Below are 72,089 nucleotides of genomic sequence, written 5' to 3'. Positions count from 1 at the left end.
ACCCTCTAGGGATAGGAAAGACTAATCTGGCCTGAGCACTGTAGTCTGAGATTGAGATGACCCCAGGAGAGCAATTCTATAAGCTTAATGCATATCTTGCTATGTCCATACAAAATGATTAATATTATGAATACTTATATGTTAGTTGAACAAGGAGAGGAGAAACACACCCATGGGATTCTGCTCTTGGGTGGGTGTCCTGCTGAAAGAGAATCTGTCCTAGAAGAAGCATCCCCTGAGGGAAAGAACTTTACCCCTATTGCTTGTGACCACACCTATGTGTAAGCCCCAACCCCCTCATGCTGGGGGATTTAACTAGGCTGTGAGAGTGGGCTGGGGGGTCAGTCCCGGGGTCAGTCCCAGGGTCAGTCCCAGGGTCAGTCCCAGGGCCAGTCCCAGGGCCAGTCTCGAGTGCCAGATCTGGAGAAGTGAGGTCGAGATCCAGATCCAGAGGAGAAAGAGAATGAAGTAGGATGGGGGAGGAAGAAGCAGGAGGAGAATCAGAGGAGAATGGAGATGGGAATGGAATAAACTGCAGCTGAGACCAACCAGCCTGGCTCTGTTCCTTCCTTCGCCTGCCTCATCATCGCCATCAATCTCCCCCGGGTGGGAGAAGTGGCTGGAGACTACCGAACGTGGACGGCGGGAGAGACAGTGCCGTTGCCCCTGTGCCCTGTGCCTGGTGCAGTGAGGTGCTCCCCTCCTTGCCCCTTTTCTTTTCTTTTCTTTTCTTTTCTTTTCTTTTCTTTTCTTTTCTTTTCTTTTCTTTTCTTTTCTTTTCTTTTCTTTTCTTTTCTTTTCTTTTCTTTTCTTTTCTTTTCTTCTCTTTTCTTTTCTTTTCTTCTCTTTTCTTTTCTCTTTTCTTTTCTTTTCTCTTTGTGCTTTTACACAGTTTCTAAACAACTCTGTGTCCAATGTGGGAGGATGCCAAAAATATAATAATTCATACTTTATACTTTATTAATATACTGTACACTTTATTTTTTAATAATATTGTTTCATTATTATTGTGGACTGGAGCAATAGCACAGCGAGTATGGCTGTGTCATACCTGTGGCAGACCTGGGTTCAATTCTTCCGTCCCTCTCGGAGAGACCAGCAAGCTACCAAGAGTTTCCCGCCCACACGCACAGCCTGGCAAGCTACCTGTGGTGTATCCCATATGCCAAAAACAGTAACAAGTCTCATAATGGAGACATTACTGGTGCCCGCTTGAGCAAATTGTGAACGACAGTGCTACAGTGCTATTATTGTGATGTTATTTAGTCTCTGGTTCTGTTCATAATTCAATTTCTGAACTAATTAAATCCACTGTGCTCCCATTTTGCTGTCACACATAAAAATCATCATGTACTTCATGCCAACTTTGATGGAATGGCAGGGTGTATCTGATGAGAGAAATAAGTCAAAAGTAGGAGGATGAATATAGAATATAATTTATTTGTGGTTTAGAGAGAAACAAATCAAGGATATGGACAACAATCAGCAACAAACTTTTGACACTGGGATTCAGACCTGAGAGTTCCAGATTGTGGAGGAGGAGGTAAGAGAAATGATTAGGTTGACAGGAAGTACATTGGTAATTTTTTTGAAAAGTAATTACTTCTAATTTTATGTGCTTTTGTTATGAAAGTAAGAATCTACGAAGAAGGGATGGTTTTATCTTAGTACCACAAGCTTCCTGAGTAACACTAGGACTGGTCTCAGCATTGTGTGGCCAAAAATAAAACAAAAAAAAAAACCAACTAGACATAAGAATGCAGTACATTAAAGTTATTAGAAAATACTATGTCTTAAGTTGTAATAAAATATTCTTTACCTTCAGGAAAATAAGACTGATATAGGAATAAACTAACAATGAACAAATAGCCCCAATTAAATATATTGTACATTGACCACAAAACTTTTGTTAATATAGGCTTTAGTCTTCTTTCATGTAGGGAGGGAAACATTTGTCAGTGCCCAGGGCTTAATTTTTGAATCTATGCTCAGGGATGGCTAATGGTGTATCTTGGAGAAACTTATGTTATGCTGGAGATTGAACTCTGACCTCAAGCTTCAGTCTTATGAAATCTTTCATTTTTGTGCGTGTCTGTTGTTTTTCTCTCTTTGTTTTACTGCCATAAGAAAATAAGAATGATCAGAGCTCCTTCTCATTATTTCTCTTAGTTAAAAATTGAATCTTGCAGATAACTCACACACTTTATTTTAAGGACATATGAAAAATATTAAATTAAGAATATTATTGACTTTTAGATGACTGACATTTATTTCCACTTTCTTAACTGTCATTTAAAGACCTACTCAATTTATTGAGATTATGTTGAATATATATAGTTATTTTCACTTATATTTCATGAAAAATTAGATCTTCAGATATCTAGATCAAAGTAAAAATTATTATTTTAAAATAATAGATCATTGGTTTTACAAACAATGCTTTAAAATTCCAGATAATATTTTTAAAAATAAATAGGTATATCTTTAACATGCGATATAAGTGTCAAAGTAATAAGAAAATTAACAACTGAGAAATGTAAACATACTATATGAAGAGATAACCCACAAGTGTTTTCTCTTTTAAAACTTTGGTTTCATAATCTATCAGGACAAATTATACAGGTGCTTTTAAATAAAGACAGAGTCAGAGAAACCAACAAAAATATAACAGTCCTAGAAAATTTTGTTTTTAATTTTAGCTTTCCATAAGGAAAAGAAAGCTACATTAAATTCTGTGATATAGTCCAATCCCCAAATATATGTTCATTTGTGAAGTAATAAATATCATGAGAACAGGGAGTGCACTAATGTACTCTTAAAATCAGACAAATAGTGGGGTCAGTGCAATAAGAATAGTAAATAGGACATTCTTTGTCTTGTAAGCAGCCAACCCTCACACCTCATAAGATCCCTTGAGCACTACCAGGGATAATTACTGAGTGCAGAGCCAGTAGTAACTCCTGAGCATCACCAGGTATAACTCCAAAATAAATAAATAAATGGATAGCTGATATACTACATCAAATATCTAAAGAATTTATGTTTTCAGGATTTATTTTGGGCACCCATGGAAGTGCTCAGGGCTTACTACTAACATCCCAAGAATTTAAATATAAGTTAGCAGGTAAAAACCACAGCTATTGTAATAAAATCAAACAACATTCCATTTTCTTTTTTATTAAAAAAATAATTTCAAAATATTTGTTGAAAAAAGCACCCATTTATCTTGCCATTTTTTTAGAACAATATCGGAATTACTAGGAACAGGTACAGTAAAAGGTAAAACATATCTGTAAAGAAGAAAAAAAATGAGAAAGGGAAGTGGAAGATAGATATAGAAGTCCTTAGAGGAAATATATATAGAAAAGCTAAGCAAGAAATTCAACTAAATTTTATAATCTATAATATTAAAATTAAAATGCTATGAAAACAAACATGTGGTAAAGATATAAGTAGATACATTTTTAAGAAAATTAGACTAATGTTAGTTTAAGTAATTAAAAAGATATGGGGCTGGAGCAATAGCACAGCGGGTAGGGCATTAGCCTTGCACGAGGCCAACCTGAGTTCGATTCCCAGTATCCTATATGGTTCCTGAGCACCGCCAGGGATGATTCCTGAGTTCAGAACCGGAAGTAGCCCCTGTGCATCGCTAGGCGTGACCCCCCCCAAAATTAAAAGATAATATAAAATTTCCAAAAGGAAGATTAGAAGATAAAAATGGTAAGAGATACCAAATAATCATGTAAACATAGACGTAAGTGCAATGACTGGACCTGACACAATCAGATAATCTCCCTCTCACAAGGTCAATTGACTTGAGGCTTAAAAAAAATTACTGTCCAAAATGTAGATAGTATTAAACAGTGACAATTCCTTGGCCTTATATTACAAAATTATCAACAAAACATTTGTGTGTGTGTGTGTGTAATGTGATGGAATAAATATCTACCAAGGGTGGCACAAGGAAAGTATTGGGGTAAAGGTGTTGGTTATGGGTACATTGATGGCGGTGGTCATAATAACTTTGTATACCAATATCACACACTTAAAATGATAATAGCCATATTACCTAAAACAAACATTTTAAAAGTCAAATAACTACCTCATACCATTGTAGACAGGTCATTAAGTGGAAGGTCCTATGATCAAAGATAGGTTTAGAGAGGGAGAAATAATTCTACGTAAATACCGCAACATAAATTTTCTGCCTGACTTCAGTTTGTTGAAATTTCTTGTACGGTTTTGTTTTTAGAACAAACCAAAAGCCTTCTGATTTTTAGGAATTAACACATTTTTTTAAAAAAAATATTTTAAAAAATTAGCATGACATAATTTTTAAAAACAGATACAAATTATATTCTGAAATCATTAAATAATATTGGAAATTACTGTATCACTGTCATTGTCATCCCGTTGCTCACTGATTTGTTCGAGCGGGCACCAGTAATTCCTTCATTGTGAAACTTGATATTACTGTTTTGGCATATCAAATACACCACGGGTAGCTTGCCAGACTCTTCCATACAGGCGAGATACTCTTGGTAGTTTGCGGGGCTCTCCGAGAGGGGCGGAGGAATCAAACCCGGATTGGCTTCGGGTAAGTCAAATGCCTTACGCGCTGTGCTATCACTCCAGCCCAATATTGGGAATAATAAAGGGCAAATCAAATAAAAAGAGACTGCATTACTTGTAAAAAGGAACACTTATTTTTTCACAATCTGTCAATTCTATCCAAACTGACTAATAAAAGCAATGAATACACATCATTATCATTTTCATCATCATCATTATCATCACTATCATCATCATCATCCTCATTATCAACATGATCCTAGCAAGAAAAATAGAAACAGACTAAAATTGTATCCCAACGTAACATTTATGTAAAATTAAGCACACTTGGTTGAGAAAGAAAAAAGTAGAAAGACTTACATTAATATATACCAAGGCATTCATATAGCTACATTAGCATGTTCAATGCAAATATGAAAGTAAATAGTAGATCATATGCAGAATGGTTTTCAGAAATAGATCAAAATAAAGATTGTCACTTGATTTAAGCTATAAAATGATATGACAGTGCTGTAGAGGAAGAATATCTTTCCAATAAATACTAGAGTTAAACAAGTACATGGGAACAAATATTATACATTTTCACAACTCACCCAGTTCAATTTTAAATTGTATTTAAGAGCTGAAGTCAGAAAATAAAACAATAAAATGTTTAAGAATAAAAAACATAAAATGGTAAATTGCATTATATTAACATCAAGAATTATAGCACTATCAGTCCAAAGTTAAGCCACAAGCTCCATATTCCCAGGAAACATTGAAAGTTTGTTTCCAGACCATTACAATGAAGGTTTTAATCACAGTAAAGTGAAATGCAGAATGCTTTTTATTTCTGAGTGCATTAAAAGGTCATGCTGACACTTTACTATTAAGTGTACAATGGAATTATGCCTGAAAAGCACTATATAAACCATAATTTCAAAATACTTTATTGTTAATAGATGTTGAATATCATCTAAGCTGTTAGGAAAATGGCACCTATAGATTTGTTTGATGCATATTGCCACAAAACTTCAATTTATAAAAATGTGCAATCAAGTGAGGCCTAATAAAAGTAAGAATGCTTGGGGCTGGCACAATAGTACAGCAGGTAGGGTATTTGCCTTGCACACGACCAACCAGGGTTCAATCACCAGTATCCATGGTACACCGGGCACTGCTAGGAATAATTACAGAATGCAGTACAAGGAATAATCGCAGGGCATCGCCAGGTATGCCACATTCACCGAAAAAGAGTGCTTGTATCAGAAAATATTTTTAATGTACAAATTTGACAAAGAATTGTATCTGGGGTAGAAAGAGAATTTCTTGAAATCAATAAACTATAAATCACAGACTATAAAATTGATATAGGAGCAAATTATTTGAAAGTTTGCATTAAGAAATGATGTAAATAGTCCATAAACACTTAAATTAAAAAATATGTCATCCTAAAGTTCAACTAAAAATTACAAACACTGCTTTTATGTTAAACTTTTATGTTATAAAAGAATGACTTCAATTGAAATTTTATACATACCATTATAAGGTTAAATAGAAGACACTCAACCAATTACCTTTCATAGGACTCTAATACTAACATATACACATCCATGATTCAACAATTACAGGCCTAAGCATTTAACTAAAAATATATATCTTTCCATAAAACATACATAAATACACCTTACCATTTCATTAAAAGATAGCCTCAATTGAAATCCAAATAAACATGAAAATTAGAATATATTAATATATTTCATTTGTCCATACAATTTAACACTTTATCCCTATAAATATGAATTGATTTCTATATTAGTGAAAGCATGAATAAATATTATAATGTGCTTAGTAAAAATTCAACCATGTATTCATACTGAATGATTCTTATGCTATATAATTGTATATATAGACTCATTAAAGAAGTGAAAATATGAATTATTTTATCAGAATAATATGGAATAATGTAAGAGAATTCTTTTAAAGTTTTTGTTATATACTTGTCTGTGTATTGCTTAAAAGAGAATAGTTTGTGAATATTGTATATTGGCATGTGGTGTTACATTTATTTATATATCTTTTTATATACGTATACTCAAATTAATTTTATTTTAAACTTATTTTTTGCTTCTATATTTTAAACATTTTGAAGAAATACTATGATAAATATTTTTGGCATATCGAATTTGCTACAGGTAGCTTGTCAGGCTCTGCCATGCTGGCAGGATACTATTATTAGTAACTTGGGATGACAGTGCTACAATGCTACTATGATGATGATTTAACAATATATGCAAAGATAAAAATTTAGAGTTATAAACAATATAACAGAATATAAATGATCTAATATAACCCACAGAAAAATTAACCTAAGATACTTTGTAAAATTATAAACTGAATACAGAAAAATTTCTCTGGTGATGAAAATATTTTGCATCTTGAATAATATAGATTGTATTACTAGACAATAAAAATTCATCCATTAATATATCTTAAGGTACATGATTTTTAATATGTAAATTTTATCTCTAAATTAGCTCTAAGTAAATAGTCAACTTCTATTTACTAAGCTTATTTCTCAATGCTATGAGTTACCAATTCTTAATATTATGTAATTTTAGTCAATGCTTTGTGTCAGTGAATGAATGCACTAAACATCATGAAGCTAAGTATCTCCTTTGTGAAAAAATTGAAAAATTCATTGAATACCAAAATGTACTCTTGGTGTTTCTTTGCATTGGAGAGAAAGGGAAAAAGCAAATCTTATATTTTCTATTTGTGATAATTCTTGATAACCATATGAATTTTTAATTGAATCTTAGTAGCTTTAAAAAGCAATGCTTTACTATTATTCCAATGGGTTTGATCCAGTGTATGCTGGCCTCTAATGATGTTATGTAAAAGTTAATAAACATTTTCTTCCTTGGTTAGCTCAGTAGTTTATGGTTTCCTGAAATCAGAAAAGAAAAAATCTACTTTGAAATATGCTGTTTGTGGCAGTTTATATTGAGTCTAAATTTGTTTTTTATAACATACTTCATGTATCATTTATGTTGGTCTATACCACCTGAGTACTATTGAGTACATACCAAGATTTAACAATATGCAGGCATTTCAAAAACAACTCATCTGGGTAGAAAAAGCAATTGCTACTATTTTGTGCCAGTTAAGTAAGTTAAATTCCACATGTAAGCATACTTTCAAAAGTTCAATAAATGTTGGCATATATACAGAATGGTATATATACTGTTGCAAGAAGTGATGAATTCATGTAGTTTTCAACAATGTAGGTAGAACTGGAGGGCATCATTTTATGTGAAGTAAGTGAGATAGAGAAGAATAAACACCAGATGATCCCACCTATTTGTGGAAAGCAAAACATGGAATAGATAGTATTGAACATTTATAAACTCTTGGTCTTGGCTTACAGAATTTATGTGAGAACACTGGGAAAATGAGTGAAAAATATTACTCTGGAGGAGACATAGGGACACTAATGTAGGTCTGGGGGCACGTTGTTGATGGTGGGGTACAGTAATTTTATACATTCTAAAATATAATAAAAACTTTACCTGTCATTGTCAAGAAATAAATGCATTATCCTTGAAACAAAACAGAGATCACAGAAATAAGACCACATAAATTTGCTTAATTAATTTATGATAAAGTACTCAAGAATATGCAATAGGGAAAGAAAATTTTATTCAATAAATTATTAGAGAAAATATTCACATTTGGAAATAAAAGAAAGGAGGGTTGGAGGGATAAGACACTGGGCAGAGTATTTGCTTTGCATGCAGCCAACCTGGGTTCTAGCCCCAGAATCCTATATAGTCCCTCTAGCACTTCCAGGAGTAATTATTGAGTGCATAAACAGGAATAATCCATGATTATTGCCAGATGTTGCCCCAAATCCAACCCCACTCCCCCCATAAATAGAAACTGGCCCAGTCTCATATTCCCTAGAAAAAATTCATTCAAATGACACAAAACATAAAAACAGGAAAAGCAAAAATGTGGGCTACATTAATGGGGGCTACAAAACTGGGGCTACATGAAATTAAAAGCTTTTGCACAGAAAACTACATTGTAAAAAGATATGAAAAAGAATTTTCACAACTTTCTAATGAGAGTAAATTCAATTTTAATGGAATATAAACTAAATCTTACATTTAGTAACTGATTGAAATTAAACAGCAAGAGATCTGGAAATCTCAGAACACCTGGCAGTAGAACAGTCTCTTGAGTTTTTATTATCTTTTTCTACCTCTAGGTTATATATCTCAAAGTTAGAGATGGAAGAATTACAGTGAATTTTGGTCAGGAATTCCCCCAAGTTTTTCTTTATCCCTATGCATAAATCTTCATTTTTAACTAATAGTACTGAAACATTGTTTCCTATAAATTTTTTAAAACTTGAGATATAATTGACACATATTCATATTTTTTGACTATGGTTATTAAAGTACTTGCAATTATCCTAAAAATTAGTGACATTTTGCCTGTATTCAATGTACTGTTGCCCATTTGTGTCTCCTTAGAGTAATATCTTGTTAGATATGTGCAATTTTTATAATTTTTTAATTTTTTTGGTCTGAGCATTTTTTTAAATTTAGTTGAATCACTGTGAGATGCAATAACAAACTTTCATGTTTGAGTTACAATCATACAATGTTCAAACACCCGTTCTTTCTCCAGTGCACATTCTCCACCAATAATCTCCCCAGAATTCCCCCCTATTCCCACCCTCCCCCTGCCTCCATGGCAAATAATTTCCCCCATACTCTGTCTCTACACTTGGGCGTTATGGTTTGTAATAGAGATACTGAGAGGTTATCATGTTTGGTCCTTTATCTACTTTTAGCACACATCTTCCATCCCGAGTGACCCTCTAACCATCATTGTCTTAGTGATCCTTTCTGCAATTTTTAAACATAGTTTTTTTCTTATATAATTTCTCTCTATACCTCATATATATATGCCTGTTTACCTGTGTTTATACCAGCCTCTATTAAATATGTAATTTAAAGGTATTTTCTCCTATTTTGTAAAGTAGAATAAGAAGAAAATTTAAAAAATCATCAGATTGTTCAAAAGAGAGAGGTGTTTCATTGAGAAACATTATAGTCTTTTTAAGAAACTTTAAAGTATGAAAAATAGAAACATTAAATTGGTTATGATTTGACATAATACCAGTGTTTTTTCTTTTCCTCCCCCCTCCAGACTTTTAATTGACATCTCATAAGGCAGTTTTATTTATTTTAGTTCTTTGGAAAATATGGTACATAATAGAAATTATTACAGAAGAGCTATAAATGAGAGAAGTGAGGTGTGATGGCTCATATTTATAAAGCAATAGAATATTTGTTTAGCTTTTGTCAATGAAATTAAAGAAATTTTACCAGTAGTATATCAACCACATTATAGAGCTTCTCTGAATTTCTTGGGGTTTTGGTTATCAATAAGTCATTCATATTGTCTCTTACCAGCTCTCACTATTTCTATTATATGTAAAGTTTCATATGGTTCCAAACTAGATATTAAACAACTTCATCAATTCTCTACTACTAGCCTTATTTAACACAAATATAACACAACGTATCAGAATGTTAAATTACCTCATCGTAGGCCACACATGTAATGAAAGCAGTTAGATGCTCTGTCTAAATTCACATTTACATACATTTGAGCATTTACCTTATGGATCAGTGGTTGAACTGGATCGATTGAATTAAAATATGGGGAAAATCTATTAAGTTATTGACTCCTCAAAGCAAATACATTAACATCTGGGACCGATGCAGTGCCTTGGGCACTGTACCCAAGGACCTAGGAGCCTCTATGGTTCAATTCTCAGTCAATTGGGCCAAGCAGATTAATGAGAAGTGAGGAGGGCATTTCTCTTGCACGCCACTAACCTAGATTTGATTCCCAGCACTCAAAATGGTTCCCTGAGCACCGCCATGAGTGATCCCTGAGACCAGAGCTGGGAGTAAGTCCTGAGAACAGCTGTGTGTGACAACACCCTCTCCCCTAAAAAGAGAGAGAGAGAGAGAAAGAGAGAGAGAGAGAATGAAAAGAAGGATGAATGAGAGGGCTCTTCACTGACAGGAATTATTCTGGCCACTCCTTCCATATTGGATGTCTCCAGGGTTGCAGTTCAGGTCACTTAGGGAACCATATGCTATGTCTTATCCAAACAAGGTCAGTCTTATGCATCTTAGCTCCTGAACTTTTCAGCTCCTAAATTTATATAGTTGAAAATGGTTAAAGCACCTGAAGAGAAAGGTTTCTCTTCAAACACTGACTTGTCAATGTACTTGCTTCTCTCTCTTGAACATTGCTTTGAGCAGTGTAGAAATAAGAAAACTAAAGCAAATATTTTTGTTTTTCCTCATGTTAGAAATTGAAGGGGTAAAACTAAATTGGCTGTGAGTACTACTTCTTTTGGAAAGTACTTGTGGAACTCAATTTGTATTCTAGGAATTTCCTTTTCTAAAGGATGCATTTTCAAATTCAATATCCTATTTCCTGTTGTCATCTGATCATCCTAAATAGTTTTTGAAAACGGCCAAATAATTGTTTCCATCAAAGCTATCAACTCCAGTGCTTAACAAATAGGCTTTCTGCAATGAGTCAAAGATAAATTTCAAATGATGTACTAAGCAGAAAATTAGGAGAAATAATAGCAAATATACTTCTTAAAACTTTGAAATAAGACACATGCTTTCTTTGCCATTAAGCCATGTTGGAATTTAAGTGTTATCATTTTGTTGTTGCAGTTGATTTCTCTACAATGTTAACATTCATACTTCAGAATTGATTTATATGCAAATCAACTGGCAAAGAATGATCAAATATGTGTGAGAAACACCCAGAGATAAAGTAGCTAACACGTCTAATACTCTTTGTGTCTCTTAATCTTAAGAATTTTTTCTTAGTTTGTCCAGAATGTTTTAATTCAATGTTCCATATCTTAGCATTATCATTAATAGTTTTGTTATCACTTATTCATTAAATGCTTATCTTTAAATTTTTTTCAGTGATTCCTGTGCATCATACTACATAAAATGTGTAACAATACAATGTCTGGAAGATAGTTCGGTAAGCAAGGTATAATTCCTTGCAAGTACAGGGAACCATTTTCAATTCTCAGAATCACACAGCCCAGATCACCAACAGGTGTAGCCCTGAACGCCCCTGAGCTCTGCTTAGGTTGCCCTTATGGTTCTCAGCACATCCACCTCCAGGAACTCTATTTCACAGTCTAGGTTGGTTATGAATATGGCTGGTTGTGGTTCCCCAGCACCTCACCAGCTCTTGTGAGAACCCTCTAAATATTTTATAGCAAATTAATTTGAGTTTCTCTTACCCTCTGGCCATTATTTAATCTACTTGGCATGATGTACTTAAATAAAATATTCATTATATACAGTATGTTGGAATATTAAATCACTTGTATCACTTGTCTTCCTGTTGATCTTCGATTTGCTCAAGCGGGTGCCAGTAACATCTTCGTTTGTCCCTGTCACGTGCTAGTGTAGACAATGATATCTGCTCGCTCCAGGAACAGGAAGAGCCTCAAAACGTTCATGCAGGGTTTTGACGAAGAAGTCTGACCATCTTGTTGGTGGGCGGCCACGCAGTCTTTTGATGTCTCATGGGATCCACTCCGTAACAGCTCTAGCCCAGCGGTCGTCTCTGAATCAACAACAATAGAATATTGAATAGGGAAGAAATATATCTAAGTAATTCTGATCATCTTTTCCTTAGTTAAATTTTTGCTATGTCTTTTAAAAATTTGGTAATTTAGATTAGACATGAATGCCTTGTCAAAGGCATTTTACATTTGGTAAAAGGAGCTTGAGGGATAGTACAGTGGTTTGGGTGTTTGCCCTGCATGTGGCTGACTTCAGTTTGATCCCTGGCACACATACATGTTTCCTGGAGCCAGGCCATCAATGATATGTGAGTGCAGAGCCAGGTTTGCCAGGTTTGCCTCTCATCCCAAAATAAATTAAATTAAAATAAACTGAAGGGTACTGTATTATTCCTAGAATGTCGGATAACTGCTCTTTAAAATCTGTAGGTGAAATAAGAATCTCTCATATAAAAAAAAAGTGCATATAAGCAAAAAGGTTCAGGTAGGGGTACCTAAGTTCAAAGAAACAGTATAAACTGTGAAATTCATACATTATGCAATATAAAAAAAGAAACAATAGAATATGTTTTTTCTTTGTGTCAGTTGTCAATGATATATATATATATATATAAAATATTCTATAGTGATTCTTAGATTTACCCTAATCTTTTTATTGACTATGCAAACAAATTTTGAGGTTATTTTCTCCAAACATTTTTACTTGAAATTGGAAAAATTAATACCTTCTAAAAGAATTGTGCTAATTTATTATAGTTATAATGTTAGCTAATAGCTATGAATTCTTAACTGTATTATAGAAACAAGATTGTATTCTGTATCCTTGCATTTTGTTGGCGACTTAAAGATCAGATGGAGTAGTTTTTAAAAGACAATTTATTTCTGAATACAACCAATTATATAATTGTACGATGTTTCATCTGCCCTAAAGAACAGTAAAATAAATTTCTAAAAATCAGGACTTTAAAAATATGACTTGTGGCAAGAGACATAGTATAGTGGATAAAGCATTTGCCTTACACACAGCTATTGAGTTCAATACCCAGCACCCCATACGTTCTGCTAAGCCCACCAGAAGTGACCCCGGACAAAAAACCAGAAGTAAGTCCTGAGTATCACTGGATATGGCAAAAAACCAATCACCTACACAAACAAACAAAATGTATTATGTTTGACCTAATATTCTTTTTGTAAATTTTGATACTTAATTCTGCAACATGAAAAGTTTATACTATAAAACCTGAGATAATAAAGATCCCATATTATGTCCAGAAAATATATAATTAGCAGTAATATTTTAAGACTAAAATTGTTATACCCTCTATAGTTTTAGAGTTAAATAATAATGATTATTAAAAAATAACTGTTAATTCCAAAGTCAGTTGAATTTCAATATAAATAATGAGAAGGAAAAACGTCAACCATGGAGAAGAAATGAATAAATGTGATCTGTATTGAGGTAAATACAATAATATTTTAACATGTTTGTGAAGGAAAGAAAAATTTTGTCTTTCAACAAGATTATAATAGCTCCCCAAATGAGTATATGTGAATATATCTGCTATCACTCTTGCTCCTTACAACCTAACCAAATCAAACAGAAGCCTAAAAACTTGAGTGCTTTTACACTGGTGACACTTTATGTTATATGATAATGGATGGAATAGTTATGAATGACTGACTAGAATCTTAGTGTAAAAATGTCTCTTGATATTTTATGATAGCGTTGCAAATTAGGACTAATTTTGTTTGGTCAGAAATAGGGCTTGATATGGTGATTAAAAAATATTTGGTCATGGTGCTAGAGCAATAGCACAGCGGGTAGGGCGTTTGCCTTGCATGCGGCCTATCCAGGTTCAATTCCCAGCATCCTATATGGTCCCCTGAGCACCATCAGGGGTAATTCCTGAGTTCAGAGTCAGGAATAATCCCTGTACATTGCAGGGTGTGACCCGAAAAGCAAAGAAAAAACAACCCAAAAATTTGGTTGTACCCAAGAATAAAATTTATGGCAATATATTTTATATATGTTATATATACATATATATGCATTTACCTGGGCTGGAGTGATGGCACAGCAGATAGGACATTTGCCTTGCATGTGCCAACCCAGGTTCGATTCCTCCATCCCTCTCAGAGAGCCTGGCAAACTACCGAGACTATTCCACCAAAATAACAGAGCCTGGCAAGCTACCTGTGGCATATTTGATATGCCAAAACCAGTAAAAAGTCTCACAATGAAGATGTTACTGGTGCCTGCTCAAGCAAATCTATGAGCAATGGGATGACAGTGATACAGTGATACAGTGATATCTTTTACCCATGATTTCTTATACTTCAATCCACACCTTGGGATTTCCTGAGAAATTAAAGCAGTGAGAAAATTTGCTATAGCAGTTGATTTTTTTTGCCTCTAATTTCTAAAAATATCATTGGATCCACAAGGTTAAATAGGGTTTTTTTTATTGATAACAACCTCCTTTCCAACATGACAGAGTTTAGATTAATGAGGTGGCTTTTGTAATGACACAAATGTAAGAACTGAAATAGAAGAACAGAGCTTAGAAGAAAAAGAGACTAAAATTGAAACTATTGCCCGTGGCCACTGATTTAATCAATTTTTGCCTATAACAAAGCCTTTATATAATTCCATAAGAACAAGGCTCAGAGAGCCTCTGAATTAGTGAATATGAAGATGTAAAGAGGGCGCAAAACTTGGAAAGAGAAAGGAAGCTCCTGCCTTATCCCTTGTCGTGCCTTATGCATTTCTTCCATCTGACTATTTTTGTGTTATATTCTGTTGTTAAAAATTAATAATTCAGTAAACAAAATGTTGCTCTGTTTTCCATCACTTACTCCAACAAATTAATAACCCCAGGAATAAGCTTCTTAGAGACTTTACTTACTACTTAGTGTTTTGATCAGAAATATCAGTAATTAGAAGCAACCTGAGTTTGTGAGGGGGGTCTGAGGGGGTTGAGGGACACTCTTGTACAATTTAGTTCGTAGCCTCAACCATAGTTCCCAAAATAAAAAAAAAAATACTGTGATTTTTTGAAATTATATTGATATATTGGTGTAATCCCATCAACGGCCAACATCCAGAGTCTTAAAAGTGAGCTCCCAGAAGGGATATCTTGTAGCCTACTTCTCCCTCTGGGAGAAACTGGCAAGCTTCTGAGAGTTTCCTGCCCACATGGGACAGCCTTGCAAGCTTCCCATGGTGTACTAATATGCTAAAGCCAGAAACAAGCTGGATCCCATTCCCCGACTGTGAAAGAGCCTCCAGTGCGACATTATTGGGAGGGCCAAGTTGAGAGAGGCTTTTAAGATCTCAGGGAAAGGACAAATGGAGAGGTTACTGAGCCCGCTTGAGAAATCAATGATTAATGGAATTTCGTGATCGTGATCGTGATATTGGTATTTATACTGTTTTCCTTTAGGAATATATACACTATCCTTATATTCACTCTTACCCATTTATGTCATTTACTCATGAAATTGAGAAACATATTATGCCATTTCTGCAAAAGCCTGAAGTATACAAATGACAAGAATTAGATTTGAGAGGTTGAAGAATAGTAGAATAGGTAAGTGTATTTGTCTTGCACACTGCTAACTAGGGTTATATAACAAGCTTTCTATATAGTCCCCAGAGTCCCCCAAGAATTATACCTGAAGCTTATGTCTATACAGATGTAAACCCTAAGCATTGCCTGTTATGGTCCAGGCAATCAAAAAAAATCTATGTACATATATATAATATACATATATATATATATATATCAGATAATCGGTGAGCTCAAATTTGTAATTCCACTCCCTATATTATACGGCAGAGTAGTTACATACCAATTAGGAAAAGAGTTACTCACCAAATCTTTTGTACAGTTATTAATACCAAATATTGAACATAGAGTTGTTTCTATAATCTAACATTTTGTTATTCAAAATGCAACCCAACATTAACAGAGTACATGCCACTTTTAAATAAAGATAAAATGCTATGGCTGTCTTATGACGCTAACAAAAAATAAAATTCTATGACCATTTTATTAGCACCATAGTATAGATTTTTCTAATCTATATTCCTAGTGTATAAAAGCAGTTCAAACATTCCCATATTGGAGTCACAGTTTAACTGTAAGAAATGCTCAGACTTTTATACTCACAGAGTTCTAATTTTTCTGGAAAATAGCTAGAAATATATTTATATGAGTAGTACATAATTACTAGGCATTTAGCTTATACACCTTTGCCAGTTATGTAGGACTGAAGGGCTAACATTTGATGAAGTTAGAAGATTTTAATCTTATTATTTATTTAGAAATTAATAAAATGTGAAACCTTAAAAATAAGTCATCCATAATGATATATATAAATTGGATATACTGATATGTCTGGAATTTAAGTCCTCACAATTTATTTGATCAAATGTGTTTGTTTAGTATGCGTGATTAATTTGTTGTGTATTTAGATATCAGGGAACAAAAGTGTATTTTGTTCCATGAATCCAAAGCAAGTTGGGGTAACAGATGCTCACAGATAGGCATTTCAAAGTAATACTCACAGCAGAGAATTGCTTTATCCAGTTTTATGATGAGTTGCACTGTCAGTTTTTCCTGATGGAAATTGACATGAACTGAAGAAGATGACAACTTTCCTAAGTTTGAGATCTCTGAAGTGTGCCTGTTATGCAGACCGCCTCTGTAGTAGATTGAAAAAGACATCTCACAGTCAGAGAGCAGAAATGACTGTTGAGAAATATAAGGGTCTTGGCTCCTAATCTTCCTTCAGAGAGGAGCCATTTAACCTAATCACTGATGCAGAATGCTTGATGCTTAGAAGGTTTCATGGGAAAGAGTTTCAAATTGTTCAGAATCCCTCACATGGTTGATCCCATGTGAAACAGAACACAAACTTTCTAAAGAGCTGCTTGTGGTTGAGCATAGCTTCAGACACACAAAGAATTGCAGTGTAAGTGAAAGCTCTATTTTGCCTTTTGTTTCTTTTAATTTAGGAGAGTAATTTGCAAAATTCTATTTAGACCTGTAACTTTTCTGTGCTTTCATTTCCCTAATGTGAATCGAACTTCATCTTGAGTAGACCCTGCTGGTTGACCAAATTTATGTTTTTACCACTTCGGCACGCTGACTAAAATACTCACGAACTGAAGAATGTATCTTATCTCAATAGCTTAACGCAGGCCTCAGTCTTTGTCCATGGAGTCTATGCCTGATAACATATTAAAACTTTGAACAGACCAGACAAATCAATGCAATATGAACTTTCTTGCTGTGAAAGTGATAAAACTAGTCCAAAGAGATCAATTCAATTGTCAAAAGGTGGTTGATGTTTTGAATTTGTTTATATACACCCTGTTGTGACCTAGAAAAGAGTCAGAGGAACTTCAAATAATATTTGAAACACAGTAAAGTTCAAGAAGACTAGCTGAAATAATAAATAGGTAAACAAGAAAAGAAAGATCAATGTGTTGTTCAAGATCTTTCAGATTTGGGGGTTGGAGCAATAGCACAATGGGTAGGATGTTTCCCTTGCACTCAGCAGACCTGGGTTCTATTCCTAGCATCCCATATGGTCCCCTGAGCACTGCCAGGAGTAATTCCTGACTGCAGAGCCAGGAGTAACCCCTGTGAATAGCCAAGTGTGACCCAAAAAGATAAAGAAAAGATCTTTAAGATTTTACAGACTAGGAGGTTGTTTTATATTAGTTATTATAGGTAAACATCATAAATTAATAATTCATAATTATTTGTGTCCATATATTGAACATTTAAAATTGTGAGTAGCATTGCATTCAAAATTGTGCTGCCTGGAAAAATATGACATCTATTTTGCTAATACTAGTTTATTTGTTTTTATTGTGATAGGTTAAAAATATCTTACCTCTTCTTTTATATGAGTCATTGATTTTGCAATTTATCTAGTCCTAATCCCACGAGTCAAGTATGTAAATTTATAAGGTTCAAAATGTGTGGATTGCTGTCTCTAGCATTACCACAGTACTATCAAATACAAAATTTTATGCTCAGTTAATCACATATCAGGGTTTGGATTAGTATAATGTTTAAAAAATGTAGAATCACACCATTAAAGTTTGTAAATGTGATGGAGCATAATTCATATTTAAGGTGAGAGAAAACATAATGAAAGAGACTACTCATTTTTCAATGATTCCTTACTCTTATTCTCCCAGCCTACATTTTGCTTCAAGATTTTGTTCTTCCTACAATTAAACACAACTAGAAAATATTAAATGGTCTTCTTTCCCTGTCTCTTGTAGGGGCATCCTTCTGTAGCTGTAGGTAGAATTTCAGTTATCACTAATATGCATTTTTTCATAGCTGTTTCTTTAAAATTTGGTATAAATTTTTATAAAAGTAGATAGAGATGTAAAATATGGAATAAATAGAGAACTGAATTTATGGTGAATTTATGCACAGCTGGACAATCTTTGTTTCATTTCATTGAGTTTTCATTATCTTTCAAACGTTTCTAATACTCTGCTCTTCCCTGACCTTTTCCCTTTTGTTTATTCCTATAAATTAACATGGTAAATTTTGCCCAAAGTTGTTTTGTGTGTTTGTGTGTGTGTGAGTATCACTGTCACTGTCACTGTCATCTTGTTGATCATCAATTTGCTCGAGTGGGCACCAGTAACATCTCCATTGTGAGACTTGTGGTTACAGTTTTTGGCATATCAAGTATGCCATGGGTAGCTTGCCAGGCTGCCAGTGGGCGCAGAAGACCATATGGGTTCCAGGAATAAAACCCAGGTCAGTAGGGTAAGGCAAACATCCTACCCACTGCACTATGACTTGAAGTGGTTTGTTATAGGGCCAAACTTTGCTAAAATTAAATAAGGGGTAACACAGTGGGTAGAGTGTTTGCCTTGCATGCAGAGACCATGGTTTTCTTCCTCTGTCTTTCTCAGAGAGCCAAGCAAGCTACCAAGAGTATCGTACCTGCGCCAAAAAATATGCTCAGAAATCACTGAGCTTTAATATCCAGATACCATAATTTGTGTTGATTGACCCATTTTTGGGGTTGCACATTCTGTAGTGCTGAGGACTTATGCCTGACTGCTCAGGATCACCCCACACTGGGTTTGGGGAACCCTCTGGTGCTCTAACCATGGAACCTTGGTCAGCTACTTCCCAGAGGGACTGTCCTAACCCTGATTTTTGTTTACCTTGCACCCAACTTCCAATTGCTTGAGAAGTTTCAATAGTTCAAGTATTCTGTTACACAAGCAAGCTAGAAACTAGAAACATGCCCAGAATGGGGTTCTGGACTGACCTAGAATGGGGCTCAGGGATTAGTGAAGGGGAAAATATTACATGTGTAATTAATATTCCTCTGTTTGTGTTTGTGTGTGTTTTAGTCATTGGTGTTCTCAAGTTACTCCTAGCTCTCTGCTCAGCAACTCTTCAAACAATGTTCAAATTCAACAATGCACTGAATTCAACTGGGATCTAAAAATGGATCAACTACAGGAAGGGAAAGTCCCTTCCCTGCTCTGTTTCTGAGTAGTCATTTAGTAGTTTAGTAATGTATGAATTATGCAGTAAAAAATTAAATTCTTCGAAGTTTGAACCAGTGGTCAAGAAGAATTGTATAGTGAGTGCAGGAAAAGTCTTTTTTTCAGACATGTTGAGCTACTGTTCAGCTATGATTTTTTTGTTTGTTATTGTAAAATCTGACATTTAGTTTAGAAGTTTACTTTTAAGTTAGAATAGTTATTTGATAATTGTATACGTAATTTCTTGTAACTCCTTACAGTCACGGAGTAAAATAGCAACAATGACAACAACAACAAAAATGGGGCCAGATTTCTCTGCACCCGCACCCCCAGAATGACTGACGAAGAGGATGGAGCTGCTTGGGACACCGGCAGCCCACCAGCAACCTGCAGTATGTGACTTGAGAGTTTCCGCCAGGTCCCCCGAGCGGGGGTCTGGCGTTTCTCTCTTTTTTTTTTTTCTTTAATCTATCTCTCTTCCCCTCAACCTCTGGGCACAGCACAGCATCTACCCCACTTCTGAGCACAAAATGGAGAGACGCACCCAAGTGTGCGGCGCGGCTGGCGGGGGATCGAGGGCGGGGAAGTACCGGTCTCCGCCCACATCGGACACTTAAAGAGAGTGCAGCCACGTGGGCTTTCCCATTTCTCCGCGCCTGCACCCCCAGAATGACTGACGAAGAGGAGGGAGCTGCTTGGGACACCGGCAGCCCACCAGCAACCTGCAGTATGTGACTTGAGAGTTTCCGCCAGGTCCCCCGTGCGGAAATCTCTCTCTTTCTCTCCTTCAACTTTTTCCCTGGACTTTAGACAGAAACCCAAAACTGACCTAATGTCATCTTAGTATCAGCAGTATGTAACGGTTCCTTCTTAATGGGTCAGACTTTTGTGGGTGATCCTAACAAGAATAGTAAGTATTTTGTTGAAATATTGAAGGCAATCAAAATGGTAGCCATCTCTCTAGACTGAACTAAGCTATATCCCCACGCTGGCTGAGAAGAAATATCCTTCTTTCTCGGGAAGAAACGTGGCGTGGTGTCAAACATAGTGTGATGTCCATTAAGCAAACAGACCTGGTGGCGTGGGAATGGGATATAAGGGGAAAAATTAGGTACATGGACCAGCGGGACGCTGGTGGTATCTCGAGCCGGAGCCGATATCAGCGCAAGAGCTTTGGTTCCAGAAACTGCTTCCAGACACTCTACTAGACTATCAACTAAGCCAGAGCCCCACGCCAGCTGATGACGGGAAATAACCATCCTCTTCGTTTTTTTTTCCCTTTGTCAGACAGCGTGGCGATTACTAAACAGGCGTGAACTCGGTGGCGCGGGGCAAGGGGGAAAAAGAAAAGTTATGTAACAAACAGCAGGACTTAATATCTCTATATGCTTAGTAATGGAGAATTATCAAATGCCTCATTGGCAATAGGACTGTCTTTTTCTTTTTTGGGGGAAACCCCAGCAACGGTAGTGAGTTGTGTGTTGAAACATGGAATGTAATCGAGATAAGCGCAAATGAAGTGAAACTTATCACGTACAAGGGTGGGGACTAGGGAGGTGGGAGGGGGCGGCAGATAGACTGGGGGGGTTGGGGATGGAAGATGGGCACTGGTGAAGGGAGGGGTGTTTGAATATTGTATAACTGACATAATCCTGAGAACTTTGTAACCCTCCACTTGGTGACTCAATAAAAAAAAAAAATGGGGCCAGAGTGATAGCACAGCAGGTAGGGCATTTGCCTTGCACATGGCCATCCTGGGTTCAATCCCCTGCATCCCATAAGGTCCCCTACGCACCGCCAGGAGTAATTCCTGAGTGCACAGCCAGGACTAAGCACTGGCAACACTGGATATGACCAAAAAGGAAAAAAAAAATCCTTTACTTTTTGGTGCTGGAGCAATAGCACAGCAAGTAGGGCATTTGCCTTGCACGCAGTCGGCCCAGGTTCAATTCCCAGCATCCCATATGGTCCCCTGAGAATAGCCAGGAATAATTCCTGAGTACAGAGCCAGGAGTATCCCCTGTGCATCGCCAAGTGTGACCCAAAAAGCAAAACAAAATTAAAAAATAAATAAATAAAAATAAAAATAAAAAATAAATAAAAAGGAACAAGGGCCTCGAATCCACACGAGTGACTTGGTTAATGATCAATACTTGATTCCTTTGTGTAATCACTTTTTCTCTTGTCTATATCAATGCTTGTTTCACTATGTTACATAAATTGATTGGGTGTCAGGACATGGGCCCAGTGATTTAATGTAATTTTGTGTGTGCTTATATAATCCAAGTGATTATAGTATAAGTTGTATTACTTATAAATCCCTTTATTTCCTTTGCAATTAGTAATCACATACGGGAAAATTAATCTTTGTTCAAAATATTCTCTAGTTTTATTTTCTTAGACTATTCTTTAAAGTGGAACATGATTGGAAATTCCTTGCAAATGTCTTTGTTTCTAGTGTAAAGAATTATACCCAGCTGGATGTTTCCTCACTATTTGGTGTAATAAATATAAGCACATTGTTGTTCTTTTTGCTTATTTCACATTACAATAGCAAAGAACACTGGTACTTCTCATGCTGACACAAATTCATACTCACAGTTAAATTATCACCAGTTGTTTTTTTTTTTTGACTCTAGGTAAGGGAGTTAACAGCTTGTGAGGAAGCTAATTATGCAATTATTACTCACTTGACCTCACTTTACAAGAAGAAATCATCTAGACAAACTCAACAGATTTAGCTACTATATATGCACACAATTTCAGTAGATAATTTATTACTGTTGAAATTCATTTGGAGAACAGTCACATACTGATAGAAACTAAAAAAAAAACCAGAAAGAGATATGATATAATTCAAATTCCTAAAGTTGAACATTATAACTGCTATTCATGATTCTGTTCTTTTTCTATGTAGTCTTCCATACTACATATGGAAGTAATTCTGAGACCCTTTTCTTGGCTTTATACTATAAAACAAAATATCCATCAATTCACACATGATTGTAAGATGTAAGATATAGCAATGCCAGTATATTTTAGTATCTGCTCAGGGCACAGAGAGTGTGGTAGGCAACGTAAAAAAAGTCAGTTGAGTCAAGAAATTCTACTCAGAGTATGAGGAACCACCCACACTAAAGTGAGTTCATGATGAGTGTTTTAGGGGAGAACAGATGGACAGATGCAAGAGGATCTATGAATTTCTGCTTCTGTTTATAGAGTTAGTGTTTGTGTGTGATATAACAGATAATTTGAACCAAGAGAGCTTTATCAAATTCCAAGGAGGAATGACGAAGAGTAAAAATTAATTAAAATACGAAGAGTTTTAAATGTCAGGGTTGGAGAGCTAGTACTGCGTGTAAAATGCTTGCCATCCATGAAGCTGACCTGTGTTCAACTCCCCAACTCTGCCAGGAATGATCCCTGACGACAGAGCCAGGGGGTACACACAGAGCATCGCCAAGTGTGGACCACCACAAAAAATAATAATAAATATAATAAAATAAAATTTATATTTTAAAATAAAGCTCAATTCTCTAAATAACTATTTAAGAGAGATGACAAAAAAGGACTAAAAATTTAATATAGTATTTATTTACAAATACTCACCAAACTTTGAAGGAGTCAGCAAAGTACATCTCTATAAACGTTGAAAGAAAGCAATCATTTTTACATTTTTTATTTACTACTGATAGCTTCCAATGTGCCTTGTAGAAAAGGTGAAGTTTCCATGGGCCCACTAAGAGTGCTCTACTTAATTAGTTGCTATTGGCATAGAAGTCAGGTGGGCATAGATTATGAAAGAGAAGAATGCCTATACCTCAAATAATTTATGGCATTCTCATAACAGAGACTTGACTCCATTCTCTCATTTTCATTCTTACAATTTGATACTTTAACACTCTTGAGGGGTTGATAGCTTTATAACACATATAAGCCATCATATGTCATTTCTGATATAAGATTATTTGAGGTTCTGTGAATAAGTTTCAAGAGAATATTAAGGATAATAATAGGATAAGGGCAATACATAACAAAGACAGATGGAAAATAGTAATGCTAACAGGACAAATATCAATTATAGAGAAAATATGTGGAAATAGCAGTGTTCCTTAGTGTAATTTCAATTTTTATAAGACCTATAATAATTTGAAAGATACCATTGGATCCATTTATTTGTATGAAACAAAATATGACTGCACACCATTTCTTTGGTGAGCATCGTTTTTCTTTACTCTGTAAAACTAGTAACAACGTTTGCATATATGTACATTTATTCTGTAACCAAATGTGTGAAGTGATACCATACATTTAATAGGACAGTAAATCACAGTCAATATCAAAATTAAAAAAGACTCATATTATAGAAGGCAGTGACTCAGAAAAATTGAGAAGTCAGCTCTGAAATGATGCTCTGAAATGGACTCAGAATGTTTCATACATACATATGGTGACAATAAGTGATTTTAGTTCAGACTGTGTTGTCATGGGCTTAGACTCTAATTTTGCAATTTTGTCTCATTGAAAAGATTAAAATAAGGACAGGAAAAAAGATAGCCAATAGTGAATAAGTAAGTAAATTTAAAAAAGCATAAAGTTGATTATATATTTTTGACAAATCAGTTGAAATTTAGATTTGATTTAAGGAACCTCTTAATATAATAAATGCATTTCCCATGCTTCAAGCAACAGCAGATTTCTTTCTGTCTTCATATTAGATGGATGGAAATTTTCAACAACCTAATTTCGGCTCTGAGTCACTCTCAGAAAACTGACCAGCAGTTCCCTTGATTTGATCAACTCAGCAGGCCAGCACAGATGGGCCTCCATCAGCTCCTGTCATTATGTGCATTAGTGTTGTCAGCCCCCAGATCTTATTACATGAATGCAGTTTGGCCAAACAGCGAAAGGCCTTCCTTTCCTCCAGTATCTCCTTTTGTGAAAAGGGTTCAATATCAATTTAGCTCCTGGTTCTGGAGGTGTTCTCCTCACTAATTTTACAGAGAGCAGAAAATAACGTGACCTTCACAAACACTGGTAACTATTGTTATTGTTCTTCTTAACTCTTATAACTGGCCTCTTAATAAATAATATACAGTCATTTGCCCCAGACAACTGGAACACTAATGTTTTGGGATGCTATTTCTCACTCAGAATGACCAGCAGAGAATATAGTTCCCTACTTCTCATACAATATTTATTCTGTGAGTTTTTACACTCTGACCCCAGATCCCAAGTTATTGTCCTATTGCCATAATGGGATTAGGGTTTTCACTGATGTAATTTCAGTTTAATTAAATATATATGTGTGTATGTATGTGTGTATGAATACATATACATATATATATTTCTAAAAGAGCAAAATCAGAACAGAATGTGTCGTAGAACTAGGGAAACATCTTTTTTTATTTAAAATTTGTATAAGGGATTCCAGGTACAGCAATATTTTTGTCTTTCTAATTAAGAAATTAAAAACTCAGTAACTAAGCATATGTCTAGAAGAACAGAGGCATCCTGACAGTTGTTACTAGGCATAATCCTTATATTTTAGTTCAATTTTCAGTATCTTTGTTAAAAATATAATGTACCCGTAATGGTACCAAGAGTAACTTACCTCCATTTTTCATTTTTATTTATATGTTCCAATAATTCAAAATAAAAATGGGGTTTCCTAGGTTTGACTGTCAAGAAATTCAGAATATCATCAACTTACAAATAAGAGAAAATAGCAGATATTATTATTTTTCTATTTTGTATTAAATGAGACAACGCAATATTAAAATTTCACTATCACAGAATAAAAGATCAGAAATTGCTTGTGGAACTTATTCCTAAGATGCAAGGAAATAGGGAAACAGTAAAATTCTCAAAACATAAAACAGTAAGTAGTTCTTTTGCTTTGAGTAAATTAGCCTCCCAAAGATTTTACACCTATACATTAAGAAAATCATGCCTTTAAATTAGAATAATAAATATAAGTATTTTAATGGAATGAGCACCAATGTAAAACTCTTAATGAGGCAATTTATACTATAGCTAGCAAAAAAGCATCACATTTTCATATGCAAAATACTGTATAATTAAAGCTGAGAAGTTTTATGCAGGTGGAGATAAAAGATAGGAGTTTCTTTGTCACCGATTGTGGATTTTGTATCTAACAAAGAACCATGGAATTTTAAATATATATACTATAATTTGTTTAATTAGAACATTACATTAGTTATTTTTAAAGATCTTCAACTGTTTCAGATGGGATATAGTTACTAAACTCATGAATCTGAGTAGTATATAGCCTACTATGAGAAAAGCAGGTCAACAAATTTGAACAATTGAAATGCTTGAGACTCAAATTCTCTCTAATACTAAGTAATAAACTGAATTAGAAAATTCTGCTTTATTTAGAAAATATTTGGTGTGTTGCCTATTTATCTGACAGATATCCTAAGGCTAATTGAAATAAATGCAAGCCCAGTAACTTCATATGGTAAATATTTCCTGGACTAAAGAGACAATGGAAGGGTTTAGTCTCTTGTCTTCTATTCAGTCAACCAGGTTTTGATCTTTAGCGATGTATAAAATTCAGAAGCACAGAGCCAGGAGTAAGTTCTAAGAACCATTAGATGTGGCTCAAACCCAAATGATAATTATGATAATAGGCATAGAAAACACACTATTACATTAAAATATCCATGTACTAATACATGGCTAATTCCATAAGTTATTACTATTCAAAATTAGGAATATTAATATTCAAAGTAATAGAACCAAAATTTTGTTTACATTTCTTTCTGTGAAATGTATACCTTTTACTGTAACTATACTTTAGTGTTATATAGAAAATTTTGTAAAACGTTTACCTGCAAGTCAATCCATATCACCTTTTCTCAGGGAAAGAAAAGTGAACAGGAAGGCTCTAGGCACTTCCTTCATCTGAGAAGTTTCTGCAGACCCAGTGGACCAGCACAGCAGTTTAGAAACCTACCTTGCAAGTATATGGCATAGGTTAAAATAAACTTTTATTACCATATGAGTCAAGTATGGCAATGTGCTCTCTGCAGTTTTCGGCGTTACAAGTTATTCCCAAGCCACATTGTAAAGGCAAAGGGTATGACCTTGGTGAGTCCTCAACCAAAGCAATGTGATCACCTTAGTCTTGCAAGGAAACACTGGTTAGTATGTGTGAGTATTGCAATGGTTCCAGTGAGTGCTACAGCCATAAAGTTAGGTGTTCTACTAAAGAGTCACTCTCCAGGGAGCACCAGTGTAAGCACAACAGCTAACATGTCCAAACCCAGTGAGCAACAGAGACAAGTGTGTCAACATAACAACCTGTTCTTTGACCCTGATGAGCACTACCATTAAAAATGCCCAAGCATCACAACCAGAGACATGTGTGCCCTCAGTCATTGCATCAGCAACAACGTCAAGAGCAATGACTCGAAGGGGAAGGATAAAAACATCTGATTAATAAAAGGTGAAACAGTGAGTCAGAAAATCACATAACATATTCACCATCTACACATTAGTTTTCTTTATTTTACAGCAAACTGTATAACTAAAGGTATAGACACTTTGGTTCATCTGTTACAAGAGTACAAAGATGTCCATAGCTCTCTGTCATATTTCTTATTTTATTCTCTTTCCCCTTAAGTTAGGGAGTTATCTACAGGCCCTCCTAAATAAAGAGCATGAATAAAATGTGAAACTGTTATGAGAAATGATTTCCAAACTTTAATTTAAATAGAAAATGTGAAGTAATAAATGATTTTGCATAACTCATATTACTAAATTTATAATGTAACTCTATGCCTCAAATAAATTTTATATAAAAGCAAAAATCAATAATACAAAAGAAAAATACAAAACAAAGTAAAGCGACACAAAAGAAAAAACCCTGAAAAAGCAAAAACTTTGTGTTTTCAGTTTTATTAATGTATCATGGTCTTGATCTTATGAAATTATTGAAGACTATAATTATCCTTATCTCAAAAATACAATCGAATACAAAGCCAGAATGTTTTTCTATCCAATGAATAAGACATCTACAAAAATTGTTTGGAAATAACATTGAGACAGGCAAATAGCTTAATAGCCCCTAAAAAAATTGAACAGGAGAACTTTATCCAGAATACTCTGCATATTAAAAGCTTATTCTTCAAAAAACATTTTCCTTAGTTTAATTAATTAATTCATTTCATTTTGGGCCCCCAAGTAGTGCTTAAGGGTCCCTGGTATTCCACCTGTCATATTCAGCTGTCATTGCAGCTGTGATGTCAGTGGCCTCCACGGCGAGGAGATATGGACACTTTCTCCCCTTCCTCCTGTGTCATCCCAAGACCCAGCTGGGAAGACTAGGACTGATAAAATCTGCGATGAGTCCCTGCTAGCAAAAGGCAAAGCCCTGTCAGCCCCACCAGCTGGCCATTAAGCCACACCTGATGTCCGCTTGGTCTTCTCAGCACGGGAGTTGATTGCCAGCACCCGATTTCTTGGGGAGCCACGGGCTCATGTTGGGACAAGGATTTGCTCTTTGCAGGGAAGGAAGTTCAGTCCAAGGCCTTACCCAGGGTTATTCAGGGTCCTTGCCTTCCCTTGCAGAAAAGAATTTCAGGAGTAGATGATCAGTGAAGTAAAACAGAGTTTATTTGGAGGTTTATGAAGTTGAGGAGGGAGGGAGGGAGAGAGAGAGAGAGAGAGAGAGAGAGAGAGAGAGAGAGAGAGAGAGAGAGAGAGAGAGAGAGAGAGATGCTCAAGAAAGAACACAGACTTCTTCAAGGGCAGAGAGAGCTTTGAATGGGCTCTGAACCACAAAGGTTAATTAGATTAAGGAAGGAGGCTGAGGGTTCTTGCGGATTTTCCTTCAGCCCCCTTCCCCTTTCCATGGGGTGGCATCCAGTCTCCTCAGGGTTCACTGCTGAAGGTCTTATCCAGTCTGTTTTTTCTATCTACAAAATGGGTCACCCTTAGGACCTGACTTCCCAAAAATTTCATTGTAATACCAGGTGGCTTTATTGCCTGGAAATTTCTTTGCCATGGGAACTTTGCCCTGTCTATTACCTGCCTTTGTTTGCTGTACCCTTAGCACCCCCTCTTCTTCCATCCCCCTAATTATGATAAGCTCAGTTTTAACAAAAATTCAGACAGTCTTAAAAATATTTGAAGCTGATATCAGAGAGAAAAGGAACTTTGACTCAATGTACTCCAAAGTATCGAGTGCAGTGCAATAGCCCTGGGAAAATGTTGGAATCCCCAATGAATCTGCTTCTGATCCACCTGGCCAGTGCCAGTCTGTTGGGTAATCCCCCGGGGATTCTCCTCAAGGTGAAACGGCTTCAGAGCACCTTTCCGGAGAGGGGAATGACCATACCAAAATGGACTCAGTCTTCCCATAATTTGCAATTGCTGTAGTTCAGTTAACAAAATTTGCTGAATGATTTCACAATCTATATTATCAGAAGCTCAGGCTCGGCTCTCCCTGGCAGAGAACTTAGGTGAATTGAATTCCTTATCATATTTGCAATCTCTGTTACACCCACTGCAGTGCTCCTGAGGCACACCCACTTTCTCAGGGACATTCCCAATTTTCTATGCTCCAGTTCTTCTTTATGCCTTACTTCCCCTATTCTGTTCATTCCACTTTCCCCAATTCTATCCATTTCCCGCACCCTTCACGGAGCACAGTTTCTCTTTCTCTATATTAGCTCCAGTTGATTTCAATGAAGTCCTTGCTCGCCTTCAGCCCGTTGACCCATTCTTACTCTTCCATTCATCAGCTGGAGGAATAACAATCAGTCCCAAATGCACAAGGGCACCTGGACACTGCGGGACAGTGACGGGGAAGAGTGAGGGCAAATTCAAAGTTAAATATACCACTTCCTGGGAGCTGGAGCAATAGTACAGCAGGTAGGGTGTTTGCATTGCACACGACCAGCCCAGGTTCGATTCCCAGAATCCTATATGGTCCCATGGTCCCCTGAGCACTGCCAGGACTAATTCCTGAGTGCAGAGCCAGGAGTAACCCCTGTGCATCGCCAAGTGTGACTCAAAAAGCAATAAAGCAATATATATCTATATATATACATATGTGTGTGTATGTGTGTGTGTGTGTGTGTGTGTGTGTGTGTGTGTATAATCACTCCCCTTCCATTTCTGACAGATCCTCTATCTCCTTTCTCATCTAGTTTCTTGATCTGGGACAGACATAGCCTTTGCCTATCTCCTGTCTCTTGGTCTAATTGTTTGGTTGAGATAACATCTTAAAATCGGTGTTTTTTTCATCTCCACTGTTTATCAAAAACAAAATGAGAGGAAGAAAGTTATCCATAATTGGGGCTGGAGTGATAGCACAGCGGGTAGGGCGTTTGCCTTGCACCCGGCCGACCCGGGTTCAAATCCCAGCATCCCATATGGTCCCCTGAGCACCGCCAGGGGTGATTCCTGAGTGCATGAGCCAGGAGTGACCCCTGTGCGTTGCTGGGTGTGACCCAAAAAATAAAAAAAAAAAGAATTAAAAAAAAAGAAAGTTATCCATAATAATAAAAACAACCCAAACAGAGCAAATATAGCTAAATCTAAAGTTAGATAAGGAACAAAAGAAATGAAGTAGGTTTGTAGGTGCCACTTATTTTGTCATTTATTATTTTTTTTCCTGTCTGGACAAACAGTAAGAACATCATCGTTGATAAATTTATAAGGAGATTGATAAATCATTTTACATTAAAATGTTAGTAGCCATCAGCATTATGCTTAGAAAGTTTATGCATTATAATCTCTTGGGAGTTAGAATGGGCTTGAAAAATATTTGCAAACACAAAAAATTTCATTGATATTTTATAGAATGTCTTTCTAAAATAATGCATGTCCAATTGTTTTCTGTATTTTTCTATGAAATTAATTCATCAAGTATATTTGAATGAGATCAGTGTAAGATTTAATTACATAATAATGACAGATTAGGTTTGAATACGATGATATAATTTACAGCCTCAAACCTTACATATATGACATTGATCCTATTCCGGTTTATAAAAACTCTACATTGAAAGGATAAAATATTCTTAAAATGAGCTTTATTTTAAATAATTTATTTTAGATAAAACTTTCAGTCCAATTTGATTCCTGAGATTTTTTAAATTGCCTTATGCTGTGTTTATACTAATAATTTTAGCTGAAAGCATTATTACTTTTCAAATGCTTCACCAATAGTAGTTTAGGTTTTAAATATCAAAAACAACTATGATATTATAATTGGGGCTGCAAACTGCTTTGTAAAAGTGAGAGATATTTACTTTGTTGATACTAAAAAGTAATAAAATGGAAAAAAATTTGATAATGACTTTTGATAATGCTTTATAGTTTTGTAGGAGGCTGCAAATTGATTCTAGAATTCATACTGAAAAAGAAAGCTAGAAACAGGACAACACTATTTCTGAATCTTTGTAGTAGGTCTAAGAAATTTCCCACAGTAGGATTTAAATATAGTTCTGTTTGCAACACTATTGCCCTCCTCTAGGGCACTATGTTCTTTGAAAATCTAGTTAGTAGCTATTTGCCCTAGAAATTAAATGGCAAGTATAGTAGTAAAAGATACACTGAAGTCTTTTGATATCTGAAGAATATTTTGATAGTAAAATTGGCACAATCATAAAAGAGGAGTAAAATGTGCCTTGAATATGGATAGAAAACTCTGTTTCAAAGTTTTGGAAATGCACTCAATAAAATTAAAGTTGATGCAGAGGATCAGGGATATGGTACCCTGGGATGGTAGGTTGCTCCCTTGCATGCAACAGATGCATTTTGAACATCTGTAGCACTTATGGAGCCCCAGTATTGCCAGGAAGCTCTATACAGAATTTTATATGGCACCCCAAATAGATGAAAACTGCCAGCAATAGAAAAGTATCTTTTCTCCCTCTCTCATGAACCTCAATGATGTTTTTGATATCAGGGGTAATATTCAAATTTAAAAGTTATTATAAAATTAACACAGAATGCTCTTAAAATTATGCATCAGAGAAGAATGAAAAACCAAAGTGTAAATCATTCTACCACTAACTATTTCACCTATTTATGTCTTAATCTATAAATTAAAACTAAAAGGTTCTGTTTAAGATTTTTTTTAAAGTGGGTACTGTTAGATAACATTGGATATCCTTGCTCCTCCTGCAGGGAGCTGAGGATTATTGAGCTACTCCCACAACAGTGCCGCTGAGGCACACCCAATTCCATCAAGCGCTAATAATCCTATATTGCTTTTCTCTTTCCTTTATGTCATTTGAATGGTTTAGCAATGTACCTTTTGTACAGGCACAAAAAGACAGTTAATGCTATGCTTTGTAACATGGGAGTTAATTGACTCCAAAATAATATTTACTCCTGGACATCCACATATATTTGACGTAAGCCTCAGTTGCCTTTAGTTCCTAGCACTGCAAAAGCAGGGTCCAGATGAAGGAACTGGATGAATCCAGGGCAAGCTGTAAGCTACCCTGGCATCAAAAGGAGACAAGTTAAGCATTGTAAGTATAATAAGAGCAGGGTCACAGAACAAACTGTCACGACCCCCAAAAAAGTAATCAAATAAGGACCCTGCTGGAGTTAGGAAAAACTAACCTGGCCTGAAGACTGTGGTCTGTAATATATAGTGAGATGTCCCCAGGAAGAACCAACTTTTATTTTTTTTAAATTTATTTATTTTTAATTAGAGAATCACCGTGAGGGTACAGTTACAGATTTATACACTTTTGTGCTTATACTTCCCTCATACAAAGTTCGGTAACCCATCCCTTCACCAGTGCCCATTCTCCACCACCCGTAAACCCAGTGTCCCTCCCACCCTCCCCAATCCCATCTCCCCGCCACCCCACCCTGCCACTGTGGCAGGGCATTCCCTTCTGTTCTCTCTCTCTAATTATCTGTTGTGGTTTGCAATAAAGGTGTTGAGTGGCCGCTGTGCTCAGTCTCTAGCCCTCATTCAGCCCGCAACTCCCTTCCCCCACATGGCCTTCGACTACAATGTAGTTGGTGATCGCTTCTCTGAGTTGCCCATTCCCCGGAACGTGAGGCCAGCCTCGAAGCCATGGAGTCAACCTCCTGGTACTTATTTCTACAGTTCTTGGGTGTTAGTCTCCCACACTGTTATTCTATATACCATAGATGAGTGCAATCTTTCTATGTCTGTCTCTCTCTTTCTGACTCATTTCACTCAGCATGAAACTTTTCATGCCCATCCACTTGACTACAAAATTCTTGACCTCCTTTTTTCTAACAGCTGCATAGTATTCCATTGTATAGATGTACCAAAGTTTCCTCAACCAGTCATCCGTTCTGGGGCATTCGGGTTTTTTCCAGATTCTGGCTATTGTAAACAGTGCTGCGATGAACATACATGTGCAGATGTTGTTTCAATTGTACTTTTTTGCCTGTCTGGGATATATTCCCAGCAGTGGTATTGCTGGGTCAAATGGGAATTCAATATCTAATTTTTTCAGAATCGTCCAAATTGTTTTCCAGAAGGGCTGAACCAGTCGGCATTCCCACCAGCAGTGAAGAAGGGTCCCTTTCTCCCCACATCCTCTCCAACAGCGGTTGCTTTTGTTCTTTTGGATGTGTACTAGTCTCTGTGGTGTGAGGTGGTATCTCATGGTTGTTTTGATCTGCATCTTTCTGATGATTAGTGACGCAGAGCACTTTTTCTTGTGCCTTTTGGCCATTCGTATTTCTTCCTTGGTAAAGTTTCTGTTCATTTCTTCGCCCCATTTTTTGATGGGGTTGGATGTTTTCTTCTTGTAGAGTTCAACCAAAATGCTTTATATACCATTGATATCAACCCCTTATCTGATGGGTATTGTGCAAATATCCTTTCCCATTCTGTGGATAGTCTTTGTATTCTGGTCACTGTATCTTTTGCGGTGCAGAAGCTTTTTAGTTTAATGTAGTCCCATTTGTTGATCTCTGTTTTTACTAGATTGCTTAGTTCCGTGTCACCTTTGAAGATACCTTTATCTTCAATATCGTGGAGGGTTTTGCCGACCTTGTCTTCAATGTACCTTATGGTTTGTGGTCTAATGTTGAGGTCTTTAATCCATTTTGATCTGACTTTTGTGCATGGTGTCAGGTCAAGGTCTAAACCCATTTTTTTGCATGTGGTTGTCCAGTTGTGCCAGCACCATTTGTTAAAGAGGCTTTCCTTGCTCCACTTCACATCTCTTGCTCCCTTATCAAAGATTAGATGGTCATACATTTGGGGTTGTGTGTAGGGATATTCCACCCTGTTCCATTGGTCTACGGCTCTGCCTTTGTTCCAGTACCATGCTGTTTTAATTGTTACTGCTTTGTAGTAAAGTTTGAGGTTGGGGAGGGTGATGCCTCCCATCATCTTTTTCCCAAGAATTGTTTTAGCTATCCTTGGACGTTTGTTATTCCATATGAATTTTAGGATTGCTTGATCCATTTCTTTGAAGAATGTCATGGGTATACTTATAGGGATCGCATTGAATCTGTATAATGCTTTAGGGAGTATTACCATTTTGACAACATTAATTCTCCCTATCCACGAGCAGGGTATATGTTTCCATTTCCTCATGTCCTCTTTGATTTCATGGAGTAGCGTTATGTAGTTTTCTTTGTAAAGGTCTTTTACTTCCTTGGTTAAGCTGATTCTGAGGTACTTGATTTTCTGGGGCAAGATTGTGAATGGGATTGCTTTTTTCATGTCCCTTTCCTCTGCCTCATTGTTTGCATATATGAAGGCCATGGATTTTTGGGTATTGATTTTGTAGCCTGCAACTTTACTGTATAAGTCTATTGTTTCTAAGAGTTTCTTAGTAGAGGCTTTAGGCTTCTCTAGATATAGTATCATGTCGTCTGCAAATAGTGAGAGTTTGATCTCTTCCTTTCCTATCTGGATGCCCTTAATCTCTTTTTCTTGTCTAATAGCTATCGCAAGTACTTCCAGTACTATATTGAAGAGGAGTGGTGAGAGTGGGCATCCTTGTCTTGTGCCTGATCTCAGAGGAAAAGCCCTTAGTTTTTCCCCATTGAGGATAATGCTTGCTGTAGGCTTGTGATAGATGGCTTCGACTATCTTGAGGAAAGTTCCTCCAAACCCCATTTTGGCGAGGGTTTTCATCATGAAAGGATGTTGGATCTTGTCAAATGCTTTCTCTGCATCTATTGATATGATCATATGGTTTTTATCTTTACTTTTGTTGATATGCTGGATTATGTTGATTGATTTCCGAATGTTAAACCATCCTTGCATCCCTGGGATGAATCCCACTTGGTTGTGATGTATGATCTTTTTGATGAGTTGTTGGATCCTATTTGCTAGTATTTTGTTGAGGATTTTCGCATCGGTGTTCATCAGGGAAATTGGTCTGTAATTTTCTTTCTTAGTGGTGTCTTTGTTTGCTTTTGGTATTAGGGAGATATGTGCTTCATAGAAACTGTTTGGGAGAGTTCCTGTTTTTTCAATTTCCTGAAAAGTTTGAGCGCATCGTGGTCTGAAAAGATGGTTGATACAATTTCTATTTTTCTGATTTTATTGAGGTATGTTCTGGGGCCCAGTACATGGTCTATTTTAGAAAATGTTCTATGTGCACTGGAAAAGAATGTGTATTCTTTCTTTTTGGGGTGTAAGGCCTCTCTCTTCAATTTCTTCTTTCAGAGTCAGTGTTTCCTTGTTGAGTTTTGTTCTTGTGGATCTATCTAGAGGCGATAAGGCCGTATTGAAGTCTCCGACTACAATTGTGCTGTTAGTGTGTCCTCTTTGAAGTCTGTTAGGAGTTGTTTTAAATATTTAGCCCGTCGTTTGTTAGGAGCATATACGTTTAAGAGTGTGATTTCTTCCTGTTGTACATATCCCTTGATAAACAGAAAATGACCTTCGCTGTCCCTTTTGATCTTTTTCATCCTGAAATCTATGTTGTCGGATACCAGGATGGCCACTTCAGCTTTTTTAAGGGGGTTGTTTGCTTGCAGGATTGTTTTCCGAAAACAGGCCACGCCCAATTTGAGGCCACGCCCACTAAGACACAGGCCACGCCCCCAGTGTATTCCTGTTGATGGGGGGGACGGGAGGGCGTGGCCGAGGGATGGTCCTCGTACCTGAAGGGCGTGCGCAGTTACAAGCCGAAGAACCAACTTTTAAATTTAATATATCTCTTGCTGTGTTCATGCAAAATGACTAGAAATATTATAAGAAGTACATATACTATGATTGTTTACATGGATTGCTAACTGAGGAAAGGAGAAAGCAATACACCCTGGATGGAATCCCACCCTTGTGCGGATCTCCTAGTAATCTGGAGTGCTGAACACTCAGATGAGATTTTGTGCTTGAATTAATCTCCTAAAAAAGTGGCTTTACCTCTGTTTGCTTTTGTGACAATGCTGAACCCCACCTATGTGTATCCCACCCTTTCTGATTCCTATATAAGTATGCTATAAGGGGAAAGAGAGGAGGATGAGAACTGAGACTTTGGGACTTTGGGGTCTTTGAGGACTAGAGAGTCTGTAAGGACTAGAAGGAAGACTAGATGACAATGATGACTGGAAGTAGAGGACTATGAGACTAAGTTGAGACAAGGAGGAAATTGTAATGAGGTAGAAGACTTTGAAGTTTACCAGGAGACTGGGATGATGGAACTATGATTGAGTCTATGACCAAAACTACAACTACAATTGTGCCATAAGGGGAGATATGGGGAAAAAGAAAGAAAGAAAGAAAGAAAGAAAGAAAGAAAGAAAGAAAGAAAGAAAGAAAGAAAGAAAGAAAGAAAGAAAGAAAGAAAGAAAGAAAGAAAGAAAGAAGGAAGGAAGGAAGGAAGGAAAGAAAGAAAGAAAGAAAGAAAGAAAGAAAGAAAGAAAGAAAGAAAGAAAGAAAGAAAGAAAGAAAGAAAGAAAGAAAGAAAGAAAGAAAGAAAGAGACTCTGAGGCCTAAAAACAATATATATGCATATATATATACATATATATATGTATATCAACTGACTACCTACCAGCCTGGGGCTCTGTTTCTCTTTTTCCTCAGTCCTTTGTCCATCCATCACTGTGGGCCAGTCAGGGGAATGGTTTTTAGCCACTGTTCACTCAAGTCCCCCACATGCCCTGTCTTTTTCTCCTGGAAACTTACAGGATACAGCCCTTTATAATTAATAATATTATATTAGTTATTAGTTTTTAAATTGAAAATTGAGTTCCATTTACAATTTGTGCTATATTTGTTTTATTCAGCAATATATATGGATCTATGTGCTTATATTAAAACTATATTCATATTTTCAAATAGGTTCAAATATTTAAATCATATCTGAACCTATGTTCAAATATTCACATATATTCATATATATTTTCAAACTATGCATATAGTTTGTTATTTTGGAAGAACACACCTGGTGGTGCTCAGGGTTTACTCCTGGCTCTGTTCTCAGGGATCACTCCTGGTGGTTTTTGAAGGACCATATGGGGTTCCAGGTTGTTTGCCATCAAGACAGTACAGCATATCCACTTTTTTTTTAAATGTTATTGAATCACTTTGAGATAGTTACAAGTTTTCATGTTTGGGTTACAATCTCGCAATGATCAAACACCCATCCCTCCACCAGTGCACATTCACCACCACCAATATCCCGGGTATACGCCCCCTATCCCACCCTCCCCCTGCTTCCATGGCAGACAATATTCCCCATACTCTCTCTCTACTTTTGGGCATTATAGCTTGCAACACAGACACTGAGAGGTCATCATGTTTGGTCCATTATCTACTTTCGGCATGAACCTTCCATTCCAACTGATTCCTCCAGTCATCATTTTCTTAGTGATCCCTTCTCTATTTCATATGCCTTCTCCCCTCTGCTCATGAAGCAGTCTTCCAGCTATGGGGCAATCCCCCTGGCCCTCATATCTACCATTCTTGGGTGTCAGCCTCATGTAATGCTACCATACACTCCAGGAATGAGTGCAGTCCCTCTATGTCTGTCCCTCTCTTTCTGACTCATTTCACTTAGCATAATACTCTCCATGTTTACCCATTTATAAGCAAATTTCATGACTTCATCTCTCCTAACAGCTGCATAGTATTCCATTGTGTAGATGTACCAACGTTTCTTTAACCAGTCATCTGTTTTAGGGCACTCGGGTTGTTTCCATATTTTGGCTATTGTGAACAGTGCTGCAGTGGATATATAGGTACAGATGTCATTTCTACTGTGCTCTTTTGCATCCTCAGGATATATTCCCAGAATTGGTATTGCGGAGTCATATGGAAGTTCAATTTCTAGTTTTTGAAGGACTGTCCATATTTTTTTCTAGAAAGGCTGGACCAGTTGGCATTTCCAACAACAGTGAAGGAGCATCCCTTTTTCACCACATCCATGCCAGCACTGGTTGGTTTTGTTCTTTTGAATATGTGTCAGTCTCTGTGGTGTGAGATGATATCTCATTGTTGTTTTGATTTGCATCTCCCTGATGACTAGTGATGTGGAGCATTTTTTCATGTGCCTTTTGGCCATTTGTATTTCTTTTTTGATGAATCTTCTGTTCATTTCTTCTCCCCACTTTTTGATGGGGTTGGAGGTTTTTTTCTTATACAATTCTACAAGTATCTTGTATATCCTGGATATTAATCCCTTGTCACATGGGTATTGGGTAAATATTCTTTCCCATTCTGTGGGCTCTTTCTGTATTTTGGTCACTGTTTCTTTTGAAGTGCAGAAGCTTCTTAGTTTGATGTAGTCCCATTTGTTTATGTTTGCTTCCACTTGCATGGTCAATGCTATTTGGTCCTTAAAGATGCTTTTAGCTTCAATGTCATGGAGAGTTTTGCCTACATTTTCTCCTATGAACCTTATAGACTCATGTCTGATATTGAGGTCTTTAATCCACTTTGATCTGACTTTTGTGCCTGGCATTAGACAGAGGTCAGAGTTCATTTTTTTGCAGGTAGCTATCCAGTTTTACCAGCACCACTTGTTGAAGAGGCTTTCCTTGTTCCACTTTGCATTTCTTGCTCCTTTGTCAAAGATTGAGTGGCCATATATTTGGGGGTCTGTGACAGGAAATTCAACTCTGTTCCATTGGTCTGCAGGTCTGTTTTTATCCCAATACCATGCTGTTTTACTTACTACTACTTTGTAGTAGAGTTTGAAGTTGGGGAAGGTGACGCCAACCATCTTCTGTTTTCCCAAGGATTGCTTTAGCTATTCGTGGGGGTTTATTGTCCCTTATGAATTTCAGGAGTGTTTTGTCTATTTTTTTGAAAAATATCATGGGTATTCTGATAGGGACTGCATTTCCACTGTACTGTTGCTCCAGTCTCTCATACAGTATCTTTAAATTGCACTCCACTTTCAGTAAATATATTTTTTAATTCTAAAGTGCATATTAATCTCCACTTTAATTTTTCTTAACTTTAGTTTAATATCCTAAGATGTTACTATTTCTAATAGAACATAGTTATTATTGTTTTATTCCTTTGCTTCTTTGCTTATACTTTTGTTTGTTTCTGCTACAAAGCTTCATTTTTTTTCTATTTTACAAAATTCTCATATTGGAAGCAGCCAAGTTCATACATAGTATTGTTAGGGTCTGATATCGATAATATCCCCCTCTGAAGCCACACAAAGAGTTCAGCTAGTAATGTAACACACAAGTGGAGCATATTAAGCCAGCTAGATGGGTTCGAGCTTTCAGGCATGCAGGCCAAAGCAAGAACCTGAGCAAGTGGAAAACTACTAGTTTTATAATTATTGCTTACATTGTAGCCCGGGCTTACAAATTCAAGGAGAAACGTATGTGAAAATTGCAAGTTTCATTACTCATCTCAAACAGTACAAAGAGAGAGTTACAGATAGGTGATCTAGACATGTTTTCAGAACATTCTGGCAACTACCCACCCTGCTTGTGTCTGGGTGGCTTCTATAGACAGTGAATAGCAGTTATGAAACTATTTGCCAAGGCTGAGTTTTCAGCCCATTTGTCCTACCCTTGCAGATGGCGGGGGAGGGGGGAAGAAGTGGTATTTTAGAAAAACAAAAAGGTTTAAGTAAAACTAAATGTGAAGCAGGAACCTGGCATCCTGGCATGATGGAGTCGTTTCTGAACCACTCCATGTCCAACAGGATCCTATAAGCTTTTCCTTTAACTTAGTTATAAAACCAGAAACAATACCCTTCCTTTTTTTTAGAAACATGTAATGTCCATGAGCATAATAAAGAAACTCTTAAAATACTGTGTTAACAATGTTTCAAGTAAATATACATTTATATAAAAGTAAATGCATATTTACATCAAATCCATTGCTCTAAATTGGAACCTATTTTGTTTTTTTTAAAGATATTGCCCTTTATTTATGATTATATGCCATCTTTAGAAAATAACAGATAAACTTTGGCTTTATTGTTGTAAAGATCAAATATCTTCATCACAGCTGTTTGTTTCTAACTCATTCTGAGAAATAAGAGGCTATCACTATGAAATAATTCATCAAGTAAGCTTGTAATTTTGCAGAAGTGCTTGAGAAATTCCAAGGGATATGCAGTACAGTAGCAAATTTTGCCAATACATGTGTGTCAATGCAATATTTGTCATTGATACAATGATACAATGATACATTTCTCTGCCCAGGCTTTTCAGTGTGAAGCTGGCCAAGCTTAGTGGTGCTGAGGCTCATGAGGGCAACAGAAAGGAGTATTTTGGGGTGTTGAGGTAGGTCGTGTAGAACATGGTCCATGCAGTGTCAGTGATCTAACCAAGGCACTATCTCAGACAATGCATGTTCTCCAGCCTTTTGAACTATGTCCCAGGTCCCAACAAATTTATTTCAAACCAAAGATTTCATTTTCTAACCTGTAATTCCCAAAGGAACAACATTTGATGCTATACTATGTGGAATCTGTTTACATGTGTGTGTTTGTTTTTTCAATTAGAAACAGAAGACTGAAGTGGAAACTTTGCATTCATTACCCAGGGTACTACACTGTCCCCTGAGCAACTTGTTGACCTTCAAGACCCACTGGGTGTGACTCTAAGGAAAAACAAAAACAGACTTAGAGACAAAATTATTTTGTGTGTTTGTTTGTTTTTCATTGAAACAGTTCTACTTAAGCATCTTGGAAAATAGACTACATTTCAAAAAGTTGCTTGATATAATTTATGTGGCCATGATTCCAGGAAGAATCAGTAAAGGGTTTGAACAAGTGAGGCAATACAAGGAGGAGAACAGAGGTATCTTAAGGAAAAGGTCACTTCTCTGACCACCTGGAAATTAATTCCAATGAAGCCCCTCAGAGAGGTGTTGTAGAGTACTTTTGCAGTTGTTTGCTTGAGGTTAAATTCCTTGTATCATTTATTTGCCAATTCCCATCCTGTTTTGTCTAAATCTTGCCCCTGGAGGTGAATGATAAATTCTAGCTTTTCACTGTGGCTCTCTCCTTGGGCTGAGAGAGCTTTCATTCCTCAAGAGAGTGCTCATGGGAATAGCAGCCAGATCTTGCAAGCTCCAGAGGTAATCCCCTACAGGAAAATTCCTGTTGTAGCAACTGGTGTGCTTCTGAATGAGCAGAAGGGATTTGCATAGTGCTAGAAAGTGACAGCTCATGTTATGCCATTAAATGGAGTGTGGATTTGCTGGGTCAAATGGGAGCTCAATTTCTAGTTGTTTAAAATAGATGGAATGAAAAACTCTATAGGTGCAAATTCCCACTTAGTGTCATAGATCAGAAAAAAAATTCCAGTATTGTCAATCAATGGTGCTGACAACCATAAAACTAGCTGGGTAGGCAATATTGATGCAGGCACCACCATCATTCTATATTTCTTATTCTGACCTCATGTCCTCGTAGAATATTGGTTTGGTTCCTCAGTGATAAAGGTTAGAGTGCTTCATTCTCTCAGCTTAATGGGACTAGAGGGTAGATGATAAAACATATCACCCATGACAGTTTATTCATCATGCATATTTTAATATGCAATTTTATTTGATATACCATTCATTTGAACTATTTAATTTTAATGTAATTAAAAACATTTTTGACTATTTGTGTTTCCAGGGATTTAGTGCTTCACATGAGCAAGGCAAGTGTTTTACCATTGCACTGAGCTATATCTCCAGCCATTATATTCATAGTGTTTTAAAATTAGCTTTCTGGGACTTAAAAGGCATTACAGAGGTTGTTATTTGCCTTGCAAGTAGCTAACCTTCGTTTAATCCCAAGCACCACATGGTTGCCTTAACATGGTGGGTTTGATGACCAGGGCTGAGAATTCCTGGTGGTGTCTTCTCTAGACAACTGACCCTAACATATAATAAAAAATAAAAGTAAATTAAAGTAACTTTTTTATCTATAAAAACATAAATAGATATTTGTATGCATGACTACACATTTTTCTAGAAAGGACATAATAAAAATAATATTGCTGAATGATAATTTTTTTCAGAAAGTGACTGTTACTCATATTCATACTATTTACTCGCATTAAGCTTTTTCTCGTGAAGATTATAATTTATAATAGTTCCATTTTATTATCATAAATCCTTTTTATGCTCTTTCTTCTAACATTTTGCTATAGTTATGGATTTATTCATTTTCTAAGCAGATGCACTTTTCATTCAGTGGGAATTAGAAAGTAATGGGTTATAGAGATGCTTACTTAGTGCAGCCCTATACTCAAATTTTCCATAATATTTCTCAAAAAGAAGCTGCTTCTATTTTTTTAAGCCTTGAAAATATCAGTCTTTTAATAAATGATGTAATGAAAAGCAGAGAAATACTAGTTTTGAAAGAAAAAATGAAGGAAAGGGTTGTTTCTATAAAAGATTAGCATTAGTTTGTTTATTTTATTGCTCTGTTCTGCTAGCTAACATATCCATAAGAAGTATAACATAGGCCTAACTATTTCTTTGAAATAGTTTAAAAATATTTTTTAAAAAAATATGGCACATTACTTATTTTATGAAGTATAACAAAATCATTCATAGCTAAATATATATGATGAATACAGTAACATAGATGATTTAATTTCAGGGAAAGTTATTTTAAAGCAGAAATCCTTAGTATTCTCAACAAACTATAAAGATTCTAATTTGTTGCATTTTCCTATTTTGCTCTTATTTTTTGTATTATATAGACAATATACTTCTCTAAGACTTCATAGTTTCCATTTCCTATTTCGTGACAAGTGAGGAAATCATTAGGGTAATCTATGGTCACTTGCTGATGAGATTTTCTTCCTCATTAAGGCTTTTAAACACATATTATAGGTTTTGTCAACACTCATTTATTATTCTAACCTATCTGATTTTCTCTCAGCTTTTGCTCAATTATACTAAGGAACACATTGTCAATAAAATATAGTCATATTTTTTTCTGTTTTCAGGTCAGTGAGATAACCCCAATATAAGTTTGATTTTATACTATTATGTATGATACTGCAAAGGAATATTAACTATTGTCCAGAAGCAAGTGGGCAGTCTGATAAACTTTAAGAAAGAGAAAATCCTCCTTTTTTAATACAGTAAAATAACTCAAACTGAGATAAACATGGAATTTGTTATTAAATAGCTAAAACAAAGTGAAAAACAAGAGGTGAGGCATTTGCCAAGGGTGCTTCCAGAACTAGACTGAGGTCCCAGTACTAATAAAAGTGGCAATTTTTAAGCAAGTGTTATTGAAAACATTAAAATTGAGGAAACAAATAGAATACTATTTGCTTGAATAAATTGGGGATGCTGTAATATAGCTACTTTTTCTTATAAACTCTTTTATTTAGATTACATGGTTGATTGGGGAAACATTGAGAAAATCAGTCTGGTGCACATCAACAAACTAGCATTCTTTTTATAATTTCACTCAGCCTACAGAACAACAAATCAATGATGGTTGTGATGATATCCTAGTTAGAAGAGTTTCACAACGAAGTATTCAGGGGAGTGAAAACTGATTTTCTACTATTCATTAAATTTCTCATCTACTAAATAGCAGCAATGTAATCAGTATAATTGACCTCAATTATGGAGTCTGTAGTCCAGATAGAAGGTAACATGAAACTACTGGTAAAGGACCATTTTTATAAAATGGTCACTTGAAGGCCCAGGGAAATATCTCAGCAGTCACGTGGGAATGCTTCACCTGATCATAGACCCAGAGTTGAGCCCTGGACCCACATAACTTCAGAACTACTCTGGTTTTCTTATTGTTCAGCAACACTGCTGGTGCCAAGCTGTGCTGCAATGCTACTTTAAGTAAGGAACCAGTAGTTTGGCATTCCATTACCAGAGCGGTCCTTGAGGCCCCTGAATACTTTGAATACTATTGGGAGACTCTTCCCAAAAGAGCACATGATACAAGTGAAAAATATTATATATATATTCACACATACACACATATATATAAGATATACATTCACATATATGCAAGTGGCAAATGATATACACATACAGTAATATAGTTTCCATATATACATATATCATCATCATCATCATCATCATCATCATCATCATCATCATCATCATCATCCCGTTGATCATCCATTTTTCTTGAGCAGTCTCGGTAACATCTCCATTCGTCCTAGCCCTAAGATTCTAGCAGCCTCTCTTTACTCGTCCTTCCCAACGGTGCCACATCAGAGGCTCTTTCAGGGTCAGGGAAATTAAACTCATCATTGTGACTGGTTTTGGCATATGAATACATCATGGGGAGATTGCCAGGCTCTCCCATGCCGGAAGTAAATTCTTGGTATCTTGCCAGGTTCTCCAAGAGAACTAGGCTATAAGATATTACATTTGTTTGTTAAGTTACATTTGTTTTACCTTATGTATGTAACATATAGTCTCCTGATCCTGCACCAGGCTGTCCTCACTGGGGCCCCTTGGATGGGGGCAGTTTGAGCTTCTCTTCCTCCTCCTAGCAGAGCCCTGGCATAAGAAGACCTCTAGAACCCAGCCACAGCCATGCTCAGGGCCACTCTCCACAGGATTGGGGGAGCCTCATGTGTGAAGAAACTGGCAGAGGAATCCATGTATGCAGGACCCAGGGTTGAGATCTCCAAGCATGCTCAGATTAAGACTGGGCCTCCTCCACCCAGATCCCCCATTGTCCAGTAGCTTGGCAGTCACACCCACAAACTGCCTCTGGTGCCATGTAATCCCATCAACAGCCAAGATCCAGAAACTATAAAACAAAGCTCACAGAAGTGTGCAGCTGCATCCGAGGCCACGCAACCTCTTAAAGTCTAGTCCACTGATATACATAAAGCAGCACACATATGTTTGGTTTTAACATACTTGCTTATATTCTCTTATATACTTTCTCTGTCCCTCTCAGAGAGCCCGGAAAGCTACCAAGAGTATCCCACCCTCATGGCACAGCCTGGCAAGCTCCCCATAGCATATTCGGTATGCCAAATACAGTAACAAAAATGATTCTCATATTCTCATTCCCCTTACCCCTAAAGAGCCTCCGTTTTGAAGGTCGAGTAAGGAGAGGCTGCTAAAATATCAGTGCTGGGACAAAAGGAGACATTACTGGCACCCGCTCAAGCAAATCGAAGAAAAACGGGATGACAGTGATACAGTGATATATGTAATATATGGAGAAATACATATGTATGTGTATATGTATACATGTGTGTATATATATGCATGCAATCAGTATAATTGACCTCAATTATGGAGTCGGTAGTCCGGATAGAAGGTAACATATAAATATACATAATTATGTATATATATATATATATACACACACACACACATAGAAGTGAGTATAACTTCTACAGGCAGTTTTACATATTCTCCAAAGAGGCATTGTAAAACCATGTCTGCTTCTTCATTGGAATGATGAAATAAGACAGTAGCACTTATTCTGTAGGCAACCTTCTATGCACAGAGAAACCAGGACTACTAATACATAAGGTAGAGAAGAGATAAGATAAACACTCCACTTTTGGTGATATATGGTAGAGATTATGCTGAAGAAAGAGATCCTAGAAGCTGGGTCTTATCTTTGCCTCTCTTAACTAATACCTTTCTTTATGTCTCTATTGCTAAAAGTTGGGTTTCTTGATTTTAAGGAAAGTAACTAATCTTAGCTGAAAATTTGTATAAGTTTCTATCAAGGTCTTGCCTTTTTTTCTCCACTAGTTTTTTTATTAAAAGATGAAATTTTGCCAATAACTTGGAAATTGGGATTATTAGTTAATAGAATCATTAATTTCCTTTCTGGCTGATTAATTATCAAACCTATTTAGAATGTGTAAAATAAGTATCTATTAGGTGCCAGGTAATTTGCATGAATTTTTGCATATATGTTGCAATACGGAACTCCATACATTTTTTTCAAATATAAGCTCACTTCAAAGAGCCTTATTTCAAAAGCAAAATAACTTCAAAAAGAAAGTTGAAAATCCAAGACTTGATCTGTTTTAAAATCAATCTTCCAAGCAAAACTCAGTTTTTCCAAATATCTGCTGTATTAGTGTGTTCCAGTGTTGAACAATTTTCCTGTTGAATACTACCTTTAATGCATTTTGAAGTCATTTATTTGGCTATGATTATATAACATGTTTCATAGCTCAGATAGTAATCTAAAACAACACCTTATGCCCCCGTGCTGGGGAAATGAGTGAAAATAAAAGCGTACAATCAGTTTCACCAGTAATTCAATCCATCAGTCCTCTCATAGAGTAACAATGAAAATAAAAACCATAACTCTGCTAACAGAAGCTTTTGTGGGGGAACTGTAGTTTTCAATATCAGAGTTTATACTGTACAGAAACGGTTTCTTGTTGCTAATGTTCCACTTAATTTAGCTCCACATTCAATGTCTCTTTTGTTTTTCTTTGTTTTTTTAGGTGACACCTGGCAATACTCAGGGGTTACTCCTGGCTTTGCACTCAGGAATTACTCCTGGCGGTGCTCAGGGGAGCATATGAGAAGCTGAAAATCGAACCCCATTGGCCACGTGCAAGGCAAAGGCCCTACCCACTGTGCTTTCTCTCCAGCCCCTCAATGTCTTTCTTTTAATGTGTGTGTATGATTCTATAACAATAAAATGAGATAAATAGATGTATGTTTCTCTCATGAAGCTTTACTTCAGACTGACATCTGCTTATTTATTTATTTATTTTTATTGAATCACTGTGACATACAGTTACAAAGCTGATCATGACTGGGTAAGTCAGACAGTGACCCATCTCTCCACCAGTGTCCACTTCCCACCAATGACCCCAGTTCCCCAGTTCCCTCCTGCCACCCCTCCTCCCCAACTTCCTCTATGGCTCTATGGCAGGCACTTTCCTTCTCTCTCTCTCTCTCTCTCTCTCTCTCTCTCTCTCTCTCTCTCTCTCTCTCTCTCTCTCTCTCTCTCTCTCTCTCTCTCTCTCTCTCTCTCTCCTTTTGGGTATTATGGCTTGCAATACAGATACTGAGAGGTTTGATCCTTTACCTACTTTCAGCCCTCCATTCTTGTCCAGACTGATCATTTCCACTTATCTTTTCAGATCAGCATTCTTCCTTTGATCCCACTCTACTCAATAAATAGGTTTCCTCTGTCGATTTTATGGAGGGTTATTCCTACGAGAAAGATAGAAAGTTTCTAGTAGTAATTGGTGATAGAAATATTGTGCTTAAATATTTTGCTAAATTTATTCACACATTGATTTATTCTAAATTTTAACCATATATACCTATGGACACTTTCAAATTATTTGTGGAAAGCCAAGCTATCATTTTTGCCTCATCCACATTTGATGGTCGGTATGACAATCAAAAATCTAACATTCTGAATCCTTTGACAGGATCAAGTGTCACAAAGATTACATTGGAGAGTTATTTCTAAAGACATTGACATACATGGAAAAGGAGAACAGCTAGATTTTAATATAACTTTGCAACTTACAAAGTCCATAAAAAGAATCATGTTTGGTCTTTCTTTTAATTCTGGGTAATTTTTGGTGCAAAAACCATTATTTATTTTTATTTTATTTTATTTTGCTTTTTGGGTCATATCCAGCAATGCACAGGGGTTACTCCTTGCTCTGCACTCAGGAATTACATCTGGAGGTGCTCAGGGGACCATATGGGATGCTGGGAATCAAACCCAGTTTGGCCAAGTGCAAGGCAAACACCCTACCCACTATGCTATTGCTCCAGCCCCAAAAAAACATTATTTATTTTAAAGTAAAAAACAACTGAACTATTTTATTTCACAGAATATAATAGGAACCAATATAAATATTTTTATTTTCAAAATAATTTAAGTTATCACACACCACCTACCAGTGCCCAAATCCCTTTGCCTTTGTTTTAAGACTTTACCTCCTCTCTCTGCTCTTAGATCATCATAGATCTGTTGTGAGTCTGTTCACTTGTTTTCACTGAACATTATCTATTCCTTTGTTTTATATTTTTACTGTGAGTAAAGATAATCTGGTATTTGTCTTTCTTCATCTAACTTATTTTGCTTAACACCCCATTATCAATGTTGCATCAAAAATCAAGACTTTACATTTTATTATAGCTCAGAAATAATCTTTTGTGTATTCCAATGTTTTTATCCACTTATCAGTCATATGTCACATGGTTTGTTTCTAGATCAGCTTACTGCAAATTGGATTGGAATGATTGCATATGTACATGTATATTTTCAAATATCAGTCATATGTCACATGGTTAGTTTCCAGATCAGGCTACTGTAAATCGCATTGGAATGATTGAATATGTACATGCATATTTTCAAATAAATGTTTTTGTGTTCTGTTTTGGGGAAAATGGAATTGGCGGCACACAAATCTATGATAGGGAGTTACTCCTCACTCTGTGCTAGGAAGTTTCTTATGCAGTACTTTGGGGACCATATGTGCTGCAGTGGATTTTAAGCAGAACTACTTGTGCAAGACAAGCACCTTATCTGTTGTATTAATATGCCAGATCCTATGTTGTTGGAAGAGATGCCCAAGTGCTGGAATGGTGGATCAAATGCTAGTTCTAGTTTTAATTGTTTGGGAAATTCTCCATACTGCTTTTCATAATGGCCAAAACAATTTACATTCCAAGTCAAAATGAATAAGAATTATTTTTCCCATATTGCTGCCAATACTTGTTGATTCTGGTATTTTGATCCATAGGTGTGAATTAATGTTGTCATTTTTGATTTGGAATTTTCTAAAGATCAGTAATACTGAACACTTTTTCATGTACCTTGTGGGCAGTGCCTTTTTTTTTTTTTGGTTGGTTTTGATATTCCAGTAATATCTATTCAGTTCTTCACCAAACATTTTGGGTTTTTTCTGCTACTGAGTTTTGTGTTTTACAAACTATATCAAATCTTTTACAGAAGAATTGTGCATATATATTTTCTCCCATTCAGTAGAATTTCTTTGGTGGAGCTTCCATGATGCAGACATCGTTTAGTTTTTAATGTAACTCCGCTTTGTTTTTTAACATTACTCCACTCCTACTTGCCACTACATCTGAATCACTAAAGATGTCTCTGAAAATAATTGTATAAACCATTTCATTAATTTTTAGCATAATCTATGTACACAGTTCTAATATCTAAGTTTTTAAGTTAACTTTTATGCATTGTATTACATTACAATTTCAATCTTTTTCAAATTCTAACCAATATTCCCAGTATCACTTATTAACAGGGCCTCCTCTCCTATTCTCCATTTTATGCCTTTGGCACCTTTATCATAAGTTCATTGTGCATATCTCTCAGTTCTCAATTTCATTCCACTAATCAGAAGGACTGCATCTATTGCAATGCCACACTGTCTTTATCTACTACAGTTTTGCAGTGTAGTTTGAAGCCAGGGGCAACTAAGTTTGCTAATTCCCATTCCCCCACCCTCAGAGTTGCTTTGTAATTCCATATAAACTTTGGTTGCACCATTTCTATATCCTTGAAAATACCATAGGGAATTTGTCAGAGATTGCAGTGATTCTATATAATAATATTGATATCATTATCATTTTGTCAATGTTGATTCACCCATAGCATGAACATTGAGAATTTTCTTATTTCCTTCTGTCTTTTATATCTTTTCAGAGCAATAATTAACTTTCTAAGTAACTAACCTACTTATTATGTTCCTAGATTTGTGATTATTTGATACTATTGAAAATGGAATTTTTAAAAATTAGGGCTATTCTAGTTTTCTGTTTTCATATAGAAGTGTGGTATGTTTTTATATTTAATTTATAATATTTATTTTATTATGTTTCTTATTTTCAGTAAGTTTTGATGGTTTCATTAATGTTTTCCATATATAGTATCATGATATCTACAAATAGGGATAGCTTTACATCTTTTTATATTTGAATCATTTTTTCCCTGCCATCTTGACGTTGATGGAGTTTCCCATATTATGCTGAATAATGCCGATATAAGTGGACATTCTTATTTTTACCCAATCTATCAATATATCTTTGTAACTTTGGAATATATTGTTGGTTATGGTGGGTTCTTTCTATCCATGTTCTTGAAAAGCTATTTATTATAAGTGAGTGAGGAATCTTGTCTAAGGCTTTATGTGAATCTCTCAATAAGTTCCTATTATTTTAATCTTTTTTTATATTGATGTGGCATATCAGATATGTCAGGGTTACACATGTTAAATGGTCTTATATTCCTGAAATAAATTCCACTTGGCCATAATATACGATTATTACTGTGTACTAATAAAGTATACTCATTGTATTTTGTTGAAGATATTTGTATCAATGATAATTAAATATATGAGTTTGTGATTTTATTTCTTTTATAGTAATTTATCAGTAAATTGCTAAAAAATGATTTTTTTTTTGTATTGGGGTAATGTTCATTGCAGGAAAAATGATCACCAGTATTCCTGAAAGGACATGAGAAACATAGGCAGTAAGTTACTAATAAAGGTTTAGAATGTGCGCATCTGGACTTGGCCTTTTGTTGATGTTAGCTAAGGAGAAGATTTTATCATTCTTTCAATTTCCATAGCAGTAACTGGTTTCTTTAGGTTTTCTATTTTCACATGATTCAATTTGAGGAATTTTGTGTTTCTGTTGATCAAATGTCTTAAGACTTTTGAACTCAGTGGCTAAAGCTTTTTGTTGCCGTTGTTAATTTTTCTAATGTTCAGGGTGTCTGTGATTCTGTGATATCTATTTTAACTTTTCCCCTTATTTCTGATCCTAATTATTAGAGTTTCTCTCCATCTTATTAGTCTGGTTAATGTTTTTTAAAACTTACTTGTTCTTAAAAAAAAGCTCTTGGCTTCACTGATTTTTTGTATTATGGCTTATATTTTTATTTTTTATCACTTATTTTCACTTAGCTTTTAGCTGTTCCCTTACTTTTATATATTTTAGACTTCATTTGCTATTGGTTTATAATTCCTTGAGAAGTGGGTTAGATATTTCAAATCCTTTGTTTCCTGATATAAGTCTAATTTTCAGTAGACTTCTCTTTTAGCACTGCTTTTGCCATGTTCCATACATACACACATATATGTGTGTAATATATATATATATATTTGTGTGTATATATATGTGTATATATATATATGTTTTGTGTTGGTATGAGCCTGCATTTCTTTCATTTCTAAGAACTCTTTTCCTACCATTGATTTTGTTGTTGATTTGAAGTCTCTAGATTTTCATATTTTTAAAAGATTTTTATGTCTAATTTTACCCTTGACTTTAGAATAGCCGTGGATAGCCCTATAAATATCTACTAACAGCGACAATTTTAAGGTTACTGTTTTTGTATTGATTTTTTTTCTCTTGTTGGTCTATCAAAGAGGGAAAGCAGTGTGTTAAAGTCTGCTACTTCTGTGTTGTTTTTTATATCGTTATTCAGACCTGTTAATAGCTTAAATATATTTTTTGAAATTTATTGCACATAGTGCAAATATGGTAAAGTGTGTAACATTTCTTTGGCATGTTCAATGCTTAATAATTATGTAATATTCATCCCTCTCTTTAATTTCCTTTTTTACTTTCAAATCTATTTTATCTGATCTAAGACTGGCTCTTCTATCTTTTTAAGGCTACTGTTTGCCTAAATGATTGTTTTCCTACCTTTCACTCTGAGCTTGTCTGAATCATTAAAAATTCAGATGTGTCTTCTGCAAGCTGTAGAAACTTGAGTTTTCTTCTAAATTCATCCAGCCACTCAGAACATTTTGAATTGGGTTCAAATATTGAATTAAAGGAGTTTATTGCTTTTTCTCTGTATAATCTGATTACTTGTGAACATTCTTTTGTTTATTAGGCCTTCTTTCATTTTCTTTCCCTATATTTTGATGTCTACCTATGAACTTATTTGATGTGATTTATCTCTTCAAATATGTTTATCTTAAGTAACTTATCTCTATATATCTATGCAGCAAAATTTTAAGTTTATACCCTCTATTAAATTTTAAAAATAAGTCTATTTTATGGAAATGATATTTTGTTGAGATATAAAATTATTTCATTAAAACATATATAAACAAATAGCCTAATGTTTACTCGACTCAAAAGTAGAATAAGTAGAATAAGAATTGTAGTTACTATGAATAAAAAAATGAATATAAAATATTAAAATAGTTTTTTTCAAATTTTTGATCAAAAATTTTTTGGTGGGATTCATTAATTTGCAATCAACATTTCATTACTTGAGTAACAATGATATTGAAGTAATTGTTAAGCCAGTAAGCAAGGCTGAAGTCACATAATCTAATTCTGGTCTTACTTGCAGGATGCAGAACCCACAAAAAGGATTTAATTCTATTGCTAGGCATAACAAATATTTTGAAAACAGAATGGATAAACTGTGTTATTTCAATTTGATTTCTTCTGGCAGCTCTAATCTGCCTATCTGACTGTGAGAACAACTTTGTCATATAAGCCTGGGCAATGTCAATAACTGGTACGCTCAGTTTCTTATACATAACACTTGATGGGAGGGAACAAAAGTTAGAGAAGATTATACACTGATTCAGAAAGTAGGAAGATCTTAAAATAATGATTCACGTACCAAATGGACGTCCTCACATGAGAAAGAGAGAGCTAAAATTAACACTTTTATGATATTTGATATACTATTGAAGAAGACCAATAGGATACTGAATTAAACATCTAATATGTACAAATCTTTTGTAAATCTATTAAGTGCCAGAAAATAATTAGAGTTAATAGACTATGACTGCCAGAAACAATTAGTCAGATTTTTTTTTTACTAAACAACGGAAGAGGGGCTGAAGTGATAGCACAGCGGGTAGGGCGTTTGCCTTGCACTCGGCCGACCCAGGTTCGATTCCCAGCATTTCATATGGTCTCCTGAACACGGCCAGGGGTAATTCCTGAGGGCAGAGCCAGGAGTGACCCCTGAACATTGTTGGGTGTTACCCAAAAAGCAAAAAAAAAAAAAAATAAAAATAAATAAAAAATGGAAGATAAGACTACAACTGAAAAGGAAAAGCATGTATTTGAAAATATAACTGGAGAAAAGTGAACGGTTAACTATTTTTATTTCGGGTTTATACTATTTTTTCTTATTATTGTAATAATATCACAATAACAAGATAGCCCATTATAATCTTAAACAGGGTTTTAGCTACTATTACTGGGTTTTGGCCACACAAGTCAGTCCCCATAGAGTTTTGTTTGTCTTTTTAAATACCTACATACATACACAAAGGCACATGTATGAATGTAATTAATTGTGTGTATTTATTTTTTATTTAGTCATCTATACAAAGAAAAATGGAACTTCTTTTCACTGGAGTAATGTATCAATATAAAAGAGCAAGGTAAAACTTTATCAAATTACAATAGAGATAAATAACAATTATTGAAAAGCATGCAAAGAGGGAGAAAAGTGGTGGTTATATAGATACAAAATACTTTATAAATTATCTAAATTATGCTTTCACGAAGAAAGTTATGATCTGACATTATTATATAAAACACAGTAAAATTACTATATATTTTGGAAAGAGGTGGTCTAGTAGACAGAAAGTTGTACTTTCTGAAAAGTGGAATAAAAGAGTTTGAGATTAAGGTAAAACAAAGTTCAAAATCAAGAATAATTGTAAGCAATAATTAAGTTGAATAGGCCACAAAATATTTTAGATTTAAAATTTACCTGAGCAATACTCAGATTCAATCTTGAAGCACTTGAATTGAATTTTTTCTAACTAATATTTTAGAACATAAATAAAGTCACTGTCACTGTCACTGTCATCCCATTGCTCATCGATTTGTTCAAGCGGGCACCAGTAACGTCTCTGAGACTTATTGTTACTGTTTTTGGCATATACAATATGCCCGGATAGCTTGCCAGGCTCTGCCGTGCGGGCTCTATACTCTCAGTAGTTTGCCAGGCTCTCTGAGAGGGGCGAAGGAATCTAACACCGGTTGGCCAAGTGAAAGGCGAAAGCCCAACCGCTAATTTCAAAATAATTTTTAAATATAAAAATAAATTGACATAGTGGCTTAAAACTTTTAAATTCTACATTTTATTCCACACATTTCAACAACTCACTATTTACCCGGATTATAAGAATACCTTATTTCAATAGTAGGCATTTTAACAGAAACTAATCTGTAGAAATAAAATAGTTAATCAAGAATGGTTCACTTAATGTATTTGAAAGGGCGAGAAATACAGCTCAAAGGACTGGAATATATGTTTTGCATGTGAGAGCCTTGAGTATTACCTCAATTCACCCAAGATTGGACCCTGAGTATTGATCTGTATGGTTCAATCCCCACATCCTCTACACACAATACATAAGTTTCAAATAGTTAAATTGTACTAACTAAAAATAGTTATTTTTATGCACAAAAATAAGTATATTAAAAATAACAAGCATGATTAGGCAGCTAACCATTAATTCCAGATAGTCACTTATGTTAAATATCCTATTTCATTACATTGTGCCACTCCCTTCTTTATGATTATCTATTGATATATATGAGAATTTAAATATGTGGTACTGTTTGACGTTATCCTGTTTTATAACAAGTCTTCCACAGTTCAGAATTATGTTTATTCATAGTTTTCTACTTCATTGATTTCATATTTTAACTTTTCTCTTTTTCTACATTTAACTGGCTATATCAAAGTCTTCTATAATCTTGCTTTGATATTTACATGTTGTGTTTTTATGTTTATGCAAAGTCCAGAATATTAATAGTATATACTAACACAGCAATAGGGTGTTTGCCTTTCACGAGGCCAACCCAGGTTCGATTCCTTTGTCCCTCTCGGAGAGCCCGGCAAGCTACTGAGAGTATCGCTCCTGCATGGCAGAGCCTGGCAAGCTACCCGTGGCATATTGAATATGCCAAAACAGTAACAATAAGTCTCTCAATGAGAGACATTACTGGTGCCCGCCGGAACAAATCGGTGAGCAACGGGATGACAGTGATGACAGTGATGATACTATTTCAAAAGGAACTTACACACAAATATTTTAGGAATGGACACACAAGTAATTTTTCTTCTGATCTTTCCTTTTTGAATGTTAAAAAAAAAGTCAATCTCTTTTAAAAATCACTCGTAGGCTATGGATGATATCTGCATATGTTATCTACAATACACAAAGTTTGTCTGAAATGTCTTATATCTTTAAGAATCTATATTTAAAAAGTAAAGCAGGAAGGCAGATGCATGTAAGGGGTAGTCTTGCTATTTAAAGCCAAATGCAAAAATAAATTAATAAATAACACCTGGCAGTGTGGAGGTGTTGGTAGTATTATTATGATTAATTTTAAGTTTATTATTATTATTACTATTATCATTACAAGTTGCCAGAACTTAACATAAGAGAGAGGCTATGCTGAAAAACTTTGTTTCTGGAGTATTGTAAAAAAAAAGTACCTTGGCTTCTGAAATTGGGAGACTATGTTGTATCCCTGCCAAGCAAGGAACTCTTAGAAATGCCTGATTCTGGTATAGTGTGGCATATACTGTAAAATGCCTCTATAAGAAATAACTCACCACTCAACAACATTTAAGCACAATAGTTTGGAATCAACAAATGTCTCAGTAAAGAGTCTCAGTATAAAATATATTCCACCTCAAACCTTTGATGCCCACATATTTAGACATACACACTTTTGTGCAAAGACACATACACACACACACACACACACATACATTGCTTGGTGACACTGGAGTGTGTTTTATGCTGAACTTGAAGTTAGCAAGACAAGTAGCGGAAATATGTCCTATATAAAGCAGAAGAGTGCAATAAAAAACCAAATATTCAAACCACTAACAATTGATAGGAGTATTAGTTCTTGTTTCCTTTAAGCATGAAGAGCTTAGTGTAAAAAGATAAATCTATACCTTACCTAGGAACTGGAGTTATGGAAACATAATTCAGGAAAGTTAGGGACACTGCAATTCAGTTACTGCTTCAGTCCAATGGGGTGAGCCAACAGATGAACAACAAGCTGTTTGAGTTACAAATTGGCTGCCACTTTAATTTTATTTTCAAATCCAGTACAAAAATCTTTGTCAAGTCATAAATATGCAGGAGAGGATTTCTGAGTAATTACTTCAACCCAGTTAAGTTACATATCACAGAAATCCAACAAACCACTTGTTCAATGCAGACTGCTGAAGAGCAACTTCAAATTTATGATTCGCCATACTTGGGTTGAGACTCAAATCTTTTTGTATATAACAAATTCCCAGGAGGTACTGTTCCTGCTGTTCTGGGAACCACATGTTGAGAATCTCCTATTTAATTAGTATATGTGCATAACTGAAATAACAAGTTCTTGTCTGCTGATAATCCAGTATTTCAGTTAGCTTAGTAATGTGTGGGGTTTTATTGGATGTTCTTTTGAAAAACTGCCATATCTATTCATAGCCTATATATGTCCTACTATAATTAAGAATCATTTTGTAATTTTTGCTTAATTTGTATAGGGGTCACAGAGAGTTCCTGGCAATAGTCTCTGGCTGTGCTGTGCAGGCTCGCATTGTGGTACTTGAGCCCACAATGTCCTCAGTCTGGCTGTGTGCTCGGACCACCAGAAAGCTCATGTGATTCAGAAAATTAAACACTGGGTCTAGCATCAACTACTATTTAAAATAAATCCTTGGTTCCAATTTATACTGCATTTTGAAATTTAGAAAAAATTGCTACATTCTCTCTACCCAAATAATATTTAAATAGTTATATAGCATTTACACTGTTTCCTAACAATAGACTTACATTTTTCCCTTCTATAATTTCTATATAACTTAGTGAAACTGAGAACATTATAGTTTCTTTTCTTTCTTTTTCTAAATGCACCATGTACAACACCATTAATAATATAGTTTTAGGAATACAATATCCCAATACCATACCAAATAGGATGGTAGTGTAACTCGACCAAAATCTCAAGGTTACCTCCGTTTTTATCTATGAATGAAATTATTTATAATTTCATATATTATTCATCTGGGATTTTGTTTTAAGATTATAGTAATTTAAATAATCTGTTAAACACTCCTCTTTTTGTTTTTTTTTCCAGAGAGTGTGGACTAGATTTACCAATCCTTAAATTGTTTGCCAGAATTTCACCCTGACAAGAACTGAATGCCCAAAGTAAGTAAAGGGATATACATGATAACTTTTGAGTATCTGATTTGGAAACCATAATGCTGAGAGAGAGAGAAAGAGAGAGAGAGAGGAGAGAGAGAGAGAGAAAGAGAGAGAGAGAGAGAGAGGTGCCTGCCATAGAGGTTGACTGAAGCTGGGCGTGGAGGGGAGTGGTGGACTGGTGGACGGGAAACTTCGGAAAAGGTGGTGGGAAATGTGCACTGGTGAAAGGATGGGTACTGGAAATTCTATGACTGAAAGCCAATCATGAAATAACTTGTAACTGTGTATCTCATAATGATTCAATAAAAAGAGTATTATTGATCAGAATGAAAAATTTTATCACTGGCAAAACACATTAATAGTACTCTACAGAATCGCAATACAATTTTTTAAAACATTGGCACTTATATTATTTTTTTTCAAGAAGTGTTAAAGAAGCTACTTTATTTTATTTTTTACATTTTTTTATTATATTGGACTGGAGGGATAGCACAGTGGGTAGAGCATTTGGCTTGCACGTGGTCAACCTGGGTTTGATTCCTCCATCCATCTCAGAGAGCCTGGCAAGCTACTGAGAGTATTTTGCCTGCAAGGCAGAGCCTGGCAAGATACCCGTGGCGTAATCAATACTCGAAAAACAGTAACAAGAAGTTTCACAATGGAGACGTTACTGGTGCCCACTCGAGCAAATGGATGAGGAACGGGATGACAGTGATACGGTGATTTATTGAATCACCATGAGAACACTTGCAAAGTTTTTGACTTTAAGACTCAGTTATATAATGATCAAATACCCATCCCTTCACCAGTGCACTTTTTCCCACTACCAAGAACTCCAGTATATCCCTCATCCTACCCCTCCCCCTGCCCATGTGGCAGATGGTTTTCACATTACTCTCTCTCTACTTTGATTACATTCAATATTTTGACAAAAGACCCAACGTTATTATTTGAAAATTTCCCCCAGCAATCAGAAAATGGGGCGAAGAAATGAACAGAAAATTTTCCAAGGAAGAAATATGAATGGCCAAAAGGCACATGAAAAAGTGCTTTACATCACTAATCATCAGGGAGATGCAGATCAAAACAACCATGAGATAACACCTCACACCACAGAGACTGGCACACATCCAAAAGAACAAAAGCAACCACTGTTGGAGAGGATATAGGGAGAAAGGGACCCTTCTACACTGCTGGTGGGAATGCCAACTGGTTCAGCCCTTCTGGAAAACAATATGGACCCTTCTCAGAAAATTAGAAATTGAGCTCCCATTTGACCCAGCAATACCACTTCTGGGAATATACCTTGTAGAAGCAAAAATGTATAGTCGAAATGACATCTGCACTTATATGTTCATCGCAGCACTGTATACAATAGCCAGAATCTGGAAAAAACCTGAGTGCCCGAGAACAGATGACTGGTTAAAGAAACTCTGGTACATCTATAAAATGGAATACTATGCATCCGTTAGAAAAAATGAAGTCATGAACTTTGCATATAAGTGGATCAACATGGAAAGTATCATGCTAAGTGAAATGAGTCAGAAAGAGAGAGACAGACATAGAAAGATTGCACTCATCTGTGGAATGTAAAATAACAGAATAGGAGACTAATGTCCAAGAATAGTAGAAATAAGTACCAGTAGGTTGGCTGGTCTCACATGCTGGGGGAAAAGGCAGCTCAGATAGAGAAGGGAACACCAAGTAAAATGTGATTGGAGATCCCACCCGGTAAGAGAGATGTGCGCTGAAAGTAGACTAGAGACTGAACACAATGGCCATTCAATACCCCTATTGCAAACCACAACACCCAATTGAAGAGAGAGAGAGATCAAAAGGGAGTACCCTGCCACAGAGGCAGGGTGGGGTGGGAGGGAGATGGGATGGGAGGGAGGGATACTGGGTTTATTAGTGATGGAGAACGGGCACTGGTGGAAGGATGTGTTTGTGAACATTGTATGAGGGAAAAACAAGTTATATCATGTGTGAATCTGTATCTGTACCCTCATGGTGATTCACTAATTAAAGAGTAAAATAAGTATCAACCATCTTTTCAGACCACGATGCGCTGAAGATAGAAGCTAACCACCCACAAATACGGAAAATCAAATCAAACACCTGGAAATTAAACAATTCCATATTGAACAATGAGTGGGTCAAGAAGGAAATCAAGGAAGAAATCAAAAGATACTTAGAAACAAATGAGAATGAAGACACGAGTTACCAAAACCTATGGGACGCAGCTAAAGCCGTGTTAAGGGGAAAATTTATAGCTCTCCAAGCATTCCTCAGGAAGGAAGAAAGGATCCACATAGATAGCTTGACTTCACGACTCAAGACCCTAGAAAAGGACCAGAGAAAGGACCCAAAACCAGACCGAAGGAAAGAAATAATAAAAATTAGAGCAGAAATTAATGACATCGAAACCAAAAAAACAATCCGAAAGATCAATGAAACAAAGAGTTGGTTCTTTGAGAAAATAAATAAGATTGATAAACCGCTAGCAAGTCTCACAAAGAAAGAAAGAGAGAAAACTCTAATAAATCGAATCAGAAATGAAAAGGGGGACATCATAACAGAAACCAGTGAGATTCAAAAGATCATTAGAGACTACTTTGAAAGTCTTTACACCACAAAAAAGGAGAACCTAAAAGAAATGGATAGATTCCTTGATTCCTATAATCTCCCAACACTGAAGAAAGAAGACCTGGAATACCTGAATAGACCCATCAATGTTAAGGAAATTGAAACGGTAATCAAAAACCTCCCCAAAAACAAAAGCCCAGGCCCAGATGGTTTCACTGGCGAATTCTTCCAAACATTTAAAGAAGACCTATTGCCTGTTTTCCTCAAACTTTTCCAGGAAATTGAAAAAACAGGAACTCTCCCAAACAGTTTCTATGAAGCACATATCTCCCTAATACCAAAAGCAAACAAAGACACCACTAAGAAAGAAAATTACAGACCAATTTCCCTGATGAACACCGATGCGAAGATCCTCAACAAAATACTAGCAAATAGGATCCAACAACTCATCAAAAAGATCATACATCACGACCAAGTGGGATTCATCCCAGGGATGCAAGGATGGTTTAACATTCGGAAATCAATCAACATAATCCAGCATATCAACAAAAGTAAAGATAAAAACCATATGATCATATCAATAGATGCAGAGAAAGCATTTGACAAGATCCAACATCCTTTCATGATGAAAACCCTCGCCAAAATGGGGTTTGGAGGAACTTTCCTCAAGATAGTCGAAGCCATCTATCACAAGCCTACGGCAAGCATTATCCTCAACGGGGAAAAACTAAGGGCCTTTCCTCTGAGATCAGGCACAAGACAAGGATGCCCACTCTCACCACTCCTCTTCAATATAGTACTGGAAGTACTTGCGATAGCTATTAGACAAGAAAAAGAGATTAAGGGCATCCAGATAGGAAGGGAAGAAATCAAACTCTCACTATTTGCAGACGACATGATACTATATCTAGAGAAGCCTAAAACCTCTACTAAGAAACTCTTAGAAACAATAGACTTATACAGTAAAGTTGCAGGCTACAAAATCAATACCCAAAAATCCATGGCCTTCATATATGCAAACAATGAGGCAGAGGAAAGGGACATGAAAAAAGCAATCCCATTCACAATCGTGCCCCAGAAAATCAGGTACCTCGGAATCAGCTTAACCAAGGAAGTAAAAGACCTTTACAAAGAAAACTACATAACGCTACTCCATGAAATCAAAGAGGACATGAGGAAATGGAAACATATACCCTGCTCGTGGATAGGGAGAATCAATGTTGTCAAAATGGCAATACTCCCTAAAGCATTATACAGATTCAATGCGATCCCTATAAATATACCCATGACATTCTTCAAAGAAATGGATCAAGCAATCCTAAATTTCATATGGAATAACAAACGTCCAAGGATAGCTAAAACAATTCTTGGGAAAAAGATGATGGGAGGCATCACCCTCCCCAACCTCAATCTTTACTACAAAGCAGTAACAATTAAAACAGCATGGTACTGGAACAAAGGCAGAGCCGTAGACCAATGGAACAGGGTGGAATATCCCTACACACAACCCCAAATGTATGACCATCTAATCTTTGATAAGGGAGCAAGAGATGTGAAGTGGAGCAAGGAAAGCCTCTTTAACAAATGGTGCTGGCACAACTGGACAACCACATGCAAAAAAATGGGTTTAGACCTTGACCTGACACCATGCACAAAAGTCAGATCAAAATGGATTAAAGACCTCAACATTAGACCACAAACCATAAGGTACATTGAAGACAAGGTCGGCGAAACCCTCCACGATATTGAAGATAAAGGAATCTTCAAAGGTGACACGGAACTAAGCAATCTAGTAAAAACAGAGATCAACAAATGGGACTACATTAAACTAAAAAGCTTCTGCACCGCAAGAGATACAGTGACCAGAATCCAAAGACTATCCACAGAATGGGAAAGGATATTTACACAATACCCATCAGATAAGGGGTTGATATCAATGGTATATAAAGCACTGGTTGAACTCTACAAGAAGAAAACATCCAACCCCATCAAAAAATGGGGCGAAGAAATGAACAGAAACTTTACCAAGGAAGAAATACGAATGGCCAAAAGGCACATGAAAAAGTGCTCTGCATCACTAATCATCAGAGAGATGCAGATCAAAACAACTTTGAGATACCACCTCACACCACAGAGACTAGCACACATCCAAAAGAACAAAAGCAACCACTGTTGGAGAGGATGTGGGGAGAAAGGGACCCTTCTTCACTGCTGGTGGGAATGCCGACTGGTTCAGCCCTTCTGGAAAACAATTTGGACGACTCTCAAAAAATTAGATATTGAATTCCCATTTGACCCAGCAATACCACTGCTGGGAATATATCCCAGAGAGGCAAAAAAGTACAATCGAAACAACATCTGCACATGTATGTTCATCGCAGCACTGTTTACAATAGCCAGAATCTGGAAAAAACCCGAATGCCCCAGAACGGATGACTGGTTGAGGAAACTTTGGTACATCTATACAATGGAATACTATGCAGCTGTTAGAAAAAAGGAGGTCAAGAATTTTGTAGTCAAGTGGATGGGCATGAAAAGTTTCATGCTGAGTGAAATGAGTCAGAAAGAGAGAGACAGACATAGAAAGATTGCACTCATCTATGGTATATAGAATAACAGAGTGGGAGACTAACACCCAAGAACTGTAGAAATAAGTACCAGGAGGTTGACTCCATGGCTTCGAGGCTGGCCTCACGTTCCGGGGAAAGGTCAACTCAGAGAAGCGATCACCAACTACATTGTAGTCGAAGGCCATGTGGGGGAAGGGAGTTGCGGGCTGAATGAGGGCTAGAGACTGAGCACAGCGGCCACTCAACACCTTTATTGCAAACCACAACAGCTAATTAGAGAGAGAAAACAGAAGGGAATGCCTTGCCACAGTGGCAGGGTGGGGTGGGGGGGAGATGTGATTGGGGAGGGTGGGAGGGACACTGGGTTTACGGGTGGTGGAGAATGGGCACTGGTGAAGGGATGGGTTCCAAACTTTGTATGAGGGAAGTATAAGCACAAAAGTGTATAAATCTGTAACTGTACCCTCACGGTGATTCTCTAATTAAAAATAAATAAATTTAATAAAAAAAAAGAGTAAAATAAAATAAAAAAATAAAATAAAATAAAATAAAGCCATCATTCGGTAATCTGTTTTCTATTGCTGATTATGAAGAGCATTTGATGTCACGGTCACTTGATTTTGGACTTCTGATATTTTAATAATTAGATCTGGAAGGATTTCTTCCAAAAGCCACTGGGTTCCGCAATTCCTTTGTGTGTCTCTGGGATCATGGCCATTAAGAAGCACAATAAGTAGCTGGAGGAGCCGTTCATGGGAGGCAACATGGGGTCTTGTTGGGGAGAGCTTACCTAAATATTTTTTAATAAAATATAAAAATTAACATTCAGTTTCTTAGCTTCAAAAATTATTAATATTTCATGTATACTGCTCTATTCAAATTTCCAATGCATTACAATGATTTTTTAAAAATATATTAGTATAATATTTCTGTTATTATTATGCTCTAATGATGAATCTTCTTTCTATTTTTTGTTCCTTGCCTTAATTTCCACTATGTGTTTCCAGATCAGTAGTTCCAATTTAGTTTATCCTATCTTTTCAGCAACCTTTACATCATCTTTCTTATTTTCTGTTTTTAATGCTCTTCTCATACTTTTAGTAATTTTGTGTTTTGTTGGGGTCTCAGCATCCAGCCTGAGACTTTGACTTAACCCCCTGCCCCTGGAAGCAAGAGTCAGCACTCTTCACAGGGGCCCAGGGACCCTGCATTCCACACACTCCAGCATTTCACACAGGCACTCTGGTTGAGGAGACAATGGGTTTAGGGGTGTGACAGTTAACATTTATCTGAGCTAGTTAACCTAGCCCTGAGATTGGGGAATACAAATCATTAACTAGCATCTGTACTGAGCTCCACGAGATAAGCATGATACATAAGGGGAATATGCCCCCACCCCAGATTGTGTGCATAAAATCCCCTGTGGAAGAGTCAATAAACGGAGACTGTTTGACCACCAGACTTCCCTGCTCTGCTTGGTGACCTTCTTTCTCGGCTTCTTTCTCAGACGCAGCAGCAGGAATCCCACAGTGACCAGAGGGTAGGGCAGAGGCTTCTCCCGTTCCCACTCCCTCTCCCATAGGTAGTAAATGACTTCGGGGCTCATACTCCTGTGTGCCGGGGAGACACAAACATTGTTTGAGTCTCTAATGCTTTTTTATAGATCTTTTTCAATGTAAATTAAAATATATTTTAGATATTTATTATAAGAACAAATAAATATAATTTTATTTTTTTGCAAATTTGAGTGAATAAAATTTATGTCGTTGCAATATAAGGACTTATTGGTTGTTTGGTTTGGTTTTGCCTTATATGTCATTGCTGGTTGTGCTTGGAACTATACATGGATCTTTGATGGGGAATGTCCAATAGCAGTGCTCAGTCAGGAACATACATGGTGCCAGAGATTGCCCAAAATAGTTGCATGAAAAGCAAATGCATTACTTCTGCTAATGTCTCTGACTGTATGAGGTAACTTCACAAATATTTATTTCCTGTAATTATTGTGTTGATTCTATGATTGTTTTATTTGTTATGTTAATATTATTAATTTTGTAGACTGACACAACATAAGATTTTGTGTTGGTAGTTATTTCAGTAATGCTTTATTTCCTCATGACAACAATAGCAAATAAGCGTGGATGCACTTTACGGTATTATACCCAGTATACCAAGACAACACCATGGGTGCCTGCGGTTAAAATTAGGAAACTTATTTTATGAAGATAAATTGGATTTGTTAACTGTGGAACAAAAGTTTACTTTTTTGTTTTGTTTTGTTTTTTAATTTTGTTTTATTATATTGAATCACCGTGAAAAAAAAAATACAAACCTTTCAGGTTTAAGTCTCAATTATATAATGATTGAACCCCCATCCCTTCACCAGTGCACATGTTCCACCACCTAGAACCCCAATATACCCCCTCCCACCCAAATGTAGCTAATTATCTTCATTTTATTCTCTCTATACTTCGAATATATTCAAAATTTCAATAAAGAACTCACTATTATTGTTTGGAATTTTCCCCCAACAATCAGGCCTGCTGAAAAGGCATCATTTAATAATTTCTTTTCATTGCTGAGAATGAAGATTCTATGAGCTCTTGATTTTCGATTTCTGATACTTTAGCTCAGTTCACAGTCTAGATGCATTTCTGAAAGAAGCTGCTCTGGGTGCCAAAATGGGAAAGAAGACCTCTTAAATCAGTTTTAGGAATAGAGGGTCTGTTTTGCGAGCAGTAGCTCCAGATCTTATCTGAGCCAAGAGTGTGCCAGTAAAGCCCCTTCCCATGATCTCCTATGAGCCACAATATTGCAAATTTCCTACCTCTGGGTGGAAGTCTTAGGGAGTGGCTCTCGCCACGTTGATGATTCCGCCATTTTCCGCACAGAAAAACAAGGTGGAGAGGGAAAATCCCTCCCTGGGCGGCATATAGCCATAGTACAGCTCACAGTCTAGATGCATTTCTGTAAGAAGCTGCTCTGGGTGCCAAAATGGGTTAGAAGACCTCTTGAATCATAGTCTTTAGGAGCAAAGAGACAAAAGTTTACTTTTGGATTGAATAATTGTATTTTAACATGGAGACATACTTATGAACCTATCAAGTGTGTATTAACTAGTTTTCACTGATTTATAATAATATTGAATTTATTCCTGAAGAAAATCAGATAGTCTATGATTTAACATTTGATTGGAAATTTTAAGGAAGCATTTATCTTCTTAACCAAAATTTTGGAAACCTTTAAACAAATCATTTGGGTTTTAGTATCTATACTATTATACACTTGATTAATCTGAGTGCTACAAACATAAATTTATCAAAATGAACTGAGATATTTAAGTTTTTCATCTTCTTCTGAACCTTGGCAAAAGCAAAATAAAAAATATTAAGTATAATTCATGTTAACGTAAATGAAACATAAATCTAATGTGACATATTCTAATATCCCATATTTAATAAACACATACCTTGGAAAATGTTTTAATGATCTTATATATGTAGATACAATCCTGCATATTTTCAAATAAAAAGTGAAATTAAATCCAAACTTACTTTGTATTTATATATTAACTATAATATTTAGAAAAATAATCTCATACATTTATTGATACAAGAATAAATTTAAACAGGCATAATAATATAATTGCAATGATAAACCATGTTCTTGACAGGTCAGTTTTTTAAAGAGAAACAGTGAAGGTTATTTTTTAAGTTAATATTTTTCTCAATAAATAGATAATTTTACTTTCCTTATAAGTGATTTTGAATTGTATTTGGCAATCAACATGACATATGGATCATAGAACACCTGATGGCAAAAATATATTAATATATACTGTAAACTACTTAACTCCCCATAGGAATCATGACTTGATATATTCTGCTACCCTATCACATGCAACTTGCATCACTTTCTTAGGAAAATGTTTCATTTACCAGTGAATAATCAGTGATTTAACTTGGAAAGATGATACTGATTCTTTCAATTCTACAAAATACTCTCAGAAATAATAAGTACTCATAGAGAATTGAACCACTCATCATTCCATTGCACATAGTATTTTCAAAGTGTTGGGTCCTAAAGATTCCATGCACTCCATTTCCAGTAGGGAGAGGTGCTCCCAAACTACAAAGCAATTCTGGACACCAAGTAAGTATCCAATGAGTCAATTCTATTCTATTTACACAGATAGAGCAACAGACTCATAGATTGTTTCAGTCCCATAATTATCCCTTGGGCAGAAGGGGTGAGTGGGATGTGGTGGTGATTCACAAGTCTGTCAGTTTAGTTTCTGACCAAAAAGCCACAGATAGGAAGTTCCATGACTTCCCCTGTGTTCGGTTAGCTATAAATTCACAAAATATATATCTAAAAGTCTGCATCACTCTTTGATTTTCATTGTTAAATTCTTCTAGCTCTTATTGTCAGTCTTTGTTTTATAGCACTTAAGTATTTTTTATTTCATAGGAAGTATATTTATGTTATTTCATAAATTTATAATTTTTCAAATTTCTCCTGCTGAATAATGTAATTGCATGAGTCCTATAGTTTGGAGGTAGAGGAATTCCATCTGTTTGGACTGATATAAACTTCATTCAAATAATCAGAAACAATGGCAATGCTTTCACTTAATGTTTTTGTATACCCCATTTTGCATACACTCCTATAATTTCTGGTGATCAGTTCATTTGATTAATTACATATCTAGCTATTCACATTTCAAAGATTTTTATAGGTGTTTTTCTATTTGTCCTGTACAAAATAATTTGTTTTCTTTGCCATTTGAACAAAGACAATTTCAGAACAAATTTGGGTAATTAGTTCAGGTTTATTTTGCTAAGTCTTAAAATTCTCTGCTGTTTTCAGATTGGCAAATTGCTGAATTTATTTTCATGGCTAGCATTATTTTAAGAACCATCAATATTAGATTATACTAAAAAGTTCTACCACTAGCTAAATTCAATAATATCTAGGGATGATGAGCAGATGTTGCTTTCACATTACTTAATCGAATAATGCAGTCTTACATCATGATCACCTATGCTCTCTGAACAACTGCACAGAACAGGAGGCTGAAAAACAGTGTAATATTTTGTTTAGAGTACTAATACTATGGTAGCAGCATGATATGTTGTTAAACTTTATTAGAATGAATTTTCAAGCCATATGCAATAAGATGAGCACCCTATCATATACCAAAAAGCTGATATTAATGAAATGTGTCGGAAAATTTTGCCTCAGCATAAACATTTTATAGGTGAAATAATTATATTTTACTATGACACTAAAGTAAGATTTAAAATATTTAGAATTGCAGCTTATTCAAGGAAAATGATTCAAAACATTAAATATCACTTACTAAATTCATATATAGCATTTTAAGAAATTTTCTAGATATAATGGTGTGCAAATTATTTAATTGCTGTTTTAAAATAAGAAAAACATTCAAAATTATTAATCTATAATTAGTGAATTTATCATCACATGGTTGGGATAAAATAAATTACATTACGTATATTCAGGGAAGATTTATAAGCTATCTTTTGAGTGTATCTGAGTTATCCTTATCTCTCTTTGTGTTCATTGAGTCTTACAGAACCAAATTGTATCTTTAACACATTAGTCAGTTACTTAGGAATAAGTGTCTCTTCATTAACTCAAATCAATTTAAATGATTTCTTTTTTCTTTTCTTTTTGGGTCACACCCAGCGATGCACAAACGTCACTCCTGGCTCTGCACTCAGGAATTGCCCCTGGCAGTGCTCAGAGGACCATATGGGATGCTGGGAATCGAACCAGGTGGCTGTGTGCAAGGCAAATGCCCTACACACTGTGCTACTCATCCAACTCCTTAAATAATTTCTTAATTTATATGCATTTACTTAATTGAATAGGTATGTTGAAGGTTTTTACTTCTAAAGTATATATTCTGAGGAAAAAATATATTTGAAACAATTTTAGAAAGATGTTTTGATTATGTTTCCTTTGGGAAATAAAATTTTCATATGAAACATTTCTGCTGTGAACTTAGCTCTTTGGTCACTTAATGCACTAGGAAGCATTATGCTAGGGTGTGGTAGGCAGAATCACATCCCTTAACCCCTAGTATGTTTGTATTGATTTTTGAAACTGTGCTTATTTTACTTTACATAGTAAAATGATTTATTAGGTATGATTAATGTAAAAAACCTAAGGAGAAAAGTATTTGGAATATTCTGATATGGGTAACCTAGTCAAAGCAAGAAAATGGACTATGACAGAAGCTTCCAGAGATCAAACTAGCCCTGGTAACACCTTCGTATTAATTCAGTGAAGTCACAATTTGAATTTCTAACCAAAAGAACTGAAAGATGATAAATATATGCTATTTTCAGTCATTATGTTTGTGGTGACATGGGATAAGTGAAATAGGAAACTAATAAAAACATGTAGAGAGTGATTTAAAAGAATATTTTTAGATACACTAGTCACTTCTAGTGTATCTAAATCTAGCTTATTTTACGTACTGTAATATTCTTGAAAATTATCTATTTTGTTGTGGTAAACCATCATATTTACTTCTAAACAGAATTGTGTATATGTATATATATATATTCAGATGTCAAAAAATTAGAAGAGTAGTTTTTAATAATGCTGCTATAAAATTTTCATGAAAACACCTGGAGTTGTATTCAAAAGAGACTGCTTTATCTTGCATCCCCAAAAGCAAAATATAAAAGATTTTTAGTTGTTCCACATACTTATCACCATTTATATTCATGATTTCTGCTTTATTTTAGCCAGTCTATTAAGGAAGCAGTGACATAGTGACATTCCATCTTGATTCTACTTTGGATTTCATTAACTGTTTTTCCCTTTTCAGGCTCTATTTTATTATAGGGCGCACAGTCACAAAGATCTATAACCATAGTGAAAAAGTTATTCTCTTCTTCAACAAAAATCAGTGCATTCTATCATACATAAGAAAGTAAGAGGAAAGAAATGGATATGTGTTTTTAATACATACACATACATATTACAGAGATAAAGAGTAAGCACATAAAATAATTAGTCTTTCTTAGTCTATTTGCTTTCATGATATTATTCCTGATTTTTCTAATAATTTCTTTTCACTACTCTTTTTCTATTTCCTTTTCTTTAAGCAGTAAACTCAATTGGTGATGCAGCATGACTAATAGTGTGATAAAAACTTACATCTTTTAATATTTTGGCCCTCCTTTATTTGTTTTAGTTTTCTCTTGACTTTAATTTCAGAGACTAATATTATTTCTAAGAAACTCTATAGGATTTCCTGCACTCCAGACATTCCTTACCTCCATTGTGGTATAATTCCTGTATTGCTGCATTCTTTTTTCCTAGAAAATACTCCCATATTTGTAAAATATTCCTTATGCAAAGGATCTGCTATCTCATAGTATTAAAGAAATATAATATTTTCTTTAAAATGTTACAGAACTTTTGCTCAAGATTTTATAGTTATTGACTAATACCTAATGTCAAATTATAATTTCCTGTGCCTTCCTGACTTATGGAGCAGAGCTCAAACAAATCTGGAGATCTAGGATCTTTATGAGTATTATTTTTTTTAGTACTCTACATTTTTTGCACACTTGTTGGAGATGAGATTTTCTTTTTACATTGCCAGTCACATCTTTTAACTTTTAAAGTGAGAATTTTCTTGCATAAAATCGTTTTCAGTCTTTTTGTTTTATTTTAGTAAAGCATCTATTGCCCAGAGCAACAACCAACTAATTTTAGAGTTCCAATAATAACATTTCCCCATAATTCTGAGGCTTAATATACTTCACCTCAAAGGCACGTTCACTTTCACTAGTATGCCAACTCAACACCTTAAAATCTTCTAACAGCTGCATTGCTACTGTGGCAGGGAACCAGGAGGGAATTCAATTCTAAAAATACATTTCACAGTGAGTTTCCTCTAACCATTTCCACGACAAACTGTCATAGGTCTGGTTCCCTGGGGAATAGATAGGAGATTTGTGTGTTCATGACGTTTATTGAAGAAAACACTCAGAAATACTATCTATACTGAAGTGAGACTTTAGGGAGCAATAAAAATAATCCTGAACCCCTCTTCATTCTCCAAAAGCTTGACAAATAATCAATTTTGAGGCTAATTGACAAAAAAGGAAAAGATGAGCTAGTAACATATAACCCTCCTATAAATATGGAGAGGGCGATACAGAAAAGCTGAATAACTGCTTTCCTTTGTGGAAAAGCCAAACATCTGCTTCCCCAAAATATTATTTGGACAAAGGGTCTATGCTGAGATCTAACGCACAACTGATGCAGAGGATTTTAAGGGAAGATCAGTTAGGAAAGTTTCCCCAAAGGGGAAAGTTGGGTCCTAGCATCCTCTATATTCAATCTCCACCATCATCAGCAGGCCCATATCAACCTCTCAGACCCTCTGTTTACTCATTCAACTATCCAGATTAGTTTAACCTCTTAGCTGACATCCCTGGGGTTTTGAAGGAAGAAATAGAAGAGAAGATCCTAGTAGACATTTTTGTCTGGGGGGCCTCTATTCCAAAAGTTGAGTATATATTCTTCACCTGTGCACAGGAGACATTCTCCAGCATAGATTACATGCAGGGCCACATAATATATGTACATAAAGTCAATAATTTATAATCACAAAAGCTATCCTTTCAGTCCACAGTGCTTTGAAACTAAAAATCACAAACAGATATAGGGGGGAAACCCCAAACCCTTGGAAAATCAATAATATAAAAAGTTAATGAAAAAGGATTTTCAAAATTTAAAAACTACCATAAAAAAACTGTGAAAGATAAAATAAAGATGCATAATAAGGGAACAACAAGTGCACAAAGGCAGTGTAATTGGAGACTTTGTTTACAGAACTGACCTTACTAGGGGCCAGGGTTTTTGGGGACTTTGGTGGAAGACAGCAGGCACTTTGGAGATTAGTATGTTGTTGGGACGATATATGCATAAAACTATCTCTAATAATAGTGCATATTGTGGCATTATAATAAAAATTGGAGGGATAAAGGAGGAACAGTAAAACAAAGGCATTTATTTTAAGTATATTTTTCATTTTGCATGTAGGACCTTTTGTCCACATAATATTTGGGGGAAGCAGATGTTTGGCTTTTCTACAAAGGAAAGCTAAATTGGCAACAAGGGAAGTATCCAAATGCCTCATTCAATTTCACAGAAACTCTAAAGCTAAGGGAGCAAGATTTTGTTCCAATTGGGACAACTAGGATGAACAAATAATCACCTGCATGTATCCAATTAGATGAATATTTCATGGGGTTGATTCATGCCTTGCTCTTATAAGAGCACATGTCAATTGTAGATAATACTTACAACAAAGTTTGACTTTGATAGGCATTGTATTCTACAGGCTATCTACTTAGTAATACTATCACTAATTTTTACATGGTACAGTTTTCAAGAGTAAACATTTTTATTTTTTAAATATTTGAAAAATCTATTTTTAAAATCTTCCCCTTACAAAATGTAAACTCTCTGCATGCCAGTTATGCTGTAAGGTAGGATTACTTCATGGTTGTTGCTGATCTTTAAATAGTAGACTTTCTTATTCCTATAATTT

Source organism: Sorex araneus, chromosome 2 (genome assembly GCF_027595985.1).
Source record: "Sorex araneus isolate mSorAra2 chromosome 2, mSorAra2.pri, whole genome shotgun sequence".
Lineage (NCBI taxonomy): Eukaryota > Metazoa > Chordata > Mammalia > Eulipotyphla > Soricidae > Sorex > Sorex araneus.
This window is presented reverse-complemented; position numbering follows the sequence as displayed.